Raw genomic sequence first — 72089 nt, 5'->3', positions numbered from 1 at the left:
ATGATGTACACCATCTAGAATACAAAAGAAAGCTTGGCTAAGTTAGGCAAGATAAAGAGCGGCTGAGATTTGTCTAGGAGGGATACATGTATGGCCGTGGTTTTTTCAACTAACCATTATAAATACTTTATTAATTAGTGTCCTATTAATTGCTCATGATGAATGATTAATTAATTTTTTTATGATAAATGTTCATTTAATGAATTTAATAAATACATATTTTTCTTAATAAATAAGTTTATTATAACTATATATATATATTGATCGGTAAAGAATTTGGTGCTGGCAAGTTTCGAACTCAGGTAACTGGTATCCTCACCCAATGACTTTACCGCTGTATTACAATAACCCCGATTAAAAATTATATTTATAATTTTCAATGATGGTAGTGAAAGAAGAAGTAGGTGGTGGAAACAATGGCGGGTGTTTGTGAGCGGTGGAGGTGGTAAAATTACTGGTGGTGGAAAAAATAGTGAGTGTGGCTGGTTTTTACGTACGGTGGTGGATGTTAGTGAATAGTAATGGACAATAATAATTTTGTGTCTTTACAAAATGGACATCATTTTATTGTGATAGTCTGATAGATGTAGTTGGTTGTTTTTAGCACAACTGGTAAGGACAAAATACAAATATTTGGAGGAGGATACTAAATCATATAAGACAATATGATCATGACCGTTGGATCACCCAAATGGGATCCAACTATTTATAATACCCGATCGAATAAATCACGGTTTTTAGTATTAAAATAAAATTGATTACATTTCCAGAATACAAAACAAAGTTTGGAGAAGTTAGGCTAGATAAAGAACGATCAAATTTATACTTGCAGAACATAAATCTATCGCTATAAATGATCACGTTTAATTAAATTTAATAATAAATGTTCAATTGATATTTCATAATAAAGGTTTCTTTAATTAATCAAATGAATATATTTTTGTTGATACATAATAGATTTATTTGATATTAACCAAATCAGTACGCATTAATGGTGGTTATGATGGTGGGCGATGGTGGGGATAATGGTGGTGGGTATTGGTGAGACTGGTGAAGTGGTGACGATAATGTGGTGGTGGAAGAAGTAATGGTAGTAGGGTGAGAAAAGGGGTCCTAAGATAGGTAAATTAAGCACTAATGGTGGTTGTGATGGTGGGTGGTGGTGGTGGATCGGCGGTGGGGATAATGGTGGTGGGTATTGGAAGAAATAATGGTGGATCGGCGGTGAAGATAATGTGGTGGTGGAAGAAATAATGGTAGTAGGGTGAGAAAAGGTGTCCTAAGATAGGTAAATTATTTAGTCACTTTTGGTTAATTTTTCTTTGTTTTGTTTTAATTTGATTTTAGTTTTCAAATTACTTTTTTTATTATTTTTTAAAATTAAAATAATTTTTAAAGTCCAGATTTTCCCAAAAAAGAAGATGTTGTAATTTTAAGATTTACAGGGTAAGGGGCAGGAAGAAAAATGAAGCCTATAAAAAAATTAACCAAACTTCAGTCACCCTTGGTTCAGTTTCTCACATCTCTCTTTATTCTCCTTTTTTGTCATGGTTTCTGTTTCTGTCATTATTGCTCTCCTACTTCATGGGATTATGCAAGGATACGCGTGAATTAATTGTAATCGATTCAGTTTCTCACATCTCTCTTTATTCCCCTTTTTTTGTCATGATTTATGTTTTTGTCATTTCTCCCCAACTTCGTGTAGTTATGCATGCTTGAGAAATAGTTCATGATAATAGGTAAAGAGACAAGAAAAGAAATAGATCAAGAATTAAATATTATTATAAATTTTAGGAAAATAAATAAACACAAATCTATCTAATTTGGGAACCCAATAATTTATATCAAAGAGAAAAATTAAATTCTAATGCTAACAGATTTTGCACGATTAATCTAATTGATTTTAAAGTAATTTTGGGTGTTTTTAGTTTTGTTACAAGTTTGGTGAATGACCTTTGATGATAATTTTTTGAAGTAGTGAACGAAGTAATGTTTCACTGCCCATAGGATTTGCTCTAATGATTGACTATATTTGTCCCAAAGGATTGTATGACTTACATACACAATATTAAAAGATTCGAGGATAAGGACATGTTTATTAACCAACTCCTCCAAACATTTAGACCTGAAGCGATCGGTTCGATTCTTATCAGAAAATTACGACATGTATGAATCGATGGGTACATTTGAAACACATATCTTTGCCCGTGCCGTTACGGCACGAGTTGAGACCTAGTATCCAGCAAATAACATGTATGTTGGTCCTATAAGACTTACGTTGGTGTATTTGTAATTTTTAAAATTAAAAATATGTGATATACAATAATAATTTGGTGATAACACGACAAAATACTATACGGGCGGTATAAATATGCATATAATTCGTTTTAGGGTGAAAATTCGTGAACCCAACTTGGTTCCAAGCATACGGATTCACGAATTATACACGTGAAATTCGCGAACTTACTGAGTAGGGGCCTGCACACTAAAGAACCCACAAAATTATTACCTTCGATGCTAGCATTGAATATTTCCCCAACATCCCCACCAACACAAAAGGCTTTTCCTTTTCACTGAAACCACATTTTATACAACATTGGCTATATATACATGTCAATCTTATCCATTTCGACGGAACTTTTTGAGTATTTTAGAGTTTTAGGTCAGAATTTCCCAAAACAACCGGTTTTGCCGATGATCAGGGAGGAAGAGAATAATACAGTGTCCAATGTGGTACGGAATGATACATACCATCAGGGTTACAAATTTGACTTCAGGATCCTTCTCGCACTTCATGAAAACTTCATGCAGCCGAGATACCTAACAATTAATCAATCGAGCAAGAGAGTCTATAAATTAAGAACTTCTTCTTTTACTTGAAAATATATACTTCATCCGAACATAATAATTACCATTTGAGATGACAAGGCATTAACTTGTGAGCCCGATTTAGGATTACTGTTCTCGCATGCAAATTCTCTTCGACCTGAATCTGTGCAAGAAACACACCTTGAAAAGTTGAACCAACAAACATATTGCTCTATGTTAGCTTCAATGATACCTAAGGAATGAATAGTTTACTTACATGGTCAACTAAGGCACCTTGAGTCGCCATATATCCTTCGCACTGCAGCATTTCTCAGTTGGTGCAACTGCAGCGTGTGTCTGATCTTCATCTTCACCTCTTATATAGGAAATGCAACAATTGAGGTTAGGGCGAGTTTGGCAATCTTTGTGTTTTCTGATCTACATTCATCTTTAGTACGACCTTAAAAAGATGACACGTATCCATCCTCATCTAATTCTTTTGTTGAACATGTGTTTTCTGACCGACAAAAATTAAGGCTATTAATTCTACCTGAAACATCGAGTTAGGCAAGTAGTACTAATTGATAATATATGGACCAGAATTTCCAGTACCATTAACTCTCTTGCCATTATATTTCTAAGTCAATGATAACTAGTACTCTGTACTCCTCTTCCCTTCTTTTGTAATTTGTAACAAAAATATAAAGAAGTTCAATTGCAACAAAAACATCACCATCTCGTTTCCATGTAACCATCCAATCCTTGTCATTTCATCATGACTAGTACGTATTTCTACGCAACTGCGCGGCCCATCTTTGAACGGTCCTTTTTCTCGACACAGAACGTGGGGATATTGAAGGCATGAAAAAATAGTGAACAAATGAAAATGAACGAAACCAAAATTATTGTTATCAATCATAATAGGTCCTTTCTAATCCTTAAGCTCGATCTTTGAGTTTTATAACTAATCAACACCGGTAACTTCAATTTCAAAGTTTGGAAAAAGTTTCTTCAAAATCAGACAATAACTCATCGCAAAATCAATAAAACCAAATTCATCAGCATCTCTTTAATATATATATTCATATTCCTGCATCATTTTCTTTTTCCTTCCCGGTGATCAGTGCTGGAAGGTAGGCCAGACCTGGCTCTCTAGCCCCCTTAAATCCTTAAAATCCATAATTCGCCACTACTTTTCTTAACATTTTATATTTAGTCCTCCTAATTTTAGGGTTTAGTCCTCCTATTTTTAAACTTTTATATCTTAGCCCACCCGAATTTACGAAAAAAGACTTTTTAATCCCCTAATTCAGAAATCTGGCTTCGGCGGTATTATGGTTTTACCCAAGCTGTTCCCAAGTCACTTTTCACGTCAGCTTGGGAACACCCTAGCTTCAACATTGGTTCTCTATTAATATTGTGGACATACCATGGTTATCCGATTTTGGATTTTTTTTTTTTACTTTTTGGCCTCACTGACATACATTTTAAGTCAAAACGAATAAGAATTATCCGTTTTCTAATAAGTTATACGAATTTTAAGTAAAATCCCATTTTTTTCCCACAGACCCCACTAAGTTACAAGGTTTTTAATCTGAAAAAGGTTAATCATTATCTGTTTTACATATTTTCAAACGGACAATCATTGTCCATTAACGAGCTCTTCCACTGGGATTCCCAGTGAATAGAAAACGTGAGCGGGAAAAAACCCTTTAGACCACAACTTTTTTTTGTTTGGGAAGAAGCTGGAAACCTCTATAAGACCCAGTTTAAAGGATCAGTTTTTATTATAATAAGAACCTGCATTGTTTTCCCAATATTATTCAAAATATAAGCACGCGTGTATTTAAGTTGCTTACGGCACCCACCTTTAAAATGACCCGTATTTGAATGAATGTGTCTTGTAGGAAATAAAGTACATTTTGTATGTCAACCTTCCAAATACTAGTAAAGAGAATAAATTTGTTAATGATATTAAAGCCCCTCAGATCGGAAGCTGGTTGTTCATTGAGCTAATTATTTGAGATTTTTTATCTTCAATTCAATTTAAATGCTCTAAAATTTATCGGGAAGGCAATACTATAGCTGATTTGTTAGCCAAATAGGGAGTTTTTATTGGTTTCCAATGGTGGAATGAGCCAACAACTTTCATTCGTTCTGCTTTAAAGAGTGACTGACCGAGTCTGTTTTCGTATAGATTTACTAATTAAGAAGATCAAATCTTTTAACATGTTATAGTTTCTTTTTTCATCTTTCTCATCCGTTCGAAGGTTTTCGTCTAGTCCCTGTCTTTATATTTTCTTGGATTTTTATCAAGCAAATCTTTTTATAAGCTTTTCTCAACAAATAAAATAAAATAAATTACGACTTAGCTACTAGTGTTTCCGCTCATCCGCTAAAAATCGTACACATTCCCCACTTGAATACACAGAGAGTTGCATTTAAATTTTATAAGTAATTTGCACCAAGATTTAATCATGGTTAAATTGAAGACTACCAAGATTTTATAATCGACCAACCTGAGTATTCACACTAGCCGATTCCTAAAAATCGGTTGATATGCACATACAGGGCGATCAATTCCGGTAACACAAATCATAATCGATTGATGTGAGCATTTAATACTGACCGAACTTGTCTAAGGAAACAAAAAGAATTTTAGTTGATTTTTAGAATACAATAGTTTGGTATGGAGATTTATATCTACTGATTTCTAGTTAAGAAAATGTCCATTGTTCTGTATTTTAGAAAGTATCAAAATAACAGATGTATTTTAGTAATTGTTAATCGCACATGGTGTACTTTACCAAAATCCCCTTTCTATTGGAACTTTTGTGACAAATGCATCAATTGCTAAGGGTTTACAAAATTCGACGGGATACTACCAAACTGGATGAGGTTACCAAACTTTATATGAAGAATACGATTTGCAAAGGTGACGGGAAATCTAATGGAATTTGGTGACCCCTGTAGTAGTCTTGCTTTTCTAACTCTTTCTCCTATTCTCCTGATTTTCACTTATAAACTAGATGGCAAGTTTGTTGAAACTTAATTTTATACGATAACCTTTGAATATTGAATATGTTTGAACTCAATTCATATCACATGAATGAAGGTTTAATCTTTATCAACCTACAATTCGAGTGCTTTTTAATAAAAATCTACTACCCGCACGATTCAACCCACCATAAGGATTGTACCAGCACATGGTTTGAGTGCTAGTATAATCCCTTTTTTTTAAGGAAAGGATGTGTGAATAAGAAAAGGCAGACTACAAAAAGTCTGACACCTACTAAATTTTGTGTCCACTTAAAATAAGGGAATGTGGGATGTCTAATAAGTGTGAAACTATTAAATTACACTGACTACGAAACTTGAACAAATATATTTCAATACCACTTTTTAACGTACTTTTCTATCAACTCGTTTCTTTAAGTATGATTTTTGGTTAATTCATAATCGAAATTAGAATATTTTAGAAATTTTCATTTTTCTCTTGATTTAACCATAATCGACCGACTTGAGTGTTCATATTATTCGACTTTTAAAAATCGGTTGATATGCACTCATTCAATTCTGATAACATCAACTCATAATTGATTGATGCGAGCATTTAATATTGACTGATTCTGGTTAAGGAAACAAATAGAGTTTTTTAGTTAATCTTTTAGGATACAACAGTTCGCTATGGACATTTGTATCTACTGATTTCTAGTTAAGACGTCAATTGTTGTGTTGTTTTTAGGGTATAATCGGTCTCTATAAACACTCAATTAGCCGAAAGGTATCTTAGCCATTATGGATTTTTTTGGATAATGGGTTATTTACTTCATAATAACACTATTTCATTCTTGCTGCCCTAAAAAAATAAATGATCTTCCGGATGACATCGTGATACGTGGTAAAGATTGTATTTAGCGGTAGATTTGGGGAGTTGGATATGTTAATGACCTAATGGATCTGGAGTGGTTAGTGTAGGTTTTGAAATGTTGTGTTGGGCGCAAATTTGAGCCGAGTTTGCTTTGGCGAAAGTGGGATACAACTCAGAGCTCATGGGCTTGAATACACTTATATGTGGAACGTGTACCAACGTTTCCTTGTTGCAATTGCTCCATAGTCTCTGCTGATACCGAACGACATTGTAAATACTAATTGGGAATTCAGCATAGTGGTAAAGTCACTAGATGATAAGCATCGGGTGAAGTCGAAACTAGTTTACACTAAAAAACAGGAAAACTGATTAACTGGATTGCATGTGTGTAGAGTTAAACATAAGCTAGTGAGTTGCAAAAGACGTCACTTGAGCTACAAATTCCTCGATATTTCTATCAGAACTTCCACCTTCATCCACTGCTTCTTTAGCCAATTCTTTCCATTTACTTGCATTTTCCTTAATCTCCTTCCCTTTCTCTCCTTCCATAATTTCACTTATACACAACCCAATCTCCTTCTTTCTAAATATCCCTTCTTCATCAACTTTTGGTCTCATTCCTACACCCCACAAATCCTCAATGCATTTTGCATTCATCGGTTGATCCGTCCACTGTGGCAACGCAATCATCGGCACACCCAAGCTCAATCCCTCCAATGTAGAGTTGAACCCACAATGAGTTACAAAACATCCTACTGCAGGGTGAGACAGAACTTCCAACTGAGGGCACCATCTAATTATCAGTCCTTTCTCCGGCGTTATCTCCTCGAGAAATTTGGATGGTATTTTGCATTCCTCTGCTTCTCTTACAACCCATAGAAAATTATGTTTGCATTCTAATAGTGCCAATGCAATTTCTTCGATCTGCTGTTGTTTCACAATTGAAATGCTCCCAAATGAAACATAAATCACTGACTTGCTCTTCTTCGTGTTTAGCCAATTTATGCATTCAGCTCTCTTAGGCTCAAATATGTGAAACCCGTAATCTTTGTCGTCTTCAATCCCTTTCTCTAAGTACATTGATGGAAGAGTTGGACCAATACCCCTTACTCGCCATAATTTTGACATCCAATTTAGAACCTACAGTTCATAAACAATGAATATTGAAATTAAAGTCACGAAAAATGCCATTTTTCCGGACCCAACAAAAATATGAGCACCCTGTACTGGTGGTGTAAATTTGAAGTGAATGAAATCTCACCTCGGACTCTAACTTGTCAAATGTACTGAATAGAACCCAGTCTGTCTTGTGTATGTTAGCAAATTGGTTGGCAAGATAATCTAACAAAAATGGATACGGTCCAACGCCAGCAACAAAAGACGGAAGATCAGAAGCACTCAACGGTGGCAACCCCGGAACTGAAAAGGCTTGGTCAGCCGGGATTGGTGCTTTCACTAGACCCTTTTGCACACTATAGTAAATTGCACCAACAATACAAGATTGAGTGAAGAATGCAGCCCCAATGAGGCCTAGCTTTTTTGTTACATCTAAAACCCATGGTATAAACGGATCATACACAACACAACTTACTGGATTACCGGAAGTTTCCAATTTCTCAATGAGTTGGGTTAACGTTTCTGAACCGACCGTTTTGAACCGTTGGACATAAACACTCGGACCGCCGGCTTCCATGGAACCACCATCATCGAAACCATCTGATATGGTCTCGATTGCTATCGGCCCGTGGAATTTAGTATTTGTTGTTTTTGAAACATGAACTGTGATTGCTAAAGTGATTTTGAGACCTTTTGAGATTAATCTCTTTGAGAATTGGAGCATCGGATTGATGTGACCTTGACTTGGGTAAGGTACAACTAGTATGTGACCTCCATTTTTGGTACCTGTCTCTAGTTCTTTCCTCATTTTCTCTCGATCTGAAATCTTTACCAATCTTTTCTCGTGATTTAATCCAAGCATTGTTGAAAATAAGATACGACTAGATCTAGACATACATACTATTAGAATCCAAAAATGATGATGGTTAGGGTGACGATTTTTGCCATTGAAATAACTTAAAAAATAAAATTAAGGTTGGTGAAGTGTTTGGCATTATTAGCAGTGCAAGTTTTGATGTCATTACACAAGAAGTTTCTGGTTTGTTTACTTCTGACTATAGTAGGAATCAAATGGAATATTAAAAGTATGCATTTCTGGTGTTCTAACATTATAGGGCACACGGATCTAAAAAAGGGTTCATGCATCTCAATCCACATTTATGGCTTCTGATTGGATTATGACTCCCTGACTGTGAGTGCATTCCTAGGAGCATTGTGACAAATGAACTGCTAATGGGGTTACAAAATTGGACGAGAGATTACCAAACTTACTTTATATGATATCGGAATATGATTGGCAAAGAAGGCGGGAAACCTAGTTGAATTTGTTAACCCCTGTAGCAGTCTTGCTTTTCTAGCTTTTGTGCTTTTCTAGCTGTAGTTGCATGTAAACTTACAACTACACTCCAATATATCTAGATTCTTACTCAAGTAATTATAATGAATTATTTATTAATTTTCAAGGATTATAATTGGATACAATAGATAACAATGACTTTACTTCCTCTCCAAACAAACTTTCTCTCTCCTAGTTTTTTGTCTAACACACACTAAAAGATCTTTCTTTCGTGATGACTTCCTTCCTTTGTATAGTGATTCCTCATAGTGGATGACAGCTAAGAGATCCACTATTTTCGGAATCATTGTGCGATACATTCGCTCATTTACAATCACTCATTCTCGCACAGACTATACCTCGCATAGAACATCACACTTTACTCGTGATCTTGCTGACATCATCCAATACGTCATTTCAACTTTGCCATGTGCGATAGTCCTCGCTTACATCAGATGATTCTTACTTCGCATACTTATTGATATGTGCGATATTCCACTCCTACATTTTGCCTCTTCTCATTTCGCTTACATTATGGAGTGAGCGATATGAGAAATTTCCATCCTATAATATCGCATGTGTATATCTTTTCGTATTCTACCTTGCCGATATTCCTCCAGAATTCCAGTTCATTTATTCATACGCATCGATTCTTCTCCTTTTTACCGGCTCAAACCATAACTGGTCGTCTCTTCTACCTATTTATTGACTTATTTTTAAGAAGAACAGAATTTTTTTTTCTTCTTCACTAAAATTTCTATTTCTTCCGCTGTTTGCTTCATTCCTGCTGCTACTGTTCTTCTGCTTCTACCGTTGTTGTTCTTCTGCTACTGTTGCCATGGATAAAAATGCAAAGTTTGTTTTCCTCTTTCAAGATTTATCCTTTTATTCTGCTGATAATCATGATTTTTGATTGTGTCTGTTATCTTTTTAATTAACCTTCTTCCCATACTATTCCAGGAAAAATTCTTCTTTAAGCGCCCTGAGGATAACTGTTCCAAACCCTAATTCTTCCTCAGATGATACAAATAAAGAATCTCATAAGAGCAAAACTTCGCACAACAAAGAAGTAAGAAATATCTATTTTTAACTAAATAATATTGTTGCCTCTATTTCTTATCTACTTTGTTTTCGCAGGTTTCTGATTGTGAGATAGGTGGGGTCAAGAAACCAAAGGTTAAGAAAGCTCGCAATCCCACAGTAATGAAGTCAAAATTTTCAATTCTTGACTTTGATGTTGCAGACGTCACCCCTTTAGCAACAATTTGAACTTCTGATATTAATGCCTCTATCACCCCAATTCAAACTTCTGATGCAAATATGTCTGTCACCTTTGAAGAAATTTTTCCTGGTGAAAAAGAAATTGCTGCTGATCAAGGGACAAAAGATATTCTTATTACTGCTTTTGCGAATTCATCGGATGCGAATCATACTTCTTCTTCATTCATCCATACTAATCCTCAACCAAATTCTGTTAATGTATCCTCCCCTACAGATTTTACTATTCCTTCTCCTCCTATATACATCCCTTCTTCTTCGTCTTCTTCTTTGTTATTAAATTCCCTTTCTCTTAGCAAAAAATCTTCGGATAGCGTGAATTTTGCTTCCCAAACTCTATCCGACATCATCAACTCTGCTCAATCCTCTACTAATGACCCTTGCAAACTTCGCATTTGTTCTGCTTTAAGTAATCTTTTGTGCGAATTTCCCTCTGATAGCACTATAAGAGATGAGATCCATTCTCATATTGATCCAAGCTTCCATACTTCTCTAGATGTCTTGGTAAGTGTCTTTTTTCATGTTTTCACTTAACTTTAATATCTTATGTAGTTGCAGGAAATCCTACACTACACCCCTCACAAGATTTCATTAACATTCAACTCATTTTAGATGAACAATCTTAATTTTATTGATGAATCTTTGAAGAATCTTACAAGAAAAGATAAAGGAATCAAGAACCACCACTACTCTAGATTTTCTCTCTCCTATTTACTTGTTTCTCAGTTAGAAAAATATCTCTCCCTTTCCTTTACAACTGAATGACTATTTATAGGAAAATACATAGTGGATGACAGCTAATCTATCCTTTATTTTCGGATATGGTTTGCGATATTCTCGCAACCTCACAAATATTAATCTCGCAAACTCTCTAATTTTCACAGGACTCTCACATCTTTCTCATTATTCTAGCTGACGTCATTTATTATATCATTTCTTAAATTGTTCTGCGACGCTGTTGTGTTGTATTAAATTTCTGCAAAAGGAACGAAGAAGGGTAACTTCATCAAAAAGACCATAAATGTCTGCAAAAAGGATCAATTAAATAAGATAAAACAACAAGATGAATAAATGAAAGGAAAGGAGAAAAGAAACATACCATAGAGCTGATTATTAGATTGCTGAAGACTAGAGATTTTGTTCTTATACGAAGAAGAATCAATTTCTAGTTGTTTGTTTTTCTCGCGAAGACATTTGACTTCAGTTTCCAATTCCTCATTCTTTGTGCGAGATTGAAGATTCTTCTTTCTAAGATTTTCACATCTCCTCTCTAAATCTGAGGCAACAGCGAAAGAAGCTTTTCCAGCCTGCGAGAAAATATAAAAAGTATTAAAATAGAAAGAGATTTTAAATTACAATAATGAAAAAATAAAAGGATAAAGCATACCAGACTATTGAGAGAATGCAAGAAATCGGGAATTACTGATCTAGAAACTCCGCGAAGAGAACTATCACCATCCAGCAAAGGAACATCACAAATTGTAGTGAGAGCTTTACAGGTGTTAACAAATTGACTATCTTTCATTCCTTGCAAAGAATCAGAAAAGAGTCCAGAGAGCTTAGCCATAGAAGATTCAGATGGAGAATCTTCATTTACAGCATGGTCATCATTATCCTCATCATCCTCATCATTCTCGGAGTTTTCATGAGAAGGAATATTTGAAGGAGAGGAAGAACGGAATTTTCTTTTCTTTGAAGGAGGAGCAGTTGGTTTTTCCCTACGAAGAGCACCTTTGCCTTTATCACCAATCTTCGCAACATTGGCAGACTCTTCTATTTCAGCAATAATCTTCACACAACATATAGAAATAAGAAATAGAGGTAACAGTATATTTTTTAAAATCATAAGAGAATATTTCTTACCTCATCTGTGTATGAGCGAAGAGCTAACAGGGTACTAGCTTTCCCAGTCCTGTTATAACTATCTTTCAGTTTTTGGATCTGCAGAATATCGCAAGAGTCAGCGAACAAAGAATAAAGACAAATAAAAAAAATATAAAGTGAGCTAAATTGGAAGAAACATACCTCTTTCTCCTTATCGGGCCAAGAGAAGCCCAAGGTTGATAAGCAGCGAGATTCGCAGGAAGAACATTTGACCCAGCAATGTAAGGTCCTTTTAGCATTAAAGGAAAAACACACCATTTATCATCTTTGGATTGGAGAGGAGTTGTGTTCTTACCAGAATGCCAGTCAATGTCTTGCATGAGAATTTTAGCTTCATCAATGTTATCTTTCCTTTTTAAGAGAATACCCCAGCAAGTATTCTCTTTCTTCATGGAGATCAGTTCATAGTTCTCAAAGAAACTCGCTACTGTGTATTTCTCAGCAATCATCTCCAGGTCTGCGAATTTAGACTAAGTTCTTTGGAGTACAAAGATCCTTTACCAGCACCACGGTTAGCGAAATCTAGCATCAGACGGATGCGGTCCCCACTCAGTTGGAAAATAGCTCGCGAAAATCCCGAGTGAGAGAGAATTTCATAGAATAGAGGAATATCTGGGTCATAAAGAGGAATGGGGAGACCTGCGAGAATCTGACCTAGCGAAATTATGATTTATTGATCATCACAATACTGATTAGAGAAAAGTTTGACAGAAAGAATTGACTTGGCACTTTCACCAGGAATGGTAGAAAGTGTGAAACCTTTCTCAACAAGATCTTTTTGGACTTCTTTTAAATTCTTCTCATGTCTATGACCACTTGGAGGCATATTTAAGTATAGAGTATGGGAATGAATAAAAAGTAAGAAGATTGAAGAGGAAAAAATTACAGTAGCAGAACTAGCAGAAGAACAACAGAGTTGCAGAGATGGGAAAATAAAAAGAGAAGAGAAAGTAAAAAGACAGTGGAAAGAAGAGTAAGAAGAGTATATAAAGGAGATTTTTTACTCGAAGAAATAAACACCATTAAGACGAAAAGACGTGAGCGGTTGAAAAGCAGCGGTTACAGAAGACGTTCAAGAAACAGATGGAAGAAAGAATACGTGTGATAAATGCAGAATATGAAGAGATGAACAGCTGCGGCATTTCTCACATCATTCTATACTTTGCAGAGAAGATATGAGAAGAGGCAAGATGTAGGATCAGAATCTCGCAGCAATAATGCCTCAGCGATATTAACAACAACACAACACAACAGCGTCGCAGAACAATTTAAGAATTGATATAATAAATGACGTCATCTAGAATCATGAGAAAGATGTGAGAGTCCTGCGAAAATTAGAGAGTTTGCGAGATTAATATTTGTGAGGTTGCGAGAATGTCGCAAACCATATCCGAAAATAAAGGATAGATTAGCTGTCATCCACTATGTATTTTCCTATAAATAGTCATTCAGTTGTAAAGTAAAGGGAGAGATATTTTTCTAATTGAGAAACAAGTAAATAGGAGCGACAAAATCTAGAGTAGTGGTGGTTCTTGATTCCTTTATCTTTTCTTGTAAGATTGTTCAAAGATTCATCAATAAAATTAAGACTGTTCATCTAAAATGAGTTGAATGTTATTGAAATCTTGTGAGGGGTGTAGTGTAGGATTTCCTGCAACTACATCTTAACCCATTATCCTTGTCTTCTTTCTTCTTTAGAATTCTCATCGACGAATGATTCTTTATGAAGGACGTTTTAAATCTAGTTGCTCTCAGTTGGAAATTTCGCAACAAAATGCCTCTTTGGAGAATGAAGTCAATAGGTTGAAAATGGAACTTCAAGAGGTCCAGAAATTGAGGGGAGAACTTCAAGTTGCAAACCTTGAGACTGAAAACCTTCGCAACCGAAATTAAGAACTTAGAGGTGACTTTTTCTCCTTTGCTTACTGTATCCTATGATATATTTATTCTCTTACCAATATTCCTTAAATTTCTTCATGCATTTATTAAGTTTTAAACCAGAGGCGAGTTTTGGAGAGATATACTTTTCAATATCTTGCTGAGGATACTCAAGCGAATAACGAGAAGTTGCAGAATCAGTTAAACCAGCTAAATAATCAACATTCATATTCACTTGATCAGATTAATAATCTAACCCATGAAAATAACCATCTCATTCAAGAAATTGAAGTATTAAATAGTCAAATATCCCATTTTTCTAAATTGTCACGTAATGCCGATCTAATGTATGAAACATTGTCAGAAGAGAATCATACCCTTTCTAAGGAGAAGCATTCTTTCTTAAGTAAAGAAGCAATGTTTTCGCACCAATATTCAATTCTTCAGAAAATAAACGAAGATCAAGTGCGAGCTTTTCGTTCACTTGAAGTACAACATGAAACATCGCTTAAGGAATTAAAGACCTAGAACGAAAAAATCATTCAAAGTAAAATAAATTTGACTGTGAAGAAGAATCAGCTTCAAGAACAATATAATCAATTAAAGCAGTCTCATGATGTTCTTAAGAAAAAAATAAATCTCTCTCTGCTGATGAAAAGAAGATTCGCTCCCGTATTAATGGTTCAGTTGGTGATGAATTTGATAAAGCTATGGAAAGTATGAAGAATAACACCCTTCTCCTTTCTAAGTTCTGCGAAGGTAGTCAGCTAGGGTTAACTGCCTTGTTACTGTTTAACTATTTCCTTGAATTTCATTGGCACGAGCTTTATTTCCAATTTTGATAGTTTACTATTCTTCGTAGATTCTAAAAAGTCACATCAATCTACTATTGCTCAATTGATATCTGATTTATCCAAAGTTCGCAAAGAGCGTTTGAACTTGGAAGTATCTCATGCGAACCTTGAACTTTCTCTTGCTGCTTCTCAAGATAGAGCGCGAAGAAGACTCGCACATCAACAATCTTTTTTAGAGATCACTAATAGAAACCTTGAAAGGGGATCTATTCGCAAGGCTCATGCTAGTGCTCAATCTGTAGTTAATGGAATTCTTCTAAGCAACTCTCTTCCTGCGATAAAGATTCCTTCTCTTAATGTAGGCGAAAATGAAGAGTACCCTGAACCGGATAGTGATTATGAATTTGTGAGCGATGATGAGAAGGATCAAGAGGATGAAGAGGATCAAATTGAGAAGGACAAGTCTGTTGATAAGACTAATGCCGAAATAGAGAATCCTGGATCCAATATTGATGCTGAAAAGTCTTTGGTCGAACAAGATGTAGTTGCTGAACATGTTTAATTTTCTTTTCACCCAGTATTTCTCTTCTTTGTTTTGATACAATTTGAACTTGTTTGTTACAAGGAAGATAATATTGTATTATTTCAATTCCCATACTTGCCTCTTATTAGATTTCTTGTATAAAACAAGTATGCGATATGATAAATTTTGAATTTCCTACCAAACAATCATTAGTTTTTATTCGTATTCTTTCTTATGAGGTCTTATCTTGCCTTCCTATGTAAAGGTATTATCTTACCTTATTTCTGTGCGATGAGATCGCAGGCGGTATTTACACTGTAGTGTATCGACCCATTGATCTCATCTTATCTTTTTCTTGTATTATTTCCTCTTCAGGTTTTATCACATAAATATGATAAGTATTAATACTCCCTTGAGTAAAAAGTATTATGACATTTACGTCTTTTGACACAATTCAGCCCCTTCAAGGAAGCTTACCTCTACCGGATTAAGGTTATGTCTCTTCCCATCCAGTTAATTCAACAACCAGTTGATTTCGCAGTCTCACATACCACTACCGATGAGGTTTATGGTTGTGAGACCGCACCCTAAGTGGGGTATCTTCGGACCGAGTGCATCATAATCAGGACTTGTCAAGAGTGGCAAGGTACGCTCCAGACACCCCGGGCATTCTTGAGTCAACCGTGTACCTTGGCGCCCTGATCGAGTTTTTGCATTCCTTAGGAGAGACTTTCTCACCTTAGTCTCTCAATCTAAGATTATTATCTTATACTGAAAATTTAAGGTACCTCTCCCGGATTGGCATTTTCGTTTGTTCTCACCCCAAATCTCCATGACTCAAGTTCCAGGGTCGGTATAACTTTCCCTTGAGTCATGCTTTCTAGGTTCTCCGACTATGACGTGCGATAGGTCTTACTTTTTTTTCTCTTGCATGTATGCGAACTAGGTTGCACGCCACATTCGAATTCCTAGCCAATCTGATTAAAATCACTTCTGGCGCCTTTTATTAAGGTCTTATTTTAAGGTCTTATATTTGCCTTTTTCTTAAAAAAGAATTTCTTAAGTATGAGAGAACTTTTTAAATTTGTTTATGGAATCAAATATTATATCCCTTTTCAAGGATGAGGATTCATATGCTTAATTGCGCACATGTGTTAACTTGTGCGATAAAATTCGCAAACTCCTATGGATAATATTTCTTCAAATATTGCCTATTCCAAGGACGATCTAATCTGCGACCCATATCTCGCCCTTCCGGATCCATTAACTCATAAGCTCCATTCCCAACTATCCTTTTTATTATATAAGGTCCATCTCAATTTTTTTTCCAATTTTCCATCTCCCCCTCTCTCGTAAATTGGGATTTCTCGCAACACCAATTCTTCTGACTGGAATTCTCTTATCTTGACACGTTTATTGTATTCTGGAGCTAATCTTATTGATAAGTTTCCATATGTTGCAAAACGACTTTTCTTACTTCCTCCAATTCATCAAGTTTTGTAAGAATTAGATCTGCACTTAGATTCTTATCCCAAGCTTCTTTCTTTGTTGTTGGAATGATAACTTCTGTTGGTAATACTGCCTCTACCCCATATATTAAACAGAAAGGTGACATTCCTGTTGCTTCTCTCCTTGTTGTCCTGTAATCCCATACTATATTATGCACTTGTTTGCACCATCCTTTGTTGTGCCCTTTTAACTTCTTCTTCAAGTTGTCTGCGATCGTTTTATTTGTTGCTTCTATTTGTCCATTACTTTGTGGATATAAAGGAGTAGATTTGCCGCTTTGAATTTTGAATGCATTAAGTAACATTTCTATATTCTCACCCTCGAATTGCTTTCCATTATCAGATACCAAGTGTGCAGGAATACCAAATCTGCATATAATATTTTCAAACATGAATGTGAATATATCCTTATCACGAATATGCTGAACTGCTTTCACTTCTGCCCATTTTGTAAAATAGTCTGTTGCGACAATCAAATATCTCTTTTGTCCCGTTCCTGGTATGAATGGTCCAACAATGTCAATCCCCCATTTTCCAAAGGGCCACACATTTGTTGATGAATTTAGCATCGCTCCTAGTGCATGTATCTTTTTGCCATGACGTTCACATTCTTCACATCTTCTTGAGACTTGTTTCGCATCCTCATGCATGTATGGCCAATAATAGCCTTGTACCTTTGTTCTGTATGCAAGTGACCTTCCTCTGCTATGATTACCAGCATCTCTGTAATGTAATGCCTTTAAAATTTATATCCCTTCTTTTCGCGTAAGACATCTGAGCGAAGGTCCAAGGAATGATCTTCTATAAAGAATGCCTCCCTCAATTCATAATTCGTCGCACGACTTTTTAATTTGTGTGTCTCCAACCTTTTTCTTGGTACTTGTCCCTTCTCTAGGTATAAATGGATTTCAGTTCTCCAATCTTTGTCTTTGCTCACACTTTCTTCTTCCATATTTTCTATTGTCATCACATCTGTTTGTGTTGCTTCTCCTTTCTCTATAGATGGTAAAAAGAGTGTTTGTATTTTTATGTCCCTTGCAACTGGATCTATTAACATAGAGGGTATGAATGCCAATGCATCTGCGAGTCTATTGTCCTTTCTTCCTATGTGTCTCCAAATTATTTTTGGAATTCGTGTTGCTAAATCCATAACCAACTGTTTGTATTTTTGCAAAGATGGTTCATTTGTACTATATGTACCTTCTACTTGGAGAATTACCAGCTGTGAATCACTAGTTATTCGTGCATCTTCTATTTTCATTTCTATTGCTAGTCTTAGCGCATGTACAACTGCCTCATACTCAGTCTCATTATTTGTGGATGCAAATTCCAATCTGAATAAGTAAGCCATTCGCGCTCCTGTTGGTGAAATGAATACAATACGAATACCATTCCCTTCTCCATTGGATGACCCATCTACTAATATTTCCCATCTATTTGAATTCCGATCAGTTAATAAGTCTTTAAGATTCCCATGGTCTTCATCCACATCCATCATTTCTTCTACATATTCATCTTATTCTAATGGAAACTCTGCAAGAAACTCTGCGAGAAACTCTGCGATAATTTGAGACTTTGGTGAAGATAAAATCTCATAACCAATTTCATAATTTCCTAACTGTGCATTCCACCTTTCAACTCTCCCTGATATTTTTGAATTCTTCATTGTTGGTTCAATTGGTACCTTCGTTAATACCTTGATCTTATGAGATTGAAAGTAAATGCGAAGCTTGAATGATGCATACAAAAATGCATCCAACATCTTTTGTAACCCCGCTTCTATTTGTGGATGATAATCCATCGCAATATTCTTTATTCTTTGCTTAAATGGTTTTACATTCTTTTTAACGTTCAATTTATGACATGCAATAGACGGATCTACTCCTGGCATTTCCTCCATACTCCATGCGAAGATATCAACATATTCTCGCAAGATATTTACCGTTTTTTCTTCTTCTTTATCCATTTTAGTTCCTATTTTTAACATTTTCGGTTCTTCTTCTGATCCAACATTTATTTCTTTCGTTGGTTCCACTGCGGTAAAATTTGCTTTCGGTTCTCCCATTGGTGTTGGTTCTTTGATCTTCTTAATATGTTCACCTTCCTTCGCTGGTGGTTCACTTGGTATTCATTTTCCCTCTTTCGCTCTGATCATGTATATCCGAAATTCATTCTCATTTTTTTAATTCTTTGCTTTCCCTTCATATTTTCTTACATCTATCTGATTGCAAATCTTCACACTCATTACATCTCCTTTGATTTCACCTCTACCACTTGGGATTGGAAACCTGATGCACTGATGTAATGTCGATGCTACAACCTTTATTGCATGCACCCACAGTCTTCCCAACAACATGTTGTATGGTGATTCTATATCAGTCACACACAGTGTTACCTTTGTTACTACTTCTCCCAGTAATATTCGCATCTCAATTTCTCCTTTTGGTTTTGTGATTGCTTTATTGAATCCATGAACATTGTAAACTGGATGTGTCATCTCTGCATCCTCATATCCCATTTCTTTGAATGTGCGATAAAATAAGATATCCACTGCACTTCCTGTATCTATCAGTGTTCTATCTACCGCCCATATTTCTGAGTTCTTCTTCATTACAATGTTTTCTCCTCATTCAGCTGTCACTGTAATTACCAACGGATCTGTTCTCTTTAATTTTTCTTCCGGAATTTCTTTTGCTGCAAATGTAATCTTCACTTTTTCCCTTTTTTTAATGAAGATTCTCTTTCCATTGTTTCCACCTTCTTTCCTTCATAATTTCGCTTGTGAATTCTACCTGTTATTCTTTCTTGAAAATCCGCATCAGAGATTGATTCTTTAGTTATAGAATTACATTGTATATCTCTACCTTTTCCTTGTATTGTTACGATTCTTTCTTTCTCCATAGATTTTATATTATTCTTCTATATTTCCAAAAGTTTCAGATCTATGTTTTGAAGATTTTGTAACTTGTTAACAGGATTCATCACCCAAAGCTGTTTCTAGCTCCAAAAATGTAGTTGCATGTAAACTTACAACTACACTCCAATGTATCTAGATTCTTACTCAAGTAATCATAATGAATTCCTTATTAACTTTCAAGGATTATAATTGGATACAATCGATAAAAATGACTTTACAATGACTTTACTTCCTCTCCAAACAAACTTTCTCTCTCCTAGTTTCTTGTCTAACACACACTAAAAGATCTCTCTCTTTCGTGATGACTTCCTTCCTTTATATAGTGATTCCTCATAGTGGATGACAGCTAAGAGATCCACTATTTTCGGAATCATTATGCGATACATTCACTCATTTACAATCACTCATTCTCGCACAGACTATACCTCGCATAGAACATCACACTTTACTCGTGATCTTGCTGACATCATCCAATACGTCATTTCAACTTTGCCCCATGTGCGATAGTCCTCGCTTACATCAGATGATCCTTACTTCGCATACTTATTGATATGTGCGATATTCCACTCCTACACTAGCTCTTTCTCGGGTTCTCCTAATTTTTGATTACAAACTAAATGGCTAGTTTGTTGAAACTTGATTTTATCTGATAACCTTTGAATCACATATATATATATATATATATATATAAGATTAATCTTTATCTACTTGCAATTTGAATGCTTTTTAATAAAAACCAACTGCCCATATAGAATTCAACACACCATAAGTATATTGTGAGAAAGGTACGTCGTATACCCTCGATTCCTCGAATCCGGCGCACATTTAAGCATATATAAATGAAATCTCCAAATTGAACACCTTAAAATACATTACAACTGTTAGAGCACTGCTCGGTTGAACCCACTAGCATTGATATGTCAAGTTAGTTGTCAATTTTAGTTGCCAAAATACATTCTTGATTTAGCATACTAAAGATAGTTTCGGACTAGATTAGGTATAAGAAGTTGAATCGAAGCTATCCTTAAAGATTGAAGATTGAAGACTACAAGAAGACATCAACAAGTACTTCATCAACAAAGGTATGCGATTGATTTCATTTGGATTCTTGTTCAATTCTACCTTTCTAATATATCAAGATATATGCTCACTACATGGAACAATTCCGATGACGGTAAATGTACATTTATGTATATATACTTGAGGTTATTTGATTCATGACCTTGGTGATAATAACCTTTATCCCTATAAAGGATCTCATGTTATAGTGAATGAGCTTGTGAATCCAATGAGCCAAGAATCACTGAATTCCAAGTTATAACGACAAAGTTACGAGTGATTTAAGTTCATTCGTAGGAAACGTTCCATGGGCTTTGGAGTGGTCTGCGAACTTGGACCCAATACGTGACTAAAAGGGATTTTTGGTCAAGTTGGTGATGTTTCCTTATCTAGGCAAGTTAGATATTGGTCCAAACACTTTTGATTACCATATTAATGTGTTTATGATTCCTGCCTAAGTTAAAATGTGATTTATTCACATAAATATAATTTTTGTTAAATAAGTTATTTATTTAATTATTTTGGCAAGAGTTTTAACTTAGGTAAGACTCCCATATTTAGGAGAGTCTTGTAAAAGGAAAATAGCTTTGATTAGCTTCCAATCTATTGTTCATTATAAATAATGAGTTCACGAGTTTACACGTTTTCATCCCTTTGGAAAATTGGCGTAAGCTCTGCAGGTTGTTTTCCACGTCTTCCATTCTTCGTGAACGAGAGTGAGATAAAAGTATTTGTATTACGGATCACAAAGCCAAGTTGGATATAATCTTCGTGATTGATCATACAACTTGTAATCTAGGTTTTTCACCTCTTGTATATTCTAAGGTTTTCTCTTCTGATATAAAACCATTCAAGAGTTGTTGATCATAAACCCTAGGTTTTGATAGATTTCAGTTTCCGATTGTATACCAACACTTGTTAGTCGAAATCGGAGAATAGAAAGAAAAACTTCTTTTGAGGCATCTCGTAAAAATCCTTGAGAAGTTTTAAACAAGATATCTCTAGATTTATTCTAGTTGTTCTTGTGGTAGATTTATTAGGGTTTTCTTAACTTGGAAATTGATCTTTGGAATCACCCAAGTTTACTTACGGAAATCAGGTTCACGGACTCCTTGTGTGTACGCATACTGATTGTAAGTTAAAACCCTAACCTACAAGTTTGTTTTGATATTACTTTTACCTAGTAATTGTTTTTATCAAAATAAACACAAGATTTCCAAAAATTTGATTCACATCTAAAAGGAAATAAAACTGGTGTTTTTTCCAAACAAAATATCAAATCGTATTGATCGTTGTGGTATATCTTCTAAAGAGAACTTTGGGTTCTGCTAGAAGATTTGTGCGAAGAGTTCCTAAAGAGAATCGGTATTCTGCTAGGAGTTCTACAAGTGTTGAAGAAGGTATTACATCTAGTCCGAATAGATAGTAGGAATTTGGTGTAACAGCTTATTATCAATGTGTGTTTATTCTGGACTAGGTCCCGGGGTTTTTCTGGTTTTGCGGTTTCCTCGCTAACAAAATCTGGTGTCTGTGTTATTTCTTTTCCGCATTATATTTTATTTATATAATTGAAATAATACAGGTGGTACGTTAATCAATCATAGTTGTTAAATCCGACCTTGTTTATTGGATAAGACTTGATTGATCTTGAACAATTGATTTTGTTATTTTCACATTGTTAGACCAGTCTGGACTAACCCTATTTCAAGTGGACACTGTGTTGAAATATTCCTTTATTGATTGTTGCTTAAAGAGGTTTATACACGGTGGATATTGAATAGGTTGTGATTAAAACAGAAGACTTTGTTTCAAGAGTTTCACGCTAAAACCAGGTTTAAGGACTTGTTTCTGTTTAACTTTGATTGTTTTGAAATAGAGATATTAAACTCTTTGATATACTTTACACTAGATTGAGTCTGACTGTTTAGTTGATTCTCTAGAAATTATATTGGATTTTGTCTATTCAGATTGCCAAACGAAATATTGGGTGGTGTTGTTAGACCCCCGCTTTTTCAACAACTATGCTTAAATTACCTTTACTTTTGTCAAACAAATTAGTGTTGATGCTAAACTTGAGTTAGGTTCAATCTGCGCAGCGGGTCTTATTTATTATTTGGTTGTAGATATATAAATGAAGGAGGATCCATGGACATTCTTAGATGGACAAGGTCAGACATGATTTGCGCCATGTTCTCCGCAAAATCCAAATGACAATGAATTTAAGTCTAATATTTTAATGATATTCTCATCTTCTAATACTCTACATTCCTACGAAAAATGAATGCAATTCGAGATAGAAAACCTCACCATCTACAGATCTTAATGCCAACCGTTAACTTTGAACTGCTGATATTCAAAGGGGTAGATGGTGGTTTTATAAATCTCGAATTGTGTTTTTTTGTAGGAATGTAGCGTCTTATAAGAAGAACATATCATCAAAATATTAGACTTAAATTCATTTTCGTTTGGGTTTTGCGGAGAAAATAACGCAAATCATGTCTGATCTTGTCCATCTAAGAGTGTCCATGGATCCTCCCTCTATAAAAATATAGCATTACTTTAGCTGGGCGAGTCAAGAGGACTAAACAAACGCGAAAGTAAAGTTCTCACCAAAGCGCGATGATATAACTTAATGAGTCACTATTGAGGTAAGCGATGATGCCATAATGTGGTTGTGCGAAGATAAGGTTCACGTTGCTACCGGGGAAGGAATTCCATACCAACAATTGAAATAGTGGTTGTTCAAAGCCTACTTCAGTCACAGGGAAGAGGCTTAGGGAGGGAAGCAGATGAAGAGAGCCCGGAGAATTCTAGGGTTTGAAGAAGAATTGTTGTAAGAGTTTATGAGAAATTTGTGTTAGCTTGGAGAAATAGAGGACCTATTAATAGATGAATTCTCTAATCTCAGGTCGGTAAAAATAGAGATTGCTTGTCGTGTCGTACGGAACACCTCCCCCGTATCTTCTAAAATAGCTAGAGATAAACTAGGTTAAGTTTATCTCATTATTCCACCTCATGTACTCTCTTCTGCGATGAGAAATAGGTCGGGTATTGCTCACATGTGTTGTAGACCGTCAGACCAAAATCCTAATTGATATCCCCCTATTTGTGTGAAGCTTAGTCATCCTTTGCGATGATGTGCTGAAAGAGAAAAATATTCTCTTTAGCCGAGTTGGCCAAGATAGAGAGATATTCTCTGATTTGTGAGAATGACTAGGATGAGTCACGTGAAAAGACATGGAATGCCTCAGAAATCGTGTGTAAAGTGTGAGAGAAGCTAAGGTTGAGCTCCCTCTCTCCATGGCCGGTCAAGAATGTGGCGTGGAGATCGTATTATTGCTTGTGGGTCCCTTTGTTGAGCACGCAGATCTCAAGAGAATTTATCCACGTTTTTGAATAGAAGTGTACAAGTCAAGCCCAATTTACTAGCCGTGAGTGTGTTTGAGACGTTGAGAAAGAGGCATGAGGGCTAGACGAGGCTTGCGACTAAGTATTTTACTTGCATAAGACTTTTCAGGCGAGATGCTCAGCTCGGATAAGGCCATCTGAGATTTGATCGAAGCAGCTAGGGCTGTCTGAGATTTGCCTGATGCTTCTAGAGCTGTCTGAGATTTGGCCGATGCGTCTGGGATCGTCTGAGGTTTGGCCGACGCGTCTGGAGCCGTATGATAGTTGGATGACGTGATAGAGTCTGTTAGAGACTTGGACAACGCAATGGAATCTCTCCGAAGTCAACTGAGACATGTTTGGGAGAGAAAAGAAGGCTTGCGCGCCTTATAATGTCTCTGCCATACTTCGCTCAGTTGTCTTTAACCATCTAATCTTGCAGAGATGTGCTAGTAGTCAATTGTGTCTGTATTGTAGGGTTGACATGATCAGTGTATCTCGGAAGGATGTTGTAGGAGTCCGTCGAAAAGGCCCAGAGGCATAATAACCATCGTATCTCGCGGGGATGTCCTAGGAATTATTCGAAATCCTCAATAAGTCGATTCAGAACCTAGAGTAGACATGACCAGTGTATCTCTCGCAATAATGTACTAGGAATCAGTCCTTGATCTCAAATAGGGGAGTCGTGCTTACATGAGACATGTATGTCTCCGCTCTGGGTCATAAGTCCGCCAGGGACATTTTTTCACATCTATAGAGCCTACATGACCAGAAGTATCTCGTCGAGGATGTATACTAGGAATCATGCCATCATAATTAACCAGCTGCGTCTCGCGAAGACATGCTGGAATTGTGGCTGTTCCGGTTCATAAGTCTGTCGGGGTCATTTTACGCTCTACAAAACCTACGTGACCAACAGTATCTCGTCGAGAATGTGCTCTAAGAATCATGGCCGACATCAGGACCAGCAATGTCTCGCGGGGACATATACTTGAAATTGTGGCTATGGGTTCCTTGAAGGCCAAGGATTTAGTATCTCCCATGAGAGTTGAGTTTTGTCCTATGATGTTAAAATGACACTATTACCACTTATCCAAATTTCATCATCTACACTTCCAGATACTAGTAAAGAAAGTAAACCCGTTCACAATATTAAACCCCTTCAGACTGTAAGCTGGTTGCTCATTGAGTTAATTGTTTGAGATTTTTTATATTCGATTCAATTTAGATGCTCTCACATTTACCGGCAAGAAAATACTATGGCTAATTTGTTAGCCAAATGTAGAGTTTTTATTGGTTTCCAATTGTGGGATATGCCAACAACTTTCATTCGTTCTACTTTAAGGAGTGACTGATTGATCCTGTCTTCATATATGTATTTAATAATTAAGCAGATCAAATCTTGTAACATGCTCTAATTTCTGTTTTTATCTTTCTCATGCATTCAAATGTTTTCTCCTAGTCTTCGTCTTTATGTTTTCTTTGACCTTTATCAATTAAATTTCTTTGTTAGCTTTGTTCAACAAATAAAATAAAATAAATTACGACTTAGCTACTAGTGTTTCTGGTCATCCCCTAAAAACCGTACATATTTCCCACCTGAAAACATTGAGAAGGGTTGTGTTTAAAATTGTAGGGAGTTTTTATCTTATATACCCGTATAGAGGATAAGCATTAATTAGGCGTTAAACATTTTATTGATTCTACCATCGTTTTTATCGGGTTAAACATTTTAATGATTCTACCATCTTTTTTATCGGGAAATAATATTTAAGTATAAAATGTATTACTATCATAAATATCACATATATTCCCTAATGTACCCTTGTGAGTTAGAGTTTTATTTAGTTTTCTTTTTTTATGTGGACCCCAACGACTAGGATTTAATATCTTTTCTAATCCCTTTCATCTTCGTCCCTTCTCTTTATTCACGGTTAGGGAATAACTCCATTAATCTTAAAAAAAAAAAATTACTGAAAATCCATTCGTTTAATCTTTTCTAATTAGACTACCCAACCAAACTAAAAAAACATTTATAACTTATTTCAAACTACCCAAATCAAGTTTTTTGATTTCTCAAAAACATGATTTATGTTGACAAAACCCTAAAAACATCTCAAGCAATTACAAATTCCAGTTCAATGCAGCGTCTTCCAATATGCTGGTTCACCTTTTTCATCTTTACGATAGATAACCTCTACTGCAAAAATCAAGACCACAAATTTTGGGGAAATTTTAATGAATGATTTTGCAATGATTGTTACTGTTCTAATCTTTTAAGAGATGGGATTTATTTTGCTGAACGATTGAAGTAACTGAAAGCAGGAAAAAAAAATGTTTCTGTGAGGGCTTTCTGAGTTCTCATGAATCTATCAATGGCAGAAGGGAAGATTCCCAGTGAGCTTCAACGAAAGCTTTATCATACAACTTATTGTATGATCTGCATATGGAAAAAGGAAGAGGCAAGCGAGGAATATTAAGAAGATGAAGACAGTATAAAAATGGAGATGATGTCGTCATTCAGAGAAATAATAACGGAGAAGAAGAAATATTTAAGGAAATAAGAGCGTCGGAATTGCTATTTTTAATTCTCTTTCATTAATAAATCCAAGGGTATCAGAGGAACATTAATCTCACGTACAGAGAAAGTAAAATAATTATCATCTTAATAAGTGATTTATCTTCCCTATGCATTTTTAGGACGACTATACCCCTGTTAACTTGTGTACGGGTATACAAGTTAACAGGATCCAAAATTTTATAAGAAACATGCACCCAAGATTTAAGCATCGTTAAAAACTAAGACCTACCCTCTTTATTTGAGGCTTATCAAATTTTGTGCCCAGTTAGATGAGGGAATAATGGGTGTCTAAAAAGTGTGAAACTATTAAATTAGTCTCACTATTAAAACTTAAAAACTTGAATGAATCTATTTCATTTCCACTTTTTCACGTACTTTAATTCGGTCTTTGGTTAATTCATAATTAGATAAACAATATTATTACAAGAAACTAATTGGAAGCGTAACAAGCTAAGCTTCAAAAGTATAATACTATATTAGTTCAACAGGTTACCGTGCTTGCCTATCAGCGAGCCTCATGAGGAACCAGTCAAGGGAGCTGAAGCGAATAGGGAGGTTGGTTATGTCGTAAGCGGGGCAAGCAAACTCTACCCTCCATGTTAAATTCTGCAATATTACGTGATCGGAGACTCGAACTTGGGACCCCGTGGAGCGCATCAAACGTTTGAGAAATAAAATAATCAAAATTAGAATATTTTAGAAATTTTCATTTTCTTGATTTAACCATAACCGACCGACATGAATTTTCGCATTAGTCGATTCTTAACAATCGGTTGATTTGCACATACACGTCAGTAAATTTTGATAACACCAACTCATAATCGGTTGATGTGGATCTTTAATATTGAGTGATACTGGTTAAGGGACAAAAAAAAGTTTAGTCAATTTTTTACGATGCAACAATTCGTTGTGGACATTTATATCTATTTATTTCTAATTAAGAAACTGTCAATTCATTCCGTTGTGTTTTTGATTACAATCGGTCAGTGTTCATAACCAAGGGTGTCTTAGCCATTATAGATTTTTTTTTGGATAATGGGTTATTTATTTTATAATATCCTATTTTTCATTCTTGCTTCCCTAAAAAAAATAAATGATCTTACAAACGAGGTCGCAATTCGTGATTGAGATTGTATTTAGCGGTGGATTTGGGGAGTTAGGTATGTCAATGAGTTAATGGACCTGGTTAGTGTAGTTTCTGGATTGTTGATTTGGGAATTTTTTTTGGCCGAGTTTGTTTTGAAATCTGTTTTGAGGCATACTCGAATGTTTTAAGGCATACAAAACCATTTTTAGAATGGGTTTATAAAGGGTGTGCTAGTAATGGGTAGATTACTAAGTTACCATTAATTAATTTAAATTGCTTAAATACCTTTCACCTAAATTTAAAAGATAAACTTAAACTAATCAAAATCCAAAATCATTTTCATTCCTAACCTAACTTAATCATCAAACTATTTTGATTTTATTTTCGTCGGTGATTAGTTGTTGATTCATAATTCTTTGATAATTGATTAAAACTACAAGTATAAATGAGTCGTGTGAAGCGTTGCACAAATACATTTAGCTTCAGATTCGCATATTGGAACCCAAATCATTGTTTTTTTTTTTTTATGTCCCAGAAGAACAGTTCGGCTGATAATCATGAAAATGATAGCCGAACTTCACTTTGTTAAAAAACACACTTAGTTCGGCGGTTCATTTTTTTATTCGAATCAGCCGAACCTAAATTCGTCAGTTAAAGAGTGAAGTTTGGCTGATAACTTGTCAGCCGAACCTAAATTCGTCAGTTACAGAGTGAAGTTCGGCTGACAAGTTATTAGCCGAACCATTCATCTGGTCAATAGATTTAGGTTGTAAAAATTCAATTTCTTTTTTATGAATTCAACCTAAAAAATGGAGATCAAACATCGTCTAATGTGAATCTGATTTGAATCACACATTTTTGTCACTTCAAATCACTAAAATCTCAAAACCCAATTTTTTTTCTCACTTCTTCTTCTTCCTCTCAAAAACGCCCAACTCTCTTACATAAATCAGATTTCTCCATTAATTATTAAATTTAATCATAATCATGTAAGGGTGGTTATACCATTATCAAATACGGGTAGATAAGGGATGATGAGTTTTTTTACCTAATGACCTTATTTTGGCACCATTATATATGTCTCAAAACATTTGAGTATGCCTCAAAATAGATTTCTTTGTTTTGGTGCAAATGGGCTACATCTCAGAGTTCAATGGGATTGAAAACACTTATATATGTGGAACGTGTACCAGGGTACCATTTCAGTTGTTGCAACTTGCAATGGCTACATAGTCCATATGACTCTATACTGAAGGACATTGTAAATGTGTTTTTAGCATAGTTTACACCGTAAAACAGAAATACTGCAACTAGATTGCATGTGTCATGTGTGTTAAAGTTAAACATAAGTTAGTGAGTTGCAAAAGACATCACTTGATCTACAAATTCCTCAATATTTCTATCAGCACTCCCACCTTCATCCACTGCTTCTTTAGCCAATTCTTTCCATTTACTTGCATTTTCCTTAATCTCCTTCCCTTTCTCTCCTTCCATAATTTCACTTATACACAACCCAATCTCCTTCTTTCTAAATATCCCTTCTTCATCAACTTTTGGTCTCATTCCTACACCCCACAAATCCTCAAGGCATTTTGCATTCATCGGTTGATCCGTGTTGGGTATGTATATTTAAAAACATAATTTTGTAATATTATACCAAACTTAGAAAGATAGTGTGGAGGTATTAGTTTGGGCTCCCACACCAAAGACTTGGGTTCAAGTCTCACCCCATGCATTTGACCAGGTATATTTATATATCTATATTTATTTAATAAAATCCGGGAGAGCGGGGCCTTGGTAGGTCTGTGATTCAAAAACTTTTTTTTTTTTGCACATCTGACTTTTGGTTTTGCAAAACGTTTATAGTAATTATTCTCTAATTAATTGTCTTTAATTTTGACAGTCTTTTCTGCCCGTTTTTCTTACTGTTACGGAAAGTTAATTGAGGGGAGTTACTCAAAATTTATTTTCATTAAATTTGATTGATTCATTTGAGCTATATTAGACTAGTTTTGCAGAGAATGTAAACACAGAGTTTTACATCTATTTTTGAGTTCTGAGCAAGTGTAGAAAGAGTATTGTGATTCGATTCCTCATAGTGCAGAGAAATCGAACAAGAGAGTATCAGCTGGTTTATCCCATAGGTTTTTCGACAATTTTGACTGCGAGCACAATCAAAGAGGCAGAGTCGCGAAATACCTTAAAGATAGTGACCTAGTCCGCGACTCAGCTGTTTGAGATTTATTTTGTGAATCTTCTATATTGTTTCCAACAATCCGTCCACTGTGGCAAAGCAATCATCGGTACACCCAAGCTCAATCCCTCCAATGTAGAGTGGAACCCACAATGAGTTACAAAACATCATACTGCAGGGTGAGACAGAACTTCCAACTGAGGGCACCATCTAATTATCAGTCCTTTCTCTGGAGTTATCTCCTCGAGAAATTTGGATGGTATCTTGCATTCCTCTGCTGCTCTAACTACCCATAGGAAATTGTGTTTGCATTCCGATAGTGCCATTGCAACTTCTTCCATTTGCTGTTGTTTTACAATTGAAATGCTCCCAAATGAAACATAACCACTGAACTGTTTTTCTTGGAGTTTAGCCAGTTTATGCATTCAGCTCTCTTGGGTTCAAATATGTGAAACCCGTAATCTTTATCATCTTCAATCCCTTACTCTAAATACATTTATGGAAGAGTTGGACCTTACTCGCCATAATTTTTGTTGAAACAATGCACAAAAATCAAATTACAAATCTCAAACAGTTGAGTCGCGGGCTAGGTCGTTATTTTTAAGGTGTTTCGCGACTCTGCCTCTTGATTGTGTGCTAGCAGTCAATTCTTGTCGAATACCCTATGGGATAAAACAGTTGATAACTCTGGTTCGATTTCTCTCTTGGGTTCAAATATGTGAAACCCGTAATCTTTATCATCTTCAATCCCTTACTCTAAATACATTTATGGAAGAGTTGGACCTTACTCGCCATAATTTTTGTTGAAACAATGCACAAAAATCAAATTACAAATCTCAAACAGTTGAGTCGCGGGATAGGTCGCTATTTTTAAGGTGTTTCGCGACTCTGCCTCTTGATTGTGTGCTAGCAGTCAATTCTTGTCGAAAACCCTATGGGATAAAACAGTTGATAACTCTCTTGTTCGATTTCTCTGCACTATGAGAAATCGAACCAACAACTACTCTTTTTACACTTGCTCAGAACTCAAAATAGATGAAAACTATGTATAATCATCTTCTCTAGAAACTGTTCTTTTTATAACTCAAAACGAAATCAATACGGTTTTAATGAAAATCAATTTTGCAATTAGTGCCCACTGAAAATCCTCCATAACAGTCATAAAACGGTGACAATATAATTACCAAAAATTAATAGAGAATATTAAGTAGAAAAACCGTTTTGGAAATCAAGAGTTAAACCCGGAGGCCCCCTCTCCCGGATTTTTTAAATAATATATATAATATACCTAGTCAAATGTATGGGTGAGACTTCAATCCAAGTCTATAATGTGGGAGCCCAAAATAATACCACCACACTATCTCTCTAAGTTTTATATAATATTGTAAAACTATGTTTTTAAATATATATATATCTCCCAACAATTTTGCCATCCAATTTAGTACCTACCGTTCGTAACCAAAAAACAATGAAAATTAAAATTAAAAACCACGAAAATGTTTGAGCCTGTTTGGTACAGTTTTTAAAAACAGTTTTCAAAAATTGTTTTCCACTGTTTTAAAAACATACCTTTTTTTCCTTGTTTTCATTTTCTTAAAATTGTTTGGTAAACTGTTTTTGAAAACAAGGAAAATCAACTAAAGCGGATAAAATGTAAAGATTCGTCTAAGACATAGTGATATTAGCCATGACTCACTTGCAGTCATTCCCCCAATCTCTTACTTTGTTCTGAAAAGAACAAAAGAAAAAAGAGAAACACACGGAAAACAATAATTTGTTGTTTTCATTTTTTTGTTTTCAAAAACAGAAAACAGATATAAAACATTTTCTGAAAATGTCCTTACCAAACGTGTTTTTTTCTGTTTTCCTTTTTCTCTGTTTTTAAAAACAGAAAACTGTTTTTGAAAATTGTACCAAACATGCTCTTACTTTTGCGTGGCCGGTCACTGGCTGAGAACAATGTTCCCAGACCCAAAAGAAAAAAACGAGCACCCTGTATTGGTGTGTCATTACTCACCTCGGAATCTAACTTGTCAAATGTGCTGAATAGAACCCAGTCTGCCTTGTGTATGTTAGCAAATTGGTTCGCAAGATAATCCAACAAAAATGGATATGGTTCAACGCCAGCAACAAAACACGGAACATCAGAAACACTCAACGGTGACAACCCCGGAACTGAAAAGGCTTGGACAGCCGGGACCGGTGTTTCCACGAGACCCTTTTGCACACTATAGTAAAGTGCACCAACAATACAAGATTGAGTGAAGAATGCAGCCCCAATGACGCCAAGATCCTTCGTTACATCTAAAACCTATGGTATAAACGAATCATACACTACACAACTTACTGGATTATCGGAAGTTTGCAATTTCTCGATGAGCTGGGTTAACGTTTCTGAATCGACGATTTTGAACCGTTGGACATAAACACTCAGACCACCAGCTTCCTTGGAACCACCATCATCGAAACCAACTGAAATCGTCTCGATTGCTATCGGGAGGTCGATTTTAGTTCCCATTGTTTTTGAAGCATGGAGTATGATTGCTAAGGTAATTTTGAGACCTTTTGAGATTATTCTCTTTGAGAATTGGAGCATGGGATTAATGTGACCTTGGCTCGGGTAAGGTACAATTAGTATGTGACCTTCATTTTTGGTACCATCCTCCTGATCTAGCTCTTTCATCATTTTCTCTTGATCTTGAACTGTAGGGGCGAAATATCGCACATTGCTAATCCACATCCTCGTCCTAACTAAGACAACCACTAACATGAAGAAGAGAGAAATTGGGCGAAGAATAATTATGCGATAAAGAGGAAGTAGCACGAAGAGCGACTACGCGATGAATATAAGGCGACATCTATCAAAATGAGCACGAAGTAGCAACGCGAGAAGACATCGACATCTTCCCAAAGCCTGGCGAATAAGACAAACTGAAATAAGATGAGTTAACAGAGATTTTGCATGTGATCATCAGTTGTCCTCTACTGATATATTTGCCTATATAGGGATTCAAATGACAAGTAGAGAGAGGTAGGTTGTGGTGATAGAATTCAGTCAAGTAAGAGAGCTAAGAAACACTCATAGAAAAAAAAAAAAAAACCATTAAAGTTCATTCCAAGCTTCACTTCTTCCATTGTTGAATATCAAATACCTTTATAATCATTGTAAGAACATCATATATTCAATACAAAATGTTTAAGAAAGATCATACTAGTGTCAAGTGATGTATAATCTCATTAATGTTTAAGTTGATTCTCATAACTTAGGCTTTGTGTTATTATCATCTCATCGGGTGTAGTTGTGAGATTTTCCGCAACTACATTTTTGCGCTAGAAACATGGAGGATTATCCTCACCTGCTAGTATTCAGCTAGAAATCATCATCTAAGTTCATTTGATATTCCTACTACCACCACCTTTCTGTCCATCATAAGAATTTGTTTGTTTACTATTTGAAGTCATCATTGCCCTAAAATACACCCTTTTTCCCCTATCCCACCCCAAGGCATCAGTAAAATGTCAACGTGATTTTGCGAAACCTCCAAATCTCTCTATCATACAACTGTGATAGACACAGTTTCCTTGTTTTGACTCAGGAAATCTCTAAAGATTATTTATCGTCTCAAGCTCTGCACACCAAAGCGTCCCAAACATTGGAGATCCTAGCCATGCAAAGAGACAGCTCTAACTGCAGGAAAGAACTAGTAGTTGTCATGGAAAACCCGCACTATTGGACGGAATGGGTCAGCCTATATGATCCAGAAAGATCGATGTCGAATATTGGTATAAACGAAAATAGGAGAGAAAACCAGTTCTACCGTCAAAATCAGAATGCAGAGGTTCTCGCTTTTCAGGACGAATATGAGGCAAGGTTCGCACAGTGGAAAAAGACAGAGAAGATGCAGATAAAAGAAAAAATCAATCTCGCTCAAGCGCATGGGTGATTAATGATAGAAAACCATAACCTGAAAAGAAAGGTGCGAGAATACGAGCTGAGAATAGAATACGGAGAAAGTTACAAAAGATCCTGCAGAGAAAGACACATTGAAAGGGAAGAAAGGTCAAAGCAAATAGAAAGACAACTGTGGAGCGAAGTGCATCAACATGAGCGAAAAAGGAAAACCATGCGCAGAAGAGCACTACATCAGAATGAACCATAGGAAAAAATGGCTCAACACGAGAGTCACATCGAAACCATGACAAGGGGAGACGAAGGGACCAAAAATATGCTATAAACTACATCCATGTCAATGAAGATTTAAGGATCACACACCGAAATGCTAAGGCGAACCCACAAAGGCGACAATGGAAATAACCACGCTGGAAGACAAGTCCCTACCCAAATCTGAGAAGAAAGAGAAGGAAAAAACATCTATCGCACCTCACTCGTCATACAAAGACAACGTGAAAAGAGGAAACACCTAATGTGCCGAAATGAAAGAAAATTATGTATCGACTCAAAGAAACGTTAATATGAAGCAAAGTTCTTTCTACGAGCAAGCAAACAAAGGCGAAACAAAGTCTCCGCGACAAATCTACAAATTTTCTCGTAAGACCTCAATAGGGGGCAACAAGTTACTATTATAAACCCTCTAACTAGGGAGGCTGGGACTACGATTGTGGCGTGTCAACTTAGTTCGCATGGTCGTTTTAGCACGAAAGCGTAAGAGGAGACCATAATCCTTACGCCTCTGCGGCGTAGGCCACTGAGAACAAACCACTCAGCGCAAAGTTCTCCGGTAAGGGGTGTCGAAACATAACCAGTGGAGATAGTAGATGGCCTGGCATGGTTCTGCACTTGGTACAAAGAAACCCCACTTAGGGTGTGATCTCGCGCCCAGAGCCACATAGGAGAAAGGCAAGAGGTCACGACAACACTGGTCGTTGCATAACTGGATGGGAGGAGCCAAACTAAAATGGTTAGGGGTGACTTCCTTGAAGGGCAATTCAAGGGGAATATAAATGGACGACACCATCCACTAGGGAGTTGATTGTGTCAAAGACAACAATGTATTGGGGCTTCTTACTCACGGGAGTATCTAAGGCCTGGTATATTGTCTCGCATACAACCTGAGGAGGTCAGAATACTAACACAGTTAAGGCGAGATCAATTGACAATGACTCGCAATAGCACATGGAACTGAGTTCGTCACCCAATGTTGAAGACCATACCCGAGGAGACTGTAAGTCCTTTAAGTTCTCTATGTGGGGAGGCAATAAGACTTTAATTAGGAGGCAAATAAGACCTGCAAACTCGTGCAAACATAAGGAGCGCGAAAGACGCATAGGCAAGGAAAGACCGCATTGAGGCATGAATGAGATGCGTTCCCCACGAGCTAAGTATTATCCAACTTACAAAATTAAATTATCCCAATAATCACAGCATATTAGGGAACATTAAAGAAACACCCATGTCATCATAAATTAGAAATTTGCTTCGCATACATACTGCACGACTCACATATGTGAGATAGGGATTTAGTCTTCGATCAATTAGTGATCCAATATTCACTACTTTGAGTCTACTCGTCGCATAACCAACAAGCATAATTCAATTCACACTCGCACAAATAAAACATATCCCTTGGAAGTTAGAAATCCAAGGTAGGAAGGGGATCACTAGTGGCAAATAGCAGTTTCACGACCGTCAAAGCAAGTCATAGATACAAGTTAAATGACTTGCTTTGGAGGTCTGAGAAAGGGTCGCTGTTTGAGCATTTTTTTCATCTATGACGTGGCTCTTCCGGTCGCTGAATCACTTATATCAACGACCGATTTTAACGGTCAATGGATTAGGACTGACCCTTATCGGTCACAGATATTTTTTTAATATAATTAAAAAAAAGATGCAGATTGGCTGACTTGCCTGCACTTAATCTGTCTGGGCTGAAATAATTTGACTAAAAAGAAATGAAACTCAAATAAAACTCAAATCGGAATTCAAACTCAAATGAAATTAAAAAGTAAAGCTGATAATTAAAACTTAGAGAACTTTATTAAAATCTAATAAGTTACAACTTCAAGACTAAGATACTAAGACATATGTTCATCATCAGTTCCTCTTAACCATTTTAACAACAAATTGTACTCCCAGTTTGGTACATAAACGCTACGAACCAACTACCTCATACACAACTACAAAAACCAAGTACCTTGTTGAAGTAGAGGACTCAATACCGTGGAATTTGTTCATTGTGGGTATTTTAATTCATGAGATTCACATGTCAGACCAAGATCCACACATTTCTATGAACTGCTTCCCAACCTAAATACCTAAAGTTGAAGTTTAATTTGAGGAGGTGACTGATGACGGTGGTGTAATTACAACTACAGTTTCCATAATATTGTGTTGTGCGCAAACATCAGGCATAACCTATGAGGGAAGTTGTGTAAGAGTTTGTTGGAGTTTGTTAGGTCTAACAAGTATCAATGCTTATTCAGCCGAAGTATAAGCAGCAACAATTCCATCCCCATGGCTCTGCAAACTGCTTCCTAACCTCAACACCTAAAGAATATGAATAGATCAGAAGATTCAATTAGCATTCAAAGTTCCCATGAATACTCATACAACATAACAAGTTCAATTAACCAACCTGGAAGAGCACCAAATTGCGTTTATCGAAGACGAATGGTATGGCCTGTATCAACTACAAATAGCCTTGCCAAACTTTAATGCAGTTGTCCTGCACAGTTTAGATGCTGATAATTTTACGCAGTTGCTAGCTGTTGATATGATGTTGAAAGCAAGATAATGAGACAAAAATCAGATTTGTGAAACTATGAACAAACAATACAAGGTCGATATAAGTATAAATAGACTTATATGCATGCTGAGTAGTTAACATAAAAGGTGCATTTGAGGGTTAGAAATCTTATAACGAGGGGGGTGAAAGCTATCCAGAAATATGTGTGACGTGCACATGAAAAGAAACTTAGGTTTCCAGTCTTTCAATCCTGGACTAGCTTTCCAGGGACATTACTTGAAGCAGATGAATGAACAACTTGACGCCCAACACCTCCTTTCTTTCCATCAGTACCTGCAAAAGTCCATTTCAGAAATGCTCAACTCGATGCCTAATTCAGATAGAATACAAAATCAATAGGGGAAAGTGATACTTAGCTTCACTTTAAAATTTGCTTTGAAAGAAGCTGAAGCTGTTGCAGCTAGTATTGATGTTGTACACTACAAGAAAACTTGGTTTAAGCGACCAAAATCTTAGCAAGCTCTCAAAATTTTGGTCGCTTTAATAGTTAAGCAACCATATTTGCAATTACCAAAACCTTTAGCTGCTATTAACATGATCCCATTAAATCGTAGATACTAATTAAATTTGTGGGTTGCTCCAGCATTTATCCCAGTACTACATAGCGAGTGGAATAGTAGGTTAGTAGCTATTTACTTCAAGATACCATGTATCAGCAATTCAAAATATGTTTGGCTGCTAAAAACCTGTCTCAGCAACTAAGGTATAGCGACAACCAATTCAGAAAAGGAAAGTGGATGATTCTAATAATGGGAAAGGGAAGCGATCACCAATCTAGTGTTTGATGTTTGATATTGAGATGTTTAATTTTGATTTGTAGAAATTTTACGAGGTGGGTTACCAATAGAAGTTATATAGTAATTTTACTAGGTGGGTTTCCCATTCTTTCTCATTTTGCTAATCATTTTCATTCAATTGATTTATACACATTCGTAGTATTCAATCCAAAATTTATATGTTCTACATATTTTCTACGATAATAATTCACTTGTTCATTCCCGTCCATTTCTAATACATTACTCGAAATTCTATCTAATTGAAAACCGAAGGTAATTACCGAGTTTGTTTCCAATCATTACCTAGATCTTGACTTTCTATTGGCCAGATAAATTTGAAAAATCTGATTCCTATGATTTAACATGAAATTGATTTAGGTGTTTTATCAAAACCTTGAAAATTTTTAAAATTATATTATTAATTCCTTTTTTTCAAAAAATCGGTGGAACTTGGTCAATTTTCCCGATTTACTGTCAGTAGTTCCCATCCTCGGTGAACTACTGATGGACATTCAGTTAAAATAATGGTAACTGGGTAAACCAATTTATGTAAGATAAATTGAGTAAGGTCGAGCTAATTGAATAACATTGATAGATAAAGGGTGAAATACACAAAGGTCGATGGACATTCAGTTAAAATAATGGATAACTAGATAAACCAATCTGTCTAAGAGAAACTGAGTGAGGTCAAACGATATTGGATAAGATTGATGGATAACAAGTTAAATTAAGTCAAAACGAAGGAAATTTAGTTTATTTGATCGATAACCATATAAACTCATGGAATCTAAGAAAAATTGAGTGAGATCCAGTAATATTGGACAAGATTGATAAATAATGTCTTTAATTAATTAAGATCGATGAACATTCAATTAAAATGATAGATAATAAATAACCTAATGATTTTTGGGAAAATCTGAGTGAGGCCGATTGACATTGGGTAAGATTGACAAATAAAAAGTGAAATTAAGTGAAGCCACAAAAATTCGGTTTATTTGATAGATAACTATGTGGCGAAATTGACTAAGGTCGATCGATTGAGATGCACTTGTATAAACCAAACAGTAGGTTTCAGATAACAAGGTCGGTCTAATTTATAATCAGGAATCTATTTTTAAATCGAGACCGAAGAAATAGAAGTAGAGACAGACTGCATATCTAATAGTCCACTCACGACCAGTTTTCGATCTCGGAGCCATGATATGCGTACAATATGCCAGAGCATAGATTTTTTAAGGTTTTAGGGTATATTCCAAAGGAATCTTACATGTAAATGGATGGATCCATCGTTCTTACGAAGTTTTCGACTTATAGTAGTTCACTCATGGCTAAATTTCGATCTCAGAGCGAGGGTTTGCATATAATATGCCAGAATAACTAGGGTTTGATCCCTTTCGGGGCGATAAATTGTAAAATGTATGTCGTTACACCATATTTGAAGTTCGAATCAACACGAGCTTCATATTTATCGATTTTGATGATGTATCCAGCTAAGTTTGATGTCATAACCCTCCCGAAGCTTCTAAGTTCATAATTTTTATATCGTTATACCACATTTGAAGTTCGAATCAATACCGATCTTCATATTTATCGATTTTGATGATGTATCCAGCTAAGTTTGAAGTCATAACCCTCCCGAAGCTTCTAAGTTCATAATTTTTATGTCGTTATACCACATTTGAAGTTCGAATCAACACCGAGCTTCATATTTATCGATTTCGATGATGTATCATGCTAAGTTTGAAGTTAGAACCCTGCTGGAGCTTCTTGGATCATAGTTTGTATGTTGTCATAGCACATTTGAAGTTCGAATCAACATCGAGGATTTTGATGATGTATCTAGCTAATTCTGAAGTCATAACCCTCCCGAAGCTTCTTATACCACATTTGAAGTTCGAATCAACACCGAGCTTCATATTTATCGATTTCGATGATGTATCATGCTAAGTTTGAAGTTAGAACCCTCCCGGAGCTTCTTGGATCATAGTTTGTATGTTGTCATTGCACATTTGAAGTTCGAATCAACATCGAGCCTCATATTTATCGATTTTGATGATGTATCCAGCTAATTTTGAAGTCATAACCCTCCCGAAGCTTCTAAGTTCATAACTTTTATGTCGTTATACCACATTTGAAGTTTGAATCAACACCGAGCTTCATATTTATCGATTTTGATGATGTATCCCGCTAATTTTGAAGTCATAACCCTCCCGAAGCTTCTAAGTTCCATAATTTTTATGTCGTTATACCACATTTGAAGTTCGAATCAACACCGAGCTTCATATTTATCGATTTCGATGATGTATCATGCTAAGTTTGAAGTTAGAACCCTCCCGGAGCTTCTTGGATCATAGTTTGTATGTTGTCATAGCACATTTGAAGTTCGAATCAACATCGAGCTTCATATTTATCGATTTTGATGATGTATCCAGCTAATTTTGAATTCAGAACCCTCCCAAAGCCTCTAAGTTCATAACTTATATGTCGTTATACCACATTTGAAGTTTGAATCAACACTGAGCTTCATATTTATCGATTTCGATGATGTATCATGTTAAGTTTGAAGTCATAACCCTCCCGAAGATTTTTGGCTCATAGTTTATATGTTGTTATACCACATTTGAAGTTAGAATCCACACTGATCTTTATATTCATCAATTTTGATGATGTATCTAGCTAAGTTTGAAGACAGAACCATTCTGAATTTCGTGGTCCATCTCTAGGAATCTTATAACCTGAGTTTACCAGTGTGAACTAAAGCTACTTCATGACCTGTATGACTTTTCAAAATTCCTCCATGACCTATGCGGCTAATCGAAACTCAAAACGGAAGCACAAAGAGAAAGCACAAAAACACAAAGAGAAAGCACAACGAAACACACCAATTATTGAATTCATTTTTCATTTCCCCATTCACTCTTATACATTTTTTGGATTTTTTTTATATCAGAATGTCAATAACAATGTCCTAAATTTATTAATATTTTTTTTAGATTTTTTTTCATGTCGAAGGTTGATAATTGAACCGATAACATGAGTTCGTATTAACACAAAAACAACGCACAATAAAACACACTTTCCTTGATCCGTATGACACTCTTAACTTAAATATACACCGTCCAAAAGAATTTCATAATCCGTATGACCCCATCCTACCACATCTTGTCCGTTAAAATTCTTTTGATTTTTTTTTCTTTCACCCACTTTTCTCGTCTCTCATATTCCCCTCCCTAAGAAAAAAAAAACCCTTCAAGTTGCGCCTCCCTCAGAAAAAAATAACCCTCACTCAAGATTTGTTTCACCAGTGATTTGTTTCAGTATGAAGCAAATCAGAAACCCTACATCCTCATTGTTGAAGAAACGAAACCAAATCTCAAGATCTCCTCAAAATCAAAATCCTAATTCTTCAACCAAATTTCAGTAAAACCATATTATTTCTTCAACGAAATCGAAATAATTTTTTCAACCCTATTATCTCAGTAGATGATTTAGTGGTTGTGGAAATGAATTCTGGTGGTGATAGGAAAATGGTTCTGGAGCTGTTGGTGATGAATTCGACGATGGGTGTTGTTGGTATGATATGTTGAGTTAATGGGTTTGACGGATTTGAGCAAAGAAAAGACTCGAAGATATTTGATTGATTCTGATGTTCTCGGGTTTATTGGTGGTACTGATATGGATTGATGAAGCTAAGAAGATGTGGAAGCAGTTACCAACGAGATGGAGACCTCAAGGACTGAAATTGGGGTTCGATTTGTCGAAGGACTGTATTCAAGCCAATTATTTCAATTTCTCGCAACAACAACTTTTGGATTTGAGTACAAATTAAGATGGGAATGAAAACGGTTCAACGATAACAAATCTGTGGTTCATTCCATAAGCTCGATTGATGGAGATTTGGGGGTTTTCTGTGGTGTCTAGGGGTGGTGTTTTGGGTGATTGCTGGAGTCGCAGAACAACTGAAGTAAGTGATGAGAGCATTACCTTCATCATCCGAGCAGCTGCCATCACTTCCAGTTTCCAGGTACTATATCTCTCCCTTTGTTGAAAATTCATTTTCTAACCCCAAAGATAACTGCTTATTTGATTAATTTTTGATTAATTTCTGCAATTGTTACATGAAATATGCTTTCATTTAAGATTTTATGTTATATGTTGAGTCAAAAGATAGCATTATAGGGCAATACATGGAAATCTCAGAACCTTTTCTACAATAAAAGCTGCTATTAAGAAATATGTACTTCTTCTGTGTAGACATATTTCTAAAATTCATGAATCCAGGAGGACTTACAAGTTGATTTAGGCATACTTAGGGTATATCTCTTGCTTCCTTTTAAATTTTGGTACTACTTTGATATTTACCAGCACATTACTGTGAAAGAGAACTGCTTATTTGAATTCAAACAAATAGTGTGTGTCCTCAATTATGCAATACTAATCCTCACTGTTTTTTTAATGCTTTTGCAGTTACAAGTCTACTTGATATCTGATCTTGTACCCTATGTTACTACGTAGACTAGGTCAAGCCATGTTCTTTGTACTGCAATAAATGTTGTTTGTTGATGTTATCATGTGTTGAGTGAGGGTAAAATGCATATTTTTAGTTTAAGAGTAAATCATTGGTACGGAGGGGCTGTGAGTGAAAGATTGCAGATATGCTTTGTTAGAGCCAGGAAATGTGAATGGTCTTTATTGTTTTTATGCAAACTGATTATGATTTTCTCGTATATGTATTATGATGATTCACCTAATACGTTAATACGCTTACCTTGCATTGTTTGTTGATACTCACTCTACAGATAAAATTTAAAAGATCCTGACTATACTTTAATTGCTTAAAGCTTATTAGTCTGAGTTACTAATGTAATGGTCTTTATTGTTTTTAAACTTATACTGAAACTTTATGGGATAATATGTTTCTTCATTAGTTTAAGTCTATCTTGCTTATGATGTCTGGTTGGATTGCAGGCCGTTTGGACGCCTTTGGTGGGACGAGATTGTATCTACTGTTGTGGGAAGTGCTGAGCTGCATAACCAGGTGATGTCCGAGATGTCCGAGAGCTACAAAAAGGGAGCTAGCATTGTTGGTCACAGGGAGCTAGAAAACAAAATATCGCGCGCACTCAAAGTATGCTTTTTTGGTGTTCTAGCATTGTTGGTCACAGGGAGCTACAAAAAGGGTTCATGATCAGTCAAGATTTGGTTTCTGCTTAGGATTGGACTGGGCGTGGATTAGCATTGTGGCATTGTCATGATAAAATTCTTTAACTTTCTAATAAATATATGGCAGCTAAGGGTAGTTCTTATGGCAATTAATAAAACAAAATATTTGTTGAGCCAGGTAGATGCTGAAATTGCATTTTGTACTATGGTAAAATAATGGGCGGGGATGATTAAACACGCGGACGAAATGTAGCTGCTGGCGGTTGTAGAAGAACCGCTGGTGGACGTGGTAAACGATGACGGATAAACTAACACCGCGGACGACTACCTTTAAACGGTCACCGGAACGGCTAGTTTCTGCCCCATAAATACTCTCGAGTTGGGTCTCACAAATTCACAATAATTTTTCATCCGATCAATCTTTTCTTAATTTCAATTGCTTTTGATTTTCAACCATGAATTAATCCTGATTTTGGTTCTTCTGAGGAAGATATGTAAATGGAGTTTTTGGGTCAAATGGATGAAGACGCAATTTAAGATAAAAGGAGGCGAAATTTTATGTTGCAATTACAAACATGGATGATACCAAAGCCATTAGAGCCACATGAAATTATGACTAGAAGATGGACGTGGTGAAATCGACATTTTTATCACGATACGCTGATGCATGATTATTTTAATCATGATTGTGTCTATTTCGATGAGGATTTTCAGCGTCGATTTCGTATAGGCCGCAACTTGACGCAAATGATTATTGCCGAGCTTTGTTGGGCAAAACCTTTATTTTATTATCAGTATGATGCACGACATGTACGAGGCTTTGGTCCCAAACAAAAGGTCACCACGGCCCTCCATATACTATGTTACAGAGTACCAACGGATTCCACAGATGATTACATCCGTATTGGGAAAACAACCTCCTTTAAGTATCTCAAATTTTTTTGAGAGACAATAGTCGAAGATTTTGGTCCAACTTTTTAAAGAAAGCATACTCAGGAAGATTTTGAAAGAATCATTGCCGAAAATACCAAGAGGGGCTTTCTAGGAATGCTATTGTCTTGACTGCATGCATTGGACGTGACATTCATGTCCGGTTGAATGGGCATGCCAATATAAGGGTCATTATCCAAAACTAATTGTAATTTTGGAAGCTTCGACTACTCATGATTGTTGGTTTTGACATGCTTTTTTGGGACTCCAGTGGGTTTAATTAACGATCTCAACGTTTTGTATAAGTCACCATTGTTTGAACATCTTAAGCATGGGATCGCGCCACACAGTAATTTCACCATCAACGGTCATGACTACACTCAGGGGTTATTATCTACCAGACGAAATCTATCCAGAATGGTCAACTATGGTTCAAGCTTATAATCACACATGTTTTGGACCGACGACTGGGAACGATAGAAAGTATTTTAACAGCCAACAAATGAAATGCAGAAAGGATGTTGAACGCTCTTTTGCCATACTGAAAAGGAAGTTCGCCATCACAGTTGGGGCCGACATGCTTTTTTGATCTTCAAGAAATGAACAAAATTATGATCTCTTGCATCATTCAGCACCCCAATCAGCTCTGCCTTCGAGTCATCGAAAATCTCAGTCAGCTCTGCCTTGGATATACCGAAAGGCAAAGCTAGTCCTACTTTCTTTAGAACTCTTTTTGCTTCAAAATCGAAACAAATTTTGAACTAGGGAATTTTGACTTCTTTGTTAGAACCTCATTCCAAACTTTGAAATATTAATCCAGAAAAGCAGAATCAGAGCTCTCTTTTTATAAGTTTGCCGAGCCCATCGGGTTGCTGGGGTAAAATTATGGACAAAGAAAAATGTGAAGGAACTTTCTAATATTTGCTTACTTTTCAATCTTGAATAAATTCGAAAATGAAAAATTTCATCTTTACCAACTAGCGATGAATGGTTTTAAATAAGAACATACTTATGGAATTCAACCCACCATCACCAGGATAAGTAAGTTGCCGAGAAGTTACGTATACCTTCGAATCATGCGTGCATTTAACCGTATAAACCAGCTTTAAACACACTGCGCTTAAACTATTTTAGTTTACTTAAACTAATAGTTAACGTTAACTTTAAACTTGAGTTTCGATCTACGGCCACTATTTCCAAAGTCTATATCAGAGAGTGAAATAACTTCCATCATTATGAAACACATTTTAAATGTGGTTATACGAAGAGAAGAAGAAAGTGGTTATATATCAAGGAATTCATACTTATTGCGCTGCTGCCGCTGCTAATAATGTTAAGAGCAATAGGTTTGATTTTTTGTTGTTGTAAACAGAGCAAGAGTAAGAAGGACCAAAGAATGAATAATACCACCGGCAATCATAATTAAAACGATTATTTTGATTATTTTTATTCAACATATGTATACAAAAATGTAATGCTTAGTGTATCGATATTTTAAAATCATTGCACCGACATCGTATCCTGCTTAGAGAATCCCCCTTTTATATCAACTTTCTTGGAGAATCCCCGACATTGTATCCTGCTTGGAGAATCCCCCTTTTATTTGACGATGAGAAGGTGGAACTACTCGAACCCCTCACCTCACCTCTTGTGAAATTCTGCAATTTCAAGTGCAAAATTCACATTGCTTTGATTCCTTCTACGAAATCATTCAACCGAAAATATTCTTGCTAAAATTCGTATATATATTGATATTGTCAGAGTAAAAAGATTGCTTATCTTGATGGAGTATTATAATGATGCACCCACTTTTGAAAAGATTTCCTTGCAGATATCATGCTGCAACAACATGTGAAGCATTTCAAGAACATAGGTGGGAGAATCATTGAAGATCTTCGTATTTTATACTAAGCAGGGATCTCTCAGAATTTTAAGGATTGCCCATCAAATGTTTAATCCACCTGTCAAGCTATGTCTCCCTCTACTTCATTAATTCAGCCCAACCAAATCGTTTTTCCACTGATACATAATTTGGAGCTAACAAGTGTCGGACTCAGGTTATTGGCATCATTAACCAATGATTTTACTACTGTACCGCGGTGATGTTGACAGCCCAGCCAAATCGTTGAAGTGAACCAAGCGCAAATCCTGGTTGCAGGTGGTACTTAAAGAGTTGAATTGGGATATTGTAGCCTTCATTGCAGCGGGTAGCATCTTTTTTGGAAGCTGTTGTTGGGGCAGCTGGACTAGCAAGATCCTGGACCTCTTAGCTACACATATTTAGCGATCGAGAACCTAATTCTGCTGTTGTGCTGTCAATTGAATCAGTGTTTGGTACCCGAGGAACTTCAATCCTGAACTGGATTGTATCTATTTTCCGTGCCATAAACGTGTTGGCACTACACATTGCACACCTCTTGATCAAACACTATTTATACATCGCGTACTAAATTCATTTTTTGGAAGGAAAGAAAAACAGAAAGAAAAGAAAAGATGATTAATGGAGACGATCGGAATCAGTCTGCTAAACATGAGAGTAATTCTGCAGCCATGGACATCATCAAGAAAGCCAATCGACCCGTAACATTAAAGGTGAGTAAGCGTTTAATGCCGATTAATCATATCTATTTCGGCAGATCTATGGTATCAATATGCCGATTACCTAGTTGCTAATGATAATACTAATGATTTGATGCAGTTTGAAGAAGTTTCTTACAAGATCAAACTCAAGAATGGATCAGGAGCGAAAGGGTCAAAGATGGTGGAAAAAACAATCTTAAATGGAATAACAGGTTCAGTGCAGCCTGGTGAGATGCTAGCATTGTTAGGTCCATCTGGCAGCGGAAAAACAACACTATTATCGGCTTTAGGAGGTCGCCTTGGCGGACGTATAACCGGAAGTATTACATATAACGGAAAATCCTTCACTAACTCAATGAATCGAAATACCGGTTTCGTTACCCAAGATGATAAATTCCATGTCCACCTAACAGTAACAGAAACACTTGTATACACAGCTCTCCTGAGATTACCAAAAACACTTACCAAGGAAGAGAAGATTCAGCATGCTGAAGAGGTAATAACTCAACTGGGTTTAACAAAATGTAAGAACACCGTTATGGGAGGACCATTTCTCAGAGGTGTTTCCGGGGGAGAACGTAAGAGGGTTAGCATTGGGCAAGAAATCCTGATCAATCCAAGTTTATTGTTTCTCGACGAACCTACTTCTGGTTTAGATTCAACATCAGCTCAGCAAGTCGTCACTTTGTTATCGGAGTTAGCCAAAGGTGGCCGAACAGTTTTGATGTCAATTCATCAACCTTCTAGTAGACTTTATTACATGTTTAATAAGATGTTAGTCCTATCGGAAGGTAATCCTTTGTATTTCGGAAAGGGAAATGAAACTATGGATTACTTCGCTGGGATCGGTTTCACTCCATCTGTTACTATGAATCCAGCAGATTTCCTTTTAGATCTTGCCAACGGTACGTAAATACATTCTCAACTCTAACCTTAATCTCAACCTCAAGTACGTACCATATGATTCTATCTTGATCAACCAATGTCCACTGATACCCTGATAGATCTCTACATATATGGGAGATCTTTAATCAATGTGTGCATTTCCTTAATTTTCAGAAGTACTGATGAAGTGAATGTTTGTGTCTGTGTGTGTTTTAGGTGTTCATATGGATGAGATGGATATGGGTAAAAGAAAGAAAGTAAAACAGCAACTAATCTCTGCTTACAAGATAAATCTTGATGATAAGGTGAAGAGTGAAACGGATTCGGAAGGCCACATGTTAGATTATAAAGATCATGATGATAAGGATTTTGGTAGATGGAGTATAAGTTGGGGTCAGCAATTCTGGGTATTGTTGAGAAGGGATATTAAACAAAGAAAGAACGAATCATTTTCATCCTTAAAAATCGCTCAAATTTCTGTCATGTCACTTCTTTGTGGGCTTCTTTGGTGGAAATCTTCTACTGCCGAATTACAAGACCAGGTATGCATTCTCCTACGGAGAAATTTGCTTTTTATAAAAACAAAATATCTTGAAGACAGTAAGTATATCTTGGATAGACCACACTTACTTAGTGCAGTGTGCAGGGTAAGACGGCGGAGATCTGGTCGTTAGTGAGTCCTCATAATTATGTCGGTTAGGCTTTGTTTCTTTCTGATTACTTTAAAAATAAGCCTAGGACAATTAGAAAGCTCAACAGTACAGGGTAGTATCCTTCGTAATTATATTAACAGAACTAGTTTTTATTTGGGTGCCACCGGAAAAATAGCACCAAAGTTAGCAACGAAAAATGGGTCATTTGTCCAAATATTTTTAAATCACGGTTTAAATGGGCGAGTAAAAAATAGTTTGGATGAAATTGTCAAAAAAAAAATAGCAAGATGAAACTGGATTCATCCTAGCTTAAATTTAAAAAATAGCAAGGATGAAACTGGATACATCCTGTATAAATTAAAAATAAGAAAAAATATTTGAAAATGGGCACGATGAAACTGGTTACATCCTGCCTATTTTTAAATTTTTGTCCATTTAAACAATATCAAAATCTAACTGTCCATTTCACCCAGAAATTGTTGATTTTGGTCTTTTTAACCAATTTGTGAATTAGCAAGGGATCCTATCTCTTCATTATGTATATGTCACTTGCGACTTTTTTTTTTTTTTTTTTTATGTCACTTGCGACTGATCCTCATCGAAAGTTTATTTTCATAGGAACCACTGCATACTAGTTTTTGTAACATGCTGTCTCTGACTTATTACATTTGCATGTGTAACAGATTGGGTTATTGTTCTTTTACTCCATGATGTGGGGATTACTCCCACTTTTCCAAGCTTTATTCACATTCCCACAAGAAAGGCTGATGCTTACTAAGGAGCGATCGTCAGGCATGTACAGACTCTCATCCTATTTTATGGCAAGATCAGCAAGCGACCTACCAATGGAACTCGCTCTGCCGGTTGGATTTATCATCATAACATATTGGATGGCATGCTTAAAACCAACAGCTTTTCATTTCTTCAAAACATCAGTTGCCGTTCTTTACACAGTTCTAGTTTCACAAGGAGTAGGGCTCGCAATTGGTTCAATGGTAATGAATATTAGGTCTGCAGCAATATTGGCAGCAGTCATAGTGAATGCATTCTTTCTAGTTGGCGGCTACTACATACGAAACGTCCCAAGTTTCATAGCATGGCTCAAGTACCTATCTATCACGCACCATTGTTACAAACTCCTATTGAGTTCGCAATATAAGAGCGACGAGATGTATGCTTGTGGACCTAATATAACTTGCAGAATCGGGAGTCTTCCTACTATAGAAAAGATTGGACTGGGAGGTGAAGCCATTTCATATCTCTCTTTAACAGCAATGCTTGTGTTTTTCAGATTGATTGCTTACCTCGCGCTCCTCCGGGTTGGAAAAGTGTCTCATTAATGGGTTGTAGAAAACCTTGACTTTGGCCCTGATGAACCCTTCTCAGGAATGGTGGGTTATGTACGAAAATGTAAAACATATGAGAGTCTGTTTTTGTGATGTATCTGTTGACACTTATTCTTACTCAAGAAGTTTTTAAAACCATTGGATTCAAATGGAATTTAAAAACACGTACGCTCAATGTGATTACTGGAAATCCAGCAACACACCTAAATGGAGAATATACAAGATCTAAGACATAATAAACACTAGAACTTAAACTTATTTATTAATCTCAAGCGAAATAAAAGTTACACTCGTGGGTTACAAGGAAACCCTAATCCCTTCTCCCAGCCTATGAATTACAAGGAAATCCTAACTCTCTCTCTCTCATATGCTAGACCTTTCCCTCTCCAAAAGATCTCTCTCTTTAATCTTTTCGCGGTTTATCTTCTTCGCCAAGTAATCTTTTCGTGGATTCGCCTTAGTATCTTGATGGTCATTCTCGCGCTTGGGATTTGTATTTCGCCTTCTGATGTTGAATGATTTGACAGGTCACTGACACGGATCTTTGACTGGGATTTCCTTACCTTACTTGGTATGACATGGGGCTATCCTATTTCGTGTACCTACATTTTTCCTTTTCTTATTCTATCCAAGTTGCTGCGAGGATGGAATAAGAACCGTTTCAGTTTCCTTAACCGTCATGTTCTTCATACCCATAATTCCACGTGGCCACGTTCCCTGGGTAACCGTCTGTCATCGGTCACTTTTACTTCGATCATGCCGCTTCCCAGTTTTACCGGTCCCTTCTTCTTGCTATAAATACATTTCTTCAACCTTACTTGAGTTTCTTTTCTTCCTATTCCAATCTCTGCTCTTTTCTTGTTTGATCTCTGCTCTTACTTTTACCTTATTTTCCCGAAATCCTCTACTTTCTTCATCACCATGTCTCCTAAAGGTGTTTCTGCATCTTCTTCACTCAAAACTCTCGAGGAATTTCAATCCGAGCTCCAGGAGTTAGGTTTAACCTTATCTCCAGCTGTTGATTCTTCCTCAGATCCCGATGTTCTTGCTACCCAAGAGATGGAACTGAACTACCGGTGTCTTGATTCGGACACTTGGTCTGCTGATAAGGTGATAATCTCTCTAGGTCAGTTGAGAGCGGGACTATCTTTCCCCTTGTATGATCCTTCAAAACCCATTTTCTTGGAGATTCTCGGTAGGCTGCAGTGCGGGGTTTTCCAGCTTACTGGTAATACGATTTGAATCGCCAACGAGTTCAAAGTCCGTTCTCGCGATGGTATCTCGCAAATCCCTTCTTCAGCGGACGAATTTGATTCCTTGGATTTCAACATAGACTCTTTCATGGACAACTATTCAGGTGTGTTTACAAGCACCAGGGAGCTTCAGGAGTGGGGTCTTGAGCTTGTTAGGAAGGTGGTTTCTCCCCCCCCCCCCATTAAGGAGCTTCTACTGGATGTGGATTCCCAACTTCTTCTCTCTGTTGATGACTGGGCGAGGTTTCCTTTAGTAGTTGGCGGTCCCTTCGTCTGGGGCTACGACGAAAAGGGTTTTCCTCGCAATGGTCCCCTTCCCAGACATTGTTACCTCGCGGGATGTGATCCCTGGAGACTTCGCTGGATTGTTCCTAGCGAGGTATGATTTTTCCTACTGCGATTTGTATCATTTGGAACTATCAATCGTACTTATGTTTCTCAATTCGTTTTAGTATGTGATACCTGCTGCTGGACTTGTCAAGGCGCGACAGGATAAGAGGTTGCTAAGAAGACTCCCTCTGAACATGTATCATTTTCGTCTGTTGTTAGCGATTTTGTGATAATTCTCCATCCTGATGTCATGCCTCTTCGCAGGGAGAACTACCCAATTCTGGGGTACCCAAGGGTCACAAGAAACGTTCTCATCCTACTCCTCCTCCTTCTTCTCAGGTACCATCCTTATCGCCTTTTATTTGTAAATTTTAGCTTTTTTGGTTTTTAACTTTTGACTTCGTAGACGAGTGCTCCTCCGTCTGCTGCATCCAAGAGGCCGCGAAAGACCCTGGACGTGGATGCCTTAGCTGCAATACAACCCTCCTCTCTCCTTGGTCGTCCCGTTCGCACTAAGCAACAGTCCCTTTCAGTTAGTGCTCCTGCTCCTCCGAAAGAAGCTGATTCTGTTACCCGTTCCAAGGTCGCTGATTCCCCTATTCAGCCAGGAGTTGAACATCCTAAGAGTTCTCCGGAGGTACCTCCCTCTGGAAAGAAGGGAAAGCAACCTGTCCGGCCTGTAATGTCAAATCCTCTCTTCGACCCTGACATGCTATTCCTTCGAGGTATCTACCACAAGGCTCAAGAAGATCCGGCTATGAGATCTCGTGCTTTGGAGTCTTTGTCCGCCTTTGTTTCTGACGACTTCCTCTCCCAAGACTCGTCTGCGCTTCTGAGTGCTTCAATGAATCTGTCTCTCCAGCAGCACTCTGCCTTGATGAACCAGATGATTTCTTTGTGCCTTTTCTGCCATTTTTCCTTTTCGTCTCCGAGATCTATTTTCCGAGTTCAAGTTTGCTTCGCAGGAAGTCTACCGTCACATGGCCACCCTCGTGGAAATTCGTCTTGTTGGCGAGATGGCTAGGAAGGATGAAGCTAAAATCAAAGCTTTATCGGAGGACCTTCAGAAAGAAAAAGATCATTCCCGCAAGCAAGGCCAAAATATAGATAAGCTTTTGAGTAAGTTCTTTTTTCTTGGACGTCCCTCTATTGTTCTTGCCTTTGTTTCCATTATTTTCTTATTTTATGCTTCGTCAAGCTCGATGCATGCAACGTCAAATGAGCGTCGATGAAGCTTCCTCCTCGTTGGAAGATATTCGCGCTGAGATGGTGAACCTTACAACTCAAAAACATATTAATGTTTCTGAGAACTCCATCCTTAATAAAAAGGCCGAGACCCTTGTAGGATCAGAATCTCGCAGCAATAATGCCTTAGCGAAATTATCAGCAACACAACACAACAGCGTCGCAGAACAATTTCAGAAATGACATAATAAACGACGTCAACTAAATCATGTGAAAAATGTGACGGTCCTGCGAAAATTAGAGAGCTTGCGAGATTAACATTTGTAAGGTCGAGAGAATGTCGCAAGCCATATCCGAAAATAAAGGACATATTAGCTGTCATCCACTATGTAATTCCTTATAAATAGCCGCTCAGTTGTAAAGGAAAAGGAGAGATCTTTTCTGATTGAGAAGCAAGTAAATAGGAGAGAGAAATCTAGAGCAGTGATTATTCTTGATTCCTTTATCTTTTCATGTAAGATTGTTCAAAGATTCATCAATAAAATTAAGATTGTTAATCTAAAATGAGTTGAATGTTAATGAAATTTTGTGAGGGGTGTAGTGTAGGATTTCCTGCAACTACATAATGGCGCTAGAAACAGGGAGGCTGAAGATTGAAAATTGAAGATTGTTGTTGAGATTGTTCAAATCAAGAAAGTGATTAAACAAATCAGTAAACCAGTTAAAAGAAAAATGATTAGAGTCAATGAAGATGACAAAAGATTGGAGTGTAATATGATAACAAAAACAATGGTTAATGGATTCCATGAAAACATCAAAGGAAGGATACATAAACGATATTTTGAAGGAAGGAAGGTTATGGCGGTAGAAAAGACATCACCCTTGAAAGATTGGAAAAAGCAAAAAAATCACATTCATGGCGGCAGAAATACCAAAAGAAAATTTGAACCACACATCTCCATTGGTTATTACAGTGCCTGTTACGCGAAAAGAGAAGGGGACAACAACAAAATCCACGGAAGAATGGACATTGAACAAAACTTTAGTCGACACAGGAAGTTCAGTGGATATAATATTTTATCATGCATTCAGGGGAATGGGATTTAAAGATGAAGAAATGTCCAGTTCAACATATATTGTTTATGGCTTTGGAAAATCCACAACAAAACCTAAAGGAGAAATAGTGGTACGAATTCCACTAGGAGAGATAGAAACACACGTGACACTATGCGTGGTGGATATGGAATCTCCATATAATATGTTGCTAGGAAGACCGTGGATACATGCGATAAAAGTTGTAGTATCAACGTTGCATCAATGTATTAAATTCCCCACACCAAATGGAATAAGTGAAATCATAGGAGATGTTGACAATGCGAAATTATGTCATCAAATTGAAGTAAAGCATTATGAAGGACGAGCAAAAAAGAAACAATTTTGCAGAAAGTTGGCAAAGGAGGCAAAGAAAGAAGAAGAATTTAGAGTGTAAACGATAAGGGCAAAAGAAGGCAGGGGAATACCCAGCGAAATTTCGGAAGAAGGAGAAGGACCTGTGAAAACAATAAAAGAACCAACACCAATGGGAGAACCCAAATTCAGTTACACTGCTGCAGAACCAACAAAAGAAGTAAACATTGGGACTATAGAAGAACCTCTAATATTGAGAATTGGAACCAAGATGGATGTAGAAGAAGAAGAAAGAACTGTTAACCTTTTGCGAGAATATAAAGACATTTTCGCAGGGAGCATGGATGAGATACCGGGAATAGATCCATCAATTGCATGTCACAAGCTGGAGATTAACAAGAATGTGGGACCATTTAAACAAAGAATAAGAAAAATCGCAACAGCCTACCATTCCCAAATAGAAGAAGAACTACAGAAAATGCTTGATGCAGGAATTATAAGAGAAGCTAAATACCCAGAGTGGATATCGAACATGGTCATTGTTCCAAAGAAAAACAAAGGAATAAGGATTTGCATAGATTTCAATGATTTAAACAAAGCCTGCTCTAAAGATAGCTTTCCGTTACCAGAGATTCCTCAAATGGTGGAATCAGCAGCGGGAAATGATAGGGTATCATCTTTAGATGGGTACAAAGGATATAACCAAATCCCTCTCGCTGAAGAAGATTAAGAGAATACTTCTTTTTTCGCCCCTAGAGGTTTATATTGTTACACGAAAATGCCATTTGGTTTGCGAAATGCGGGAGAAAAATACCAAAGAATGGTAGAGAAGGTGTTCGCGAAATGGATACACAAGACATTAGAAGTATATGTGGACGACATGTTAGTAAAGAGTAAAGAAGACAAAGACCATGTACAGGACCTGAGGGAGATTTTTGAACAAATGCGGCAGTATGACATTAAACTGAATCCTGAGAAGTGTACCATTGGAGTTGCATCGGGAAATTTTTTAGGCTACATTGTATCAAAGGAAGGAATACAGGTTGATCTAGAAAAAGTGCAAGCAATTCGTGACATGCCAACACCAGCAACAATAAAAGATGTACAGAAGTTGAATGGACTTTTAGCTTCTCCAGGGAGATTCATTTCGCGACCATCAGACAAATGCAAGTATTTTTTCGATATACTCAAGAAGGGTGTGAAATTCAAATGGACTAATGAATGCGAAAAAGATTTTAAAGAGATCAAAGAACATCTTATGAATACATTTATTTTACAAAAAGCAGAATCAGGAGAAGAGTTATTAATCTATTTTGCAACGACCTCGCATGCATTAAGTGTCGTGTTATTGCGAATAGACGCAGGAGTGGAGAAACCCATCTATTACATTAGCAAAACTTTTAATACTGCCGAGAAGAATTACTCAATGATTGAGAATCTAATCTTAGCATTAGTTTATGCATCATTTAAGCTCCGCATATATTTTCAAGCACAAAAAATAAAGGTATTAACAAAAGTACCAATTGAATCAGTGATGAAGAATTCAAAAAGATCAGGAAGAGTGGAGAGATGGAATGCACAAGTAGGCCACTTTGATATTAATATGAAATTTTGTCTTCACCAAAATCACAAGTTGCTGCAGATTTCTTGGCAGAATTTCCTTTAGAAGAAGATGAAGCGCTAGAAGAAATGATGGATATAGAAGAAGAACACGGAGATCCAAAAGACTTATTAACAGAACCAAATAGATGGGAGATATTGGTAGATGGATCATCAAATGGAGAAGTCAATGGAGTTGGAATTATTTTAATTTCGCCAGAAGGAGCGAAGATGGCTTTTTCATTCAGATTAGAATTCACATCCACTAATAACGAAACGGAATATGAAGCTGTGATACATGCCTTAAAGTTCGCAATAGAAATGAAACTAGAAAATGCCAGGATCACTAGTGATTCGCAGCTAGTTATTCGCCAAATAAAGGGAGAGCACACTACAAATCAGCGAAAATCCCAAAAATAAAATGGAGGCACATTTCAAGGAAGGATAACAGACTCGCAGACGCTTTTGCTTTCATCTCAAGCATGATGACAGATCCAACTGCGAGATGCATAAAAATATAGACACTTCTGTCACCATCAATCAATAAAAAAGAAGAAGAAATGGACGTGATGATAATAGACGGTGGAGAAGAAGTACAAACGAACAATATCACATATTGGAGAACAGAACTTCATGCATATTTGGCGAAAGGAGAAACACCAAGAAATAGATTGGAAGCACACAAGTTAAAAATCCGCGCAACAAATTATGAATTAAGAGATGGGTTGCTATACCTAAAATCCTTTAATGGACCATCACTCAGATGTTTGACACGAGAAGAAGGAGAAAAGGTGCTAAAAATGTTACATAGTGGGGACGCTGGAAATCATAGTGGGGGGAGATCTTTGGCACATAGAGCAAAAATGCAAGGTTATTACTGGCCATACATGCACGAAGATGCAAAACAAATATCAAAACGTTGCGAAGATTGTCAGCGGCATGGAAAGAAAATACATGCACCTGGAGTACCCTTGTCATCTTCAACCAGTGTGTGGCCTTTTGGAAAGTGGGGATTAGATATTGTGGGCCCATTTTTACCAAGATCTGGACAAAGAAGATACTTAATAGTCGCAACAGATTATTTCACAAAATGGACAGAAGTGAAGGCAATACAACATATTCGCGACAAAGATATCTTTACATTCATATTCGAAAATATCATTTGGAGATTCGGAATTCCTGCACAGTTAGTATCTGATAATGGGAAACAGTTTGAAGGACAGAACATAGAAATGTTACTTAATGCATTTAAGATAAAATGTGGAAAGTTTACTCCTTTGTATCCACAAGCTAATGGGCAGGTAGAAGCAACAAACAAAACAATTGCAGATATATTAAAGAAGAAATTAGAAGGACATCATAGAGCATGGTGCGAACAAGTACATAATGCAGTATGGGCTTATAATACAACTAGAAGAGAAGCTACTGGAATGTCACCTTTTTCTTTAGCATACGGAGTTGAAGCGGTGTTACCAACAGAAGTTGTTATTCCGACAACAAATAGAGAAGCTTGGGAGAAAAATCTTAGTGCGGGTTTGATCTTAAGCAAACTTGATGAATTAGAAGAAAAAAGAGAAAGAGATTTACGACATATGGAGAATTATCAGCGAAGATTAGCCCGAGAATATAATAAACGTGTCAAAGTACGCGAATTCCAGCCAGGAGATTTAGTTCTGCGAGAGACACCAATATATCAGCGAGAAAATGGTGGAAAGTTAGCGAAAAAATGGGATGGACCTTACATCATTAAGGAGATAGTTGGAACAGGAGCTTATAAATTAATGGATCCAGAAGGTAGAGATGTTGGTCATAGACTTGACAGACCATGGAACAGATTATACTTACAAAAATATTATCCGTAAGAAGCTTTGAGAAGTTATGGATTCTGAAAGAATAGTTGCGAGATTATTCATATCAAAACAAGATCATGATGTGCGAAACTTTCACAGAGATAATCATATAACAATGACATAAAATAAAGGGGTGAACCTTTATGGCGTACACCCTAGTTCGCGAATAAAATTTCGTAAGAGGCAAATGTAAGACCTAAAGTACGTCATATAAGGGTGTACTGTTGCATGGCTCAGGGAAAGGCTGCACCACCACCGGAACCTGAATCATGGAGATTTGGGGTCAATAAAGCCCATCCGGGAGAGGCACCTTGGATTCTCAACTTAAGCATATGACTTAGGTTGGGCGACTAAGGTAATAAGGACTCTCCTAAGGAGTGCAGAATCTGATCAAGGCGTCGAGGTACACGTTTGAGTCAATATTCCAGGGGCGTCTGGAGCGTACCTTTCCATTCTTGACAAGTGTTGGCTTATACTGCACTCGGCCCGAAGAAAACCCCACTTAGGGTGCAGTCTCGTAACCATAAACCCTATAGGTAAAAGGGATAAGAGGCTGCGAAAACAACTGGTTGTTGTTAAGACTGGATGGGAGGATCTAACCTTGTATGGTAGAAGTACGCCTCCTTGAAGGGGCAACCAGGGGGAAGATAAGGGCGGCACCCTCCATTAGGGAGCTGATAAGTGTCTTAAGACGCAAATGTCATGAGGCTTTTACTCGCAAGGGGGCTTTATTTTCGCAAGAAAATTTAGGCCTATCATATTGTGGCAACGTTCCAGAAGAGGCAATAATACAAAAGAAAAAGTTAAGGCAAGATCAATGGGTTTTTGCATGAAAGTGCAAGGACGTCCTGCGATTTTGTCGCAATGACAAGAGGTGGCATAATAAGACCTTTAATTAGGAAGGCAAAATAAGACCACATGACAAAACAAAATATTTATAAGTATTCATAACAGATCATTTCTCGCAAGAAAGATAATGAGAGGCAAGTATGGGAATCAGTAAACAAGAGGCATTATCTTTCTCGCCAGCAAAATACTAAAAGAGAAAATTAATTCCAAAGTTGGTTGAAGAATATTATTCGCAAGAAATAATAAAGGTGAAACAATTCAAGAAGATAGAACTAGATAAGAAGCTCATGCTTCAGTATTAATTCCAGTATAAGGAGATAATGGACGATCTTCGCCAATGTTCTCATTATCGCCAACCTCTTCTTCATTTCTATTCTGATCTTCACCAAAAATAATTTCTTTGAAAGGGACTTTTTTTTCGCTGCTACCTTGATTATCGCCAGCAATTACTTCTTTAGAAGATATTTCTTTTTCGTTTTCATCTTGATTAGCACCAGCAGTTGCTTCCTTAGAAGGGATCTCTTCTCCATCTTCTAGAATACTATTCTCTCCACCACTTTCATAATCATAATCACTGTCAGCAGGACGAGGAATTTCATCACCATCTACTTCCAAAGGTTCGATTGATGTAGGAGGAAGATATTTGGACAATAAAATATCATTTACAAGGACTTCAGCCTGGAGATGAACTTGAGGAAGAAGTTCTCTATGATGATTCCTATCTTGAATATCCTTAAAGTAAGCAAGATAATCAAGTCTTCTTTCTGCTCGGTCGCGAGAACCAGTAAGGACAGAGACGAGTAGTGCATTTTCTTTTCGAATTTTGGCATATTTATCCTCCAAAACAGAAATGGAGGAATGAAGATTTTTCTCAGACTCTGCGAAAAGTAGAATACAAAATTTCAGTAAGATGAAGAACTCAAAAAGATATGACAAAGAAAAGATAGTTAAGGCAGTCAAACTATTATGACTACCTTCCTTTTGCGAAATAAGGTGTTGAATCAAGGTCAGACAACTATTCTCCCAACGGTCCATTGCATCATCAAATTTATCTCCAACTAAACCTTTAAGTCGAAACTGAAGATTTTTCTCTTTAGAAATAAGAAAGGCATTTTTCTTCGCAAGAGAAAAATAAGATTCTTCTAATTTCAAATATTGTTCTTTAAGTTGATTCGCCTTTACACTTAAAGCTATTCTACCTTGAATGAGTGTATCTCTTTCAGCGATAGATGACTCTGTTACTTCTTTAAGTTCATTTCTCAAATAGCGAAGAGATTTTTCTTGGTCATCACATACTTTCTGAAGGATGCTAAGTTGTTGCGAAGATATCGCCATCTTATTTAAACAAATTCGCTTCTATTGAGATAGAATTTTATTCTCATCTGATAAAGATTTCATCCCTAGATTAGATTTAGTTAAAGAATAAGAGAGGCGAGATATTTCATTGCTTAATAAATCTTGCCTCCGAACTAATTGGGTATTTTCAGTGGTAAGGTTATTTATATGATCAACAAAGTATGAATAGAGGTTATATAATTGGTTATATTGATCCATCAAAATATCTTTATCAACACGGGCTTCTTCAACAGCAGATTCAAATTGATATCTCTCCATTATTCGTTTCTGGTTTAAGGCTTAACATGCGAAAGAGGGATTTCAAGGATAATTAAATATGGAAAGGATGAAATCATTAGAAAGTCAAATTAAAGACATAGATAAGGAAATCATACCTCTCAGTTCATCATTCTTCTTGCGAAGATTGTCGCGATCCAGCAAAACATTCTGGAGCTTTTGATTTTCGAGACGAAGAGCATTACACTCTTTTTCCAAAGTTGTTTGCGAAGCAGCTCTGTCAGAGCCAAAATACTTACTCACAATTTTGCAAATACCAGACTTGACAGGATCAATGGGAGACTTCTTGCCATCATCCAGGACCTCAGACAAAACTTTGAAAGCAATATCTATTCCTTCCACGGTTTCTTTCGAAAAAGGAAGAGGCTCAGGTAGAGAACTGGCAATGATAGAAGGTTGATAAACATTATCAATAGGAAGAGAAGAAGTTTCATTCACAGAAGGATTAATAAGGCGAGTTTCAATCATTGAAAGGTCAGTTGAAGAAATGAAATCTGAGGCATCCTTTTCGCGAATTGGAGATAATGGTTTAACTTGCGAAGATGTCGTGGGAGATTTAGAAGAGATAAGTAAGTGGAATGGAACAGAGGTTTCAACGGTTTTAAGGTGGCGAGATTTCTTGAGAGGTTTGTTGGCATCTTTATCACCCTGCGAATCACAATCCAGATAAGAAACAAAGGCAACAATATTGTTATTAGAAAAGAATAATGTTTCTTACTACCTTCTGATTCGCAGACTTTCTTTTGTTTACAACAAGCTTATGCTGCGATTTGGGAATATTAGGGTTCTGAACTGTAAATTTGGTGTTAGAGGCGTTTTTGCTGAAATAAAAACAGTATGGGAATCACATAAGCAGCATCATCAAATAAATCAGTAAGCAAGATCAATTTCAGCAAAACCCATAAGAAAGAAAAAAGAAAACTAACCTCGATGAATCCATGGAAAACACCAGCAAGAAGATTAATTCGTAAAAATCAAAAAGGAAGAAAGTTACGAACAGTGAAGATCTACAGAGGGAATAGCATGGATATGAAGAAGAAATTAAAAAGATTAAAAGAAGAAGAAAGAATAAAAAGTTACAATGGTAGAATTTATGGAAGAACAATAGAGTTGCAGAGATGAGAGAATAAAAAGAGAAGAGAAAGTAAAAAGAAAATGGAAAGAAGAGTAAGAAGAATATATAGAGAAGAAATAAACACCATTAATACGAAAAAACATGAGCGGTTGAAAAGAAGCGGTTACAGAAGACGTGTCAAGAAATAGATGGAAGAAAAGATACGTGTGATAAATGCAGAATATGAAGAGATGGACAGTTGCGGCATTTCTCACATCGTTCTCTACTTCGCAGAGAAGATATGAGAAGAGGAAAGATGTAGGATCAGAATCTCGCAGCAATAATGCCTTAGCGAAATTAACAGCAACACAACACAACACAACAGCGTCGCAGAACAATTTCAGAAATGACATAATAAACGACGTCAACTAAATCCTGAGAAAAATGTGACAGTCCTGCGAAAATTAGAGAGTTTGTGAGATTAACATTTGTAAGGTCGCGAGAATGTCGCAAGCCATATCTGAAAATAAAGGACATATTAGTTGTCATCCACTATGTAATTCCCTATAAATAGCCGCTCAGTTGTAAAAGAAAAGGAGAGATCTTTTCTGATTGAGAAGCAAATAAATAGGAGAGAGAAAATCTAGAGCAGTGATTATTCTTGATTCCGTTATCTTTTCTTGTAAGATTGTTCAAAGATTCATCAATAAAATTAAGATTATTAATCTAAAATGAGTTGAATGTTAATGAACTCTTGTGAGGGGTGTAGTGTAGGATTTCCTGCAACTACAACCCTTTGCTTGAAAGTAGACCTTCTGTCAGTTGAATGCTCCCGTCACGAGGAACTGAACCTCCATCTCCATAATAACAACCTGCGTCTTAAGTCAGAGCTTCAACGGGTCTCTAATTCTCTTACTACCTCGCGGAGCCTCCATTCTTCGTCGATAACCAACTATAACAAACTGGAGGAAGATTACGATCGAGTGATCAAAAGCAAAACCGAGTTCGCAGCTACTCTTCGTAGGTCTCGGAACACTTTGGATGGTCTAAACGAGGAGGTTGATTGTTTGAAGAAAAATATGGAACTCTTGCAAGCTAAATTAGCCACTTCCTCTCGTACAAAACCTGTGGAATCCTCTCCTCCGATCAAGCCTGCAAGTCTCCGTGGACAAGGCGTTCTCGCCATTCAGTATGACAAGAGCACTTTGAAATCCCCTCATGGTGAAGGTTGGGATAGAATGTATCATGAGTTATGTGTTCAACTTGAAGATTCCAACCTCAAAGTTGCCAAGCTCGATCATCTATACTCTGATGTTCAGAGTACTTTAAATACTACTATCCTTCAGGCGGAAGGTAGTTTTTAGGTGTATTATTATCTTTGTTTGACCCGAATTATTTCCTTGTTTCTAATGTAGTTTCTCTTATCTTTACAGAATCAGATGAGCGTCATAAGAGTCAGGTCCTTCGTATCACCAGGGAGAGAGATGAAGCTCGTGGTGACGTTTCTCGTCTTAATGATGAGATTGAGAGTCTAAATGATAATATGGACGAGATCATCGATTCTTCCAAGAAGGTATCCAAGACGGCCCGCAAGAATACTCAGAGTTATTTGGTTCCACTCTTCAATGACTATAGCGCTGAGCATTGCATTCCTCCTCCTTCTTTTCCTTTGGAGATTTTTTATGATGATGAGAAGCCTCAGGATGAAGCTGCTGATCCTACCAACGAGGAATTGTCTCTTGATGACAACGAGGAACCAAAAGTTGACACCACGAAGGACAACGAGGGGTCCCAGGGAGCTTTTACTAGCATTACCGAGGCAGGCGGTGAGATCCCTGAGTCAACCATCATCGATAGTGCCATTCCTCAGTAGCAGTTTTAGTTTTGTCTTCTCTCATCTCAGATTAGTGTTTTATAACTAATAATTTTTTTTATGGGCGCTCCCAAGGTTGGGGGGCAAACTCTTTATTTTGGGAATCATCACATTTCATGATACTATGATTCTGTTTTATCAAGCGTGTGTTTATTTGATTTCCGCCATTTTCCTCAAGTATATACTGACCATGGAAACTCTCAAAAGAATAGTGAAGCCTTTAAGTATATACTTGCCTTTTATTCTTTTGCGAGTTTTCATCTTCGTTTCTGCCTTCACCTTTCAAATCACCCTCAGTTCCGGCTTTCTTTCTTCACTCATCCCTGCTGCCTTTTGATTTTCGGCGAGGTTAAGAATGCTAATTTAAAAGAGGGAGGAGCATTGGTTGCTAAAGTATGCGCCTGGTCTTAGTTTTTTTCTTCAGGTTCCTTCTTGCCCTGTCCTGTAGCCTTGGATTGTATCTTAAGTGCTTTGTAGTTTCGTACGGATAATGCCAAAAGAACAAAAAATATAAAAGTATATACTTTCCTCTTGTTCTTGTTGGCATTATCCAATCGAGACGATATGGTTCTGAGAATGCTCTTTATAACTTTTCTGTTTTAGTAGTTGTGTCTATTTCTTGCCTATGAGGTCTTATTGCGCCTCATAATTAAGGCCTTATTGCCCTCACCCTGTTTTTAAGGGTATTACTTCGGCGAAGTCTCAGTCGCTTGCTATTTTTGCGAATAGAAATCCATCAACCTCTCCTTAACAGTTTTGATAAGTTTTCTTTCTGCGAAAATATGACAGGCTTTTCTATTCCGATGAATAGCAGCCCCATGACATTGCCGTCTTTTTTGGTCACGCAGATCCCTAATCTGGAGGGTGCCATCCCTTTATATTCCCCCTGAGTGACCCTTCAAGGAGGTTAACCCTAACATGCATGTTGGTCTCCTCCCATCCGGTTATTACGACATTCAGTTGTTTTCGTGACTTCTTATCCTCTTCGCCGACAAGGCTCGGAGTTACGAAGTCACACCCTAAGTGGGGTTTCTTTGGGATCAAGTGCATCGTAGCCAAGGACTGCCATACGGACATGGACGGTAACGCTCCAGACGTATCAGGCACCCGCAGCTGAACCGAATACGTCGCCGCCTTGGTCATATTTCTGCACCCCTTACCGAAGGCCATCATAAAAGGGACCCTCAGCGGATAGGTCTTATCATTGCCCCTAGCTTTCTGCCTGAGATTTGTCCACGACATGCGTTAGGTCTTTGCCTCTTGCATTTTCATGCGAACTAGGGTGCATGTCGTGGGTTCCCAGCCTTCCTAGGCGAAGGTTTTAAGTTTCCCTAGAAACTTTTTATTTCATATTCATTATTTGCCTCCTAATCTTGAGGTCTTATTGTCTTTGGTTACTCGGCGAATATTTATTTCATCAATATTTCATCAAATTTTTATTGCTATGCTCTTGAAAATTGAGTACATCGATCGTTTCATTTTTTTCATCAAAATTTTTATCATCAATATTTCATTAGTTACTCGAGGATACATTTATCTTCTCTCATTGTATCTTTCCTATTCTTATTCCATACGAATGTGCTCGGCTTGGTATTTTTCAACTCCTTCATTCGTACTGCATTTCGTATCTTGAATATTGTGGAAAATAATGGCCGCCCGGTTGATAAAGCATGGATAAATGATCGCACCAACTCCTCTTCCGAGATTCTTCCCTTCAATTCTTTGCATATTGCTTCCCATATTGCAACGAGACTTCGCAAGCTATCATGCTCCTTTTTCCTTAACGAGAAAAGCGCTGCTATTTCTGGCTTGCACGGTTCATTCCTTGAGCATTTGTTTACCATTTGAAAATCACTTTCTCTCCTTTCCTTGGGGATATTGTTTCTTCCTCGAGTAATTGCTATTGATTGTTTCATTCGATACTCTCTTTCCCTGAATTCTCTTCTGCTTCTTTCTATGGCCTTCTTCAAGTCTTCTCTCTCCTTTTGCTCTCCTCGTCCCAGGCCTTCTCGTTTTCGCGTGTAATGTCTTTCTTTAGTTCGTGCTTCTCCCATAGCATATCTCTCCTCCTGTATATTACTATCTGCTTGCTTCCTTTTCAAATGATTATTTCTGATGATCAACTTCTCATTTTCCCTTTCTAACCTTATTCGTTCCCTGACCAGATCCTCTTTCCTTCGCCTCTCTTGGTAAAGTTCTTCCTTTAATCGGTCCATCTCCTCGTCTTCGCGACTTTATTTCAATTAATTCTGTGAATTTTGTATTTCAACGCTTTCCTCAACCTTTTGTCCCTGTGCCTTTTTGCCTCTTGACATGTTCATCTTCCCTCTTTCTCGTGGAATTTGCTTCTCCTTTGTCGTGGGAGTTTCCTTTTTATTCTTTGTCATTTCATTTCCTTCAAAAACCTTCCCCTTCTTGGCCTTTCCACCTTGTTTTTTATTGACCTGGCCTCCTTCCTCTGGAATTGCGTTATTATCTTCCTCGATATGAATTTTTGTTTCATTGTTTCCACCTCATCCTCCTGCGTTCCGCTCAGATCTTTGCTAGACTCTATCGTAAATACCATTAGCTGTTCGGCTCTTCTTTCCTCGCTGACTTTCTTCCTTTGTTCCATCTTATTTCTTAACTTCTCCTCATGGTTATGCATGTCTTTTGTTATACATTCTTTTGCGTCTCTCAGATCTCCTCTTATCTCGCCTATTTCGCTTGGCATTGGTAACCGGATCGCCTGGCGATATGTCAACGCAACTCCCTTTATTTCATGTATCCAGGGCCGCCCTATGAGAGCATTGTAGGGAGAATCGACATCTACGACACAGACTGTGACCTTCGTCTCTAGTTCGCCAGCGAGAATTTTCACGGTCAGTTCCCCCTTCGGATTAGACTCTACCCCATTGAACCCATATATGTTATATGTAGAAGGTACAAGATCCGAGTTCTTGTATCCCATGGTCCCAAAGGTATGGTAAAAGAGGAAATCGACTGAACTCCCAGTATCAACTAAGATTTTGTCTATTGCCCAAATTCTCCTTTCCTCAGCTTGTTCTTACTCCCATCTGGAATATTTTCCGAATCCCGAGGTCACGACCAGAGGATTTTGTGTGCGAAATTTCCCCATCAGGTGCATCCTTCGCCGAGAAGGTTATCTCCCTCTTCTGTCATTCCTCTAGCGCCTCTTTCGTCATGACGCTGAATATTTCGTTTCCCTCGAAATCCCTCTTGTGTACTCTTTTAAGCACATTGTCATGAAAATCTTGGAGACTTCTTGCCGCGTGAATTATCGAATTACAGTTTAATTGTTGCTTTCCTCGGTCTATCTCGATCTGGCACATAACCCTCTAGGAAATGCGCGAGTTTCCCTTGGTCTATCAAGCGAAGTATAATTCGCCGAACGTTCCTGCAATCACCTGTTTGGTGTCCATGTAAGCGATGATACTTACAAAATTCATGACTTCGAGACTCTGGTGGGGGCTCTCTTCCGAAATTTGGTGGGGGCGGGATTTCCTCCGTCAGCACTATTGCCTCCCACACTTTTTCCACAGTTGTTTTAAGTCGTGGGAGTTTCACATCTTCAAAGATTGGTCCATTGGGCCTCCTTTCCCCGTATCTGGGTCCCTGATTATTCCTAGGTTGGTATCCCGTATTGTAGCTTCGTGGATCATGATTTCTTCGTTTTGACTCCTTATACCTTTGTTGATCAATCCACTCCTGATCTCCACTCGAGACGGCCACAATCTTTGTTGGGACGGGAACTGCTGGCTCTCCCTTTCGTCGCCCGAGTTCGTCCTCTACTGCGTGCACCGTCCTTGGTAATAGCCTAGAATTCCCTTCTTTCGCTGGGGCCAACGTCATTTCGCTGACCTGCCTCTGCTTTTCCTCCAACGCTATGTATTCCTCCTGGTACTCCCTCAGCTCATTCATCGGTATCGATTTTCGAATAATGAATATCTGTGTGTACAGCAGGTCCGTTGGGATCAAAGCATTCACGAAGGCTAAGATGAAATTTCGTTCATCAACTCTCCCGGCTAACTCGCTGCACACTGTTCTCCATCTCGTGACCAACCCCCGCAAGCTTTCTGTTGGCCTTCTCCTCAAGTTCAACAATGTCTCTATCCCTGGTCTCAACAAGTTGTTGATGTACGTCGTCAAGAATATCCTCTTCAAATCTTTCAATGATGATATTGACTTTTCCGGGAGTCCATCGAACCAGGATAATGCCTCCCCTGTTAAGCTCGCGGGGAAATATCGACAAAGTACTGCGTCATTTCGGCCCCATTGCATTAACGAAAGGGTATATTGCTTCAAGTGTTGCACTTCACTTTCCGATCCACTGAATATGTTCGCAAGCGTTGGTAATACGCATTTCTCTGGGATGTCCGTATGCATGATCTCATAGGTGAATGGCGATTTATCTGCTTCCTCTATTGCTTCTGCTAACTGTACTCTTCCACCTCTTCGTGAGTTATTAATTAAAGCCCTCGTGTCTCTCAACTCGTTCAGGACTTCTTGGTTCAAGTTTCCTCCATCCTCCTCATGGTGATGGCATCTCATCACACTAAACCTCCCTTCTCCTGGTCATCGCCTTTCCTCCTCGCCTCGGATAAGGTTCGCCTGACGTTGCAGTTCGTCCTCCCTCCTTTGTTCCTCCTCATGTCTCCGCCTATGATCTTCCCATTGTGAGATCTCCAGTGCTCTTCTTCGTCTTTATTCATTCGTCTTCTTCTTCTTCGTACTCCTTCATCTTCCTCTTGGTCATATATCCTTCGCCGCAGTTCATCTTCCTCCGAAGATACAGTGTTTCCTTCCGAATCTATGGCATTCTTCTCCACGTTTTCGTTAAGTTGTCGGTTTTGTTGCTTCAACTTAGCATTATTCCTTTCCAACTGCACATGTTGTTCCGCCAAGTCCCGTTCCCGTTCTTGTTCACGATGGAGCGTCTCTCTTAGCTGGTCCAACATCATGTTTTCTTCTCCGATATTCTCTTTCATCTTCTCGCGAGTCATCTCCTCCTCGACAACGGTGCCTATATAGGATGTGTGCACTGACCTTCCCTGAGGCCATCTTCCTCCGTCTTCCACTGGTTCTCTTCTCGTCTGCCTCCTACAGCTGATGTTCCGGCCCGTTCCATCATTCCCCTCTTATTTGCCAATCGTTTGCTTTTCCTTACAGCTATCACATGCGCTGCTCGATCTGATGTTCAAGCCATCAACCTATCCTTATTTCAATATCAACTGAACTTTTCCAACCCTAATTATCTAGATATCCTATTTTCACAACCTCTCCCTCCCTGTTTCTAGCGCCAAAATGTGATTACTGGAAATCCAGCAACACACCCAAATGGAAAATATGCAAGATCTAAGACATAATAAACACTAGAACTTAAACGTATTTATTAATCTCAAGTCAAATACAAGTTACACTTGTGGGTTACAAGGAAACCCTAATCCCTTCTCCCAACCTATGAATTACAAGGAAACCCTAACTCTCTCTCTCTCCTATGCTAGACCTTTCCCTCTCCAAAAGATCTCTCTCTTTACATTGTCCGAAGGTCTCTATTTATAGGCCTAAGCAACCCTAGTGGTATACAACTCATATCATCTCGCCGAGGTTACTTTATGCTTCGCCCGGAGCATATTCCATAAAGTTTTTCCCCACCTTTCGCTGACTTCACGTGGTCTTGTCGGGACACCTGTCCTTTTTCTTGCGCCCTACTGCTCCTACTTCGCAATTTATCTTCTTCGCCAAGTAATCTTTTCGTGGCTTCGCCTTAGTATCTTGATGGTCCTTCTACTTTATTCGGGGTGGAGAGTTATCTCGCGCTTGGGATTTGTATTTCGCCTTCTGATGTTGACTGATTTGACAGGTCACTGACACGGATCTTTGACTAGGATTTCCTTACCTTACTTGATATGACACGGGGCAATCCTATTTCGTGTACCTACACTCAAAGTATGCGTGTTTTTATTGGGGTTCTGACATTATAGGTCTTACGGACCTACAAAAGGGTTCATGATATTGGCTTCTGCAAAGGATTGCACTACGGGTGCATTTTGTAGCATTATGGCATTTTTATTCTAAAGCTGTTTTACTTCCGTTACAAATTCTTCGATTTTCTAATCAGAACTTCCACCTTCAGTGAATGCCTCTATTGCTAATTTCTTCCATTTCATTCCCTTTCTCTCATTCCATAACTTCTCTTATACATGATTTCATCTCCTGCTTCCTTGAAATGCCATTTTCATCAACTCTGGGTCGATTCCCCACTTACCATAAATCCATTTCGCATTTGTTGGATGATCACTCAACTGCAGAAAACCAATAATCAGTACGCCAATGATCAGTGTCTCCAATACTGAATTCCACCCACAATGGGTTGCGAAACACCCTACTGCAGGGTGGGACAAAACTTCTAACTGGTCGCACCAGCTTATCATCAATCCCTTGTCAGGCGAGACTATCATTGAAGTCGACCAGCTTAATTACTAACTTAAAAAACCGGCTTGATTTTGAATGCTTAATCAGATCAAATGATCACAAAATTATTCTTTATCGATTTGGAATTTTGAATGCAACTATTGACATGATCCCTACGTCAGATCACGAACTTTGACTAGCAAAATAGCGGGGTAAAGTTGCATTTTCTACTATTTCTCACTTGTGACAACTTTCGGCAACTCAACTTGAAGAAACACTAAAACCTTTGAAAGAATCCATACCATTTTGGAACTTTCTCACAAAATAGTAATTAAATTTGTTCTTAATTATCACAGCCCACGACACAACTTCTCTTATAGCGATGCTGCATTGGGTTTTGATTATTTGTTATTCAAAAGTTAAAACATCGTCATCTTGTGCTACTTTTTGGTGGAGGCATAAATGATGGCGCCGGAGCTTCTCGTGATAGTAGCAGCTGAACTCTGTTACCGTTAAAAATTGATGTAGGAAGTGTTGAACAGAACTAAAATCTAAAACTCATGCTTCTGAGATACCACTATCGAGGAAAACACTGCCTTTTAATAATATAAACTGTCTTGGATGAATTAAAAAGTAGTGTTTTCCTCGAAATTGGTATCTCCGAAACATGAATTTTAAATTTTAGTTTTGTTCAACACTTCCACCGTGCATCAAAAATACATACCTTTGGAAATCACTTTTCATTTATTCTCAGATTTCTTTTTTTATTTACATTGGCCACTAACATTTTGTCTTGCAGATCATCTCATATTTGTAACTTTTAATCAAGTCAACCCATCCGAATATAAAACTCACATCGTTTTTATCCTTCATTTCAGTCTACAAAATCATTACAATGAAATTATAGTTAAAAATTGACTGATTATGTGCATTATACATACTTCTTCCGTTTCAAAATAATAGACCGGTGTCATGCGCCTATTTTCTTTTTTAAATGGAAGTAATGGTATCCAACCGAGTTCTTAAAATACCCACAAGTTTTTCGAGGAAACTTCTCTGTGAGGGTTGTTAAAGTAGGGCCTCTTCTACAATTATCCATAATAATGAGCTTGCTTATCTGGGTGGGGCATGATACAGTAAGAATCCAATTATTGGGGCACCCAAATAGTTGTGGGGGCTATTTTGGGTCATGAAATAGCAATTCCAATAGCCTCTTATCCTATTATTTTATTAATGCCTAATATACCTCAATCGAATTAGTGTTAATTAGAGTGATTAAGTAAACTAATTATGATTAATGTATAAATTATGATTAATCATTACACTAATTTTATGAAAATCAAAAACGTTTTTTCATCAATCTTTTTTATTAAGTAAGAGGAATCTGGGGATATATTTTAATTTTTTGAAAATCAACCACCTAATATGCTGTAGCATATCCTTAAATTACTCACGATAATCTTATATTTGGAGGTTTTTGTTGATTCCAATCAGAAAACATCCATTAAAAATCTGGGTTTTTTGTAATTTCGGCAGGAAAAACATGAGATCACAGCCGCAACCGACACTTTTCGGCTGGGCAATGATGAACTTCCAGCTGAAAATACTGTTTACGGCTGGGATAATTTGTCGACTCAACCGTAGAACGCAAAAAAGGTTGGGAATTGTTGGTGTCCAAGCCGTGTTTCTTATTTGCGGCGGGAAAATAAGAACTCCCGGCCGAAATTGTTTTTCTGATTTTTTTCTGGTTTTCGTAACCAGAAAAGGCTGGGTTTTCCCAACCGTAACTGCTATTACGGCTGAGAAAACCTAGCCGTAACAGCACTTTCGGCTGGAAAAACCCAGCCGTAATTGGTTCTGGAAATCAAAAAAATATCAGAAAAATAATTTCGGTTTGGAAACCTAGCCGTAACAGCACTTTCGGCTGGAAAAACCCAGCCGTAACTGGTTCTGGAAATAAAAAAAATCAGAAAAATAATTTCGGTTTGGAAAACCAAGCCAAAACATGTACTTTCGGTTGGGAATTTAAGAACTCCCGGTCGTAAACACCTACAAAAGCTGTTTTTTTTACCCTAAATTCATAGAAACGGATTATTTAACCATTCAAAAACAAAAATAAATGATGGGTTTCTTAGTTTTTGTTTTCATGATGATCATTTTCATCATGATGAAATTATGATTATCATCTTTATCATGATCTATGAATGAGAAGGAGAATGAGAAGATATTAGTTTTGAGTTTTCTTTATGATCATCATCCTCATCATGATGAAATTATGATCATCATCTTCATCATGATTTATGAATGAGAAGAAAAGGATGAGGAAAAGATAATATATATATATATATATATATATATTTTCATGATCTTCATCTTCTTCATGATGAAATCGTCTTCATCTTGATTTGCAGATGAGAAGAAGAGAAGAAGAAGAAGATTATAGATTTAGGATTTTATGATGAATAGTGAAATTTAGGTAAGGGTACTTTTGACTTTTCATATACCTGGAGGTCCCCCTATCCATCTCTTGGCTACACATAGTTATTAGGCCACCTTCCCTATAATTATAAGGGGTGTCCTAAAGCATTGAAATGACTAACCTACGCTTAACCTAATTTAATTTAAAACCAACCCAATAACCACCTATATATATATATAACCACCACCTCCTCCCACCACCACCTCCTCCCACCACCACCTCTCACCATCAACGATTACCACCACCACCACCTCCGATTATCACCACCACCAACCACCGATTACCACCACCACCACCTCCGATTATCACCACCACCAACCACCGATTACCACCACCACCTCCGATTACCACCACCACCAACCACCACCACCACTATATATATATATATATATATATAGCTTAATTTAAAACATTAACAAAGATATTCTCACAAACCCATTACTTGTCGTTCGTTTTTGGTTGAATAAATGAGAAATAATCATTAAAATGAGTTGAAAATAGAAGTTGTAGAGAGGTTTAATGGAGGGTTTTTTTTTCAGAGAAAAGTTCGGTTATCAAGATTTAATTTTTTCTTAACCGAACTCAGAGTTCGGTTGATTCGCAAAAAAAATACTTTTAACCGAACTCCTTGTATTAGAACAATACAAGTCCATAAGTTCGGTTCCTTCGCAAAATAAGGATATCACCGAACTTTAGTTTACGAAAATAATGAGAAGTCCACAAGTTCGGTTCGTTCGCAAAAATGTTAAGTTTTCTTTGTAACCGAACTATACCTTTGAAACTTTGTAACTGAACTCTACCTAATTCGCCAAGAAATAAATTTCGTAGTAACCGAACGTTCGCCTA

The 72089-nt window shown here is 37.1% G+C and overlaps 5 protein-coding genes across 9 annotated transcripts in view; 1 reads left to right on the top strand and 4 right to left on the bottom strand.

Annotated features, from left to right (window-relative positions):
- The window catches only part of LOC113318381 (probable 3-hydroxyisobutyryl-CoA hydrolase 2), an 11848-nt gene extending 8611 nt beyond the window's left edge, over positions 1–3237 (bottom strand). For 2 of the 5 annotated variants that reach the window (XM_026566540.1, XM_026566559.1), the window contains exon 1: positions 2752–3172. The gene's annotated coding sequence lies outside the window, so the exon portion shown is untranslated. Of the gene's footprint in view, positions 1–2751 lie in introns of all 5 variants that reach the window. The other 3 variants (XM_026566549.1, XM_026566552.1, XM_026566547.1) reach the window with 3 other exon arrangements.
- A 3698-nt stretch (positions 3238–6935) lies between these two features.
- LOC113338038 (UDP-glycosyltransferase 74E1-like) lies at positions 6936–8682 on the bottom strand. The gene is made up of 2 exons (XM_026583562.1): positions 7941–8682; positions 6936–7819 (listed from the first exon to the last, which is right to left on the bottom strand). The coding sequence occupies exons 1-2, from the start codon at positions 8655–8657 to the stop codon at positions 7085–7087; spliced, it is 1452 nt and encodes a 483-aa protein (XP_026439347.1). The 5' UTR covers positions 8658–8682; the 3' UTR covers positions 6936–7084.
- Positions 8683–30388: 21706 nt separating this feature from the next.
- On the bottom strand, positions 30389–32961 carry LOC113271707 (UDP-glycosyltransferase 74F2-like). The gene is made up of 3 exons (XM_026521613.1): positions 32650–32961; positions 32239–32532; positions 30389–30565 (listed from the first exon to the last, which is right to left on the bottom strand). The coding sequence occupies exons 1-3, from the start codon at positions 32959–32961 to the stop codon at positions 30389–30391; spliced, it is 783 nt and encodes a 260-aa protein (XP_026377398.1).
- Positions 32962–45972: 13011 nt separating this feature from the next.
- LOC113338030 (ABC transporter G family member 9-like) lies at positions 45973–49364 on the top strand. Its single transcript, XM_026583556.1, has 4 exons — positions 45973–46446; positions 46553–47339; positions 47536–47861; positions 48656–49364. The coding sequence occupies exons 1-4, from the start codon at positions 46348–46350 to the stop codon at positions 49310–49312; spliced, it is 1869 nt and encodes a 622-aa protein (XP_026439341.1). The 5' UTR covers positions 45973–46347; the 3' UTR covers positions 49313–49364.
- A 16271-nt stretch (positions 49365–65635) lies between these two features.
- On the bottom strand, positions 65636–66901 carry LOC113271700. Its single transcript, XM_026521605.1, has one exon. It carries the CDS (start codon positions 66899–66901, stop codon positions 65636–65638), a length of 1266 nt encoding a protein of 421 aa, XP_026377390.1.
- Positions 66902–72089: the final 5188 nt, after the last annotated feature.

The sequence above is a fragment of the Papaver somniferum genome, chromosome 1, assembly GCF_003573695.1.
Source record: "Papaver somniferum cultivar HN1 chromosome 1, ASM357369v1, whole genome shotgun sequence".
Classification (NCBI taxonomy): domain Eukaryota; kingdom Viridiplantae; phylum Streptophyta; class Magnoliopsida; order Ranunculales; family Papaveraceae; genus Papaver; species Papaver somniferum.
This window is presented reverse-complemented; position numbering and strand designations above follow the sequence as displayed.

Excerpts from the sequence above, each read along its gene's own strand:
- LOC113338038 (XM_026583562.1), bottom strand. The coding sequence starts at position 8,657 with ATGCTTGGATTAAATCACGAGAAAAGATTGGTAAAGATTTCAGATCGA. Across the intron at positions 7,820-7,940 it reads TTGACAAGTTAGAGTCCGAG|GTTCTAAATTGGATGTCAAA; the intron begins GTGAGATTTCAT and ends TATGAACTGTAG.
- LOC113271707 (XM_026521613.1), bottom strand. The coding sequence starts at position 32,961 with ATGTGGATTAGCAATGTGCGATATTTCGCCCCTACAGTTCAAGATCAA. Across the intron at positions 32,533-32,649 it reads AGGAAGCTGGTGGTCTGAGT|GTTTTAGATGTAACGAAGGA; the intron begins GTTTATGTCCAA and ends TTTATACCATAG. Across the intron at positions 30,566-32,238 it reads TTGACAAGTTAGATTCCGAG|CAAATGGAAGAAGTTGCAAT; the intron begins GTGAGTAATGAC and ends GTAAAACAACAG.
- LOC113338030 (XM_026583556.1), top strand. The coding sequence starts at position 46,348 with ATGATTAATGGAGACGATCGGAATCAGTCTGCTAAACATGAGAGTAAT. Across the intron at positions 46,447-46,552 it reads ATCGACCCGTAACATTAAAG|TTTGAAGAAGTTTCTTACAA; the intron begins GTGAGTAAGCGT and ends GATTTGATGCAG. Across the intron at positions 47,862-48,655 it reads CTGCCGAATTACAAGACCAG|ATTGGGTTATTGTTCTTTTA; the intron begins GTATGCATTCTC and ends CATGTGTAACAG.
- LOC113271700 (XM_026521605.1), bottom strand. The coding sequence starts at position 66,901 with ATGAGATGCCATCACCATGAGGAGGATGGAGGAAACTTGAACCAAGAA.